At 48.4% G+C, this 69,923-nt stretch overlaps 2 protein-coding genes across 9 annotated transcripts; one reads left to right on the top strand and one right to left on the bottom strand.

Moving 5' to 3' along the window:
* Positions 1-14,417: 14,417 nt before the first annotated feature.
* Irx5 (iroquois homeobox 5) lies at positions 14,418-33,169 on the bottom strand. 4 transcript variants are annotated; one of them, XR_013430891.1, is made up of 5 exons: positions 32,455-33,169; positions 31,001-31,406; positions 30,052-30,828; positions 14,629-16,921; positions 14,418-14,533 (listed from the first exon to the last, which is right to left on the bottom strand). XR_013430891.1 is itself a non-coding variant. In XM_078032327.1 (4 exons), the coding sequence occupies exons 1-4, from the start codon at positions 32,701-32,703 to the stop codon at positions 16,863-16,865; spliced, it is 1,491 nt and encodes a 496-aa protein (XP_077888453.1). In that variant the 5' UTR covers positions 32,704-33,169; the 3' UTR covers positions 14,418-16,862. The 4 variants fall into 4 exon arrangements, 3 of the variants coding, with proteins under 3 accessions (XP_077888453.1, XP_077888455.1, XP_077888454.1); XM_078032327.1 differs by having other exon boundaries at positions 14,418-16,921; XM_078032329.1 differs by lacking the exon at positions 32,455-33,169 and adding an exon at positions 31,903-32,406 and having other exon boundaries at positions 14,418-16,921.
* A 611-nt stretch (positions 33,170-33,780) lies between these two features.
* Positions 33,781-67,795, top strand: LOC110597273 (uncharacterized). Of its 5 annotated transcripts, XR_005731323.2 has the most exons (5): positions 33,796-35,177; positions 37,426-37,472; positions 38,682-38,804; positions 40,226-40,291; positions 44,764-45,047. XR_005731323.2 is itself a non-coding variant. In XM_040279392.2 (4 exons), coding segments are annotated over exons 1-4 (687 nt in total). In that variant the 5' UTR covers positions 33,781-34,703; the 3' UTR covers positions 66,136-67,795. The 5 variants fall into 5 exon arrangements, 3 of the variants coding, with proteins under 3 accessions (XP_040135326.1, XP_077888452.1, XP_040135327.1); XM_040279392.2 differs by lacking the exons at positions 37,426-37,472; positions 38,682-38,804; positions 44,764-45,047 and adding exons at positions 62,927-63,071; positions 66,134-67,795 and having other exon boundaries at positions 33,781-35,177; XR_002483100.3 differs by lacking the exon at positions 37,426-37,472 and having other exon boundaries at positions 33,804-35,177.
* The last annotated feature ends 2,128 nt before the right edge of the window (positions 67,796-69,923 follow it).

The raw sequence follows: 69,923 nt of genomic DNA, 5'->3' as shown, positions 1-69,923 counted from the left end.
CTCCACCACCTCTGGATAGCACCAAGCAGGGGACCACACCCTTAACACAGGGGCCTTGGGGGACACTCCAGATGTAAACTGTAGCCCTCTGCTTGTCACGTTTGGAGCATCAAAAGGCTCAAATGTTGATAGTTGATGAAACTGAAGGGGAGAAAGAATGGCAGATCTTGGACCAACCATGGGATGATCTGGCCTGTAAATGACACAGGTCCCTTCTGTACGTAACCCAGGGCTGGAAGTAGTCTCCCAGCTCATCCAACCACAAGGGGCCAGAAACACAGGAAGTATCTGGTGAGTGACATTAAGGCCTACCACAATTATCATAGAAACACCTCTAGGGATGCTGAGGTAATTAAATGAATTATATTCCTAATAAGTCCTATGTAAGTATAGGCTATTAGAATCATAATTAGGATGGTAGGTCATCATCTGAGTAAAAATAGAATAAGTTCATCATTAGTAAGTATATTAAAGTAGGACCCAATTAAACTATGAGCAAAAGAATAATTACTGTTTTAAATTGATATTAAAATTTATTAGAAAATATGATGTATTGTCAAAAAAAGGACCAAATCCTGGCTTGGCCACTCATTTGCTGTGTGATCTTAGGAAAGATGCTACCCGTCTCTGAGCCTTCATTTATACAATAGAGTCTTACACTCAATATCCAGGAATGAGCTCAGGGAATAAGTAGGGCATGAATGATGGGAGTCGGCGCTGGCTTACCCCCATTAGCTGGGGTGGGGGGCATGCACCTCTTGGTCCCAGGCTTAGGAAAATCCTTGACATTGGAGCTGTTTGCAGAGGGCTTATGAATCTCAATCCCTAAATTATAGGTGACAGTGGCTTCTTAAAGAGGAAATGAATTGTTGCAACACAATCCAGCCATGTTGTATCGATATGATTAGCTAGTTATCCATGGAGTGCAGTAATTTGCTTTGATTTTTAAGTATCCGTTAGCAGCCAAGTCCTAATGAGGCAGCTCTAAATTGATTAGATATTCCAAGATACAGCACGGTTCACAGATTGTTTCAGAAAACTGTCAAGATCCGGAGACTGGCATTTCATTGGATTTAATGATTGCTGGGGAAGGTGTGCATCCCGGCCAGATACAATCAAATTTGTCAGCATGATCCTCTTAAGCACAATTCAATTAAAGTGTTATTCTCTAATTTTATTAGAACCGGAGCCCAGAGCTAATGCAAGCTCCCGATATTGCATCAGGAGGGGAGTGCACACGATTTAATTTCCCTAATTGGAGTTTAGTGATCTAACATGCTTTTCATATCTTAATTCTTGGGATAATCTCCGGTTTTTGCACCTGCTACAATTCTTCTAATGGAACCGAGCCGTCGGAAGCCCTGGTGACTCCTCCGGGGGGCGGAATCCTCGGGTCACATCTGCCTCCTGGAAGGGAATTGGCACCTCTGGATCCCTGGCTTCTACCTGATTCTTTCCCACTGATCCTGGCCTTGGCCTCCTCTGAGAAGCAGGCTCCCTTGCTCTGATATAATCTGCTTTTCCCACCAGCTGGAAGTCCTGCCGTCGGGGGGATGGGAAGAGCAGGGACCTTCCACTCAGCCCAGATGTGCGTCTGGGCTCCACCAGGCACCCCTCCTTTTGACCAGTATCTAGTGGGTGTGTCCTTGAGTGCTCGCTGGGGGCTGGGCACTGTGTCGGGCATTGGGGGTACACCGTGAACAAATCAGAGACAGCTCCCATGGCGTCCAGGGAGGAGCCTGTTGGGGCTGGAGAGGGTCATACAATAGTGACCACACCCACAGCCAAACAGATGTGAGAAATGAGGTGATGGGAAAGACCTCCTCTGCCCGGATCAGGGGGGGACTCTCTGGGACATGACCTCTCCACCCAGAACCTATGGAGTTCCCATGGTCTGCATGTCTGGAAAGAGGACCCCCACAGGTATCTGAAGCCCCTAGACGTGGTGCTCCCTGTGGCTGTAACGTCCTGTCCCCCTCCCTGAACTAGTCTCCTTCTTCAAGTCTCAGGCAAAGCCTCAGGGTGAAAAGAAGGTGGGAACAGAATATTTGTGGCTAATGAGTGGACCTCTTGCTAAATGAAGTAGAAACTGTCCAGGTGTTAGGTTAGCGGGGTGGGCGGGGCGGTTCCCACAGTCTCACAGGTAGAGCATTGGGTCTCTCAGTTTGCACCTACCTGTCTTCCGAGTGTGACCCCAGGTGACCTACCGGACACCGTTATGAGTAGCACCCCGTTCAGTCTCCAAAGCACCCCAGGATGGGTGATGAATCATATGGGCCCCCACTTACAGGTCAAGTAGGGAGGACTTTTGATTACCGACGTCTCAAAATTGCCGTCGCGCGGTGCTCGGGTGGGGTCTAGCTGTGACTCTCAGGGTCCGCTTCACCTCACAGTTTGGTTGCTCCGGGTGGATGGCTGCCGGGTTGGTTGCTGACACTGTTTGCTAAGAGCTGAGTCTTCTAACTGCTCTCAGATTGAGGCCGATGTGACCCAAGGAATCCACCTCAGGAGGAACCACTGCATGTGATGATGGAGAATCGCTGTCACAGGGAGATGAGGAAGAACGTTGAGTTGGTTCCTTCAATTTGTTCTAGTCTCTACAGACAATGAGCACTGTACCCCAGACGGCTGTCACCATCCCAGCACTGTCCCCCCAGACAGCTGCCACCATCCCAGCACTGTCTCCCCAGACGGCTGTCACCATCCCAGCACTGTCCCCCCAGACAGCTGCCACCACCCCAGCACCACCTCAGCACTTAGTGCTTTGACTCTGGGGAGAAGGTGCTGGGATGGAACCCGGGGCCTGCTGCGTGCTAAGCACTTAGGGAACCGCTGGGCCACCCTCAGCCCTATATTGAGAACTTTATCCCATGAGCAGCAGGAATCCACAGACCCGCGAACACAGCGCTCACTGCCGTATCTCTAGCACCTAGGACAGGGCCTGGTTCATGCACAGTTTGGCGTTTCTATTCATCTTAAAGATCGTTCAGGCTTCTCGGTGGAAATGGATTAGAGGGCGGCGGCTGTGGAGGCCCGGAGGCCAGTCGGGAGGCCTTTGACTTTTTCTGGGTGAGAGATGGTGGTGGCTTTGACCCGAGGGAGCCGAGAAGAGATGGGGAGAGAGTGGAATCCAGACATGCATTAGCCGTGTGACCTTGGACCATGCACTTAACGGTACCATCCACAGTTTCCTTATCTACAAAATGAAAAAAAAAAAAGTCTATTTCAAAGACAAGTCAGGAGGTCATCTTGTACCCGGCTGGGGACATAGTGTGAACTGAGGTGTGGTTGTGGATGGCCGCCAGGTGTGTGGCTGACTGTCTTCCAAGCAATGGGAACCATTATCTATTCTTGGCCATTTTCTTCCAGTTGGGAGCCCAAGCTATGGGCTTAGGTACAGGAACTAAGAAGGGTGCCCTGGGTCACCCCAAGCCCACAGGTGACCCTCTGCCCAAACATGAGAGGGCTGAGCAACTTCCCCTGGCTCACGGCAGACTCAGTCCTACCTCCAGGGGGGTCGGAGCTGGGCCTCGGGGTGGCAGAGGAAAAGGGCCACAGACAGCATTGGGTCCAGGTACTTCTGATACACTAGGGCGTCCGAGGCCACATGTAAGTTGGGGACAGAGACAGTTTTTTGGGTCAGTGGCCCTGTCTATCACAGAGCACTGAGCTGAGAAAACAGCAGCCCCCAAGTTCTCTACCCACCTGCCTCCAGGGAGCCCAGCTCTTGCTAGAGCCATAAAGATAAGAAAACAGTTCAGGCCGGGCGCAGCGCACACCTGTAATCCCAGCAGCCCAGGAGGCTGAGGCAGGAGCATCACTGTTAAGGTCTGTAGACAAGTCAAAATAACACCTGGCATTTTGCCAGGGGAATGTTAGAGTTCGTAAACAAGTCTGGATGGTGCCTGGCAAAATGCCAGAGGGAGTGGTTTGAGAAGTAACAAAAGTGAGCCATTAAGTGTGGAGATTCCTTATTGGTTGACTGATGTATCTAGTTTATGCTAATTAAGATAAGCTGTGCGAAATGTATAAATAGCTCTGTTGTCCTACAATAAACGCTCCTACTCCTGCTGTATCAATCTACAAGAGTTGTTCCTCACCCCCCCACCCCCGGTTATTCTGCTGCAGCCAGACTGCGGCAGATCACCAGTTCAAAGCCAGCCTCAGCAAGTTAGTGAGGCGCTAAGCAACTCAGTGAGACCCTGTCTCTAATAAAATGCAAAATAGGGCTGGGGATGGGGCTCAGGGGTCAAGTGCCCCTGAGTTCAATCCTCGGTGTCCTCCCACCCCCCAAAAAATAGCTCAGCTGCACTGGGCTCTGGATGCCCAGCTCTTGGGTGCATTATCTCATTTAATTCTCTCAATGGCAGTAGGAGGGCACTGTGGTTGTGTCCTTTTCACAGATGGGAAAACTGGGGCTCAGGGACCACAAGGGCAAGGCCATCTGCTAGTCAGCAGCAGTGAAGATTGAAACAGCACGGCTGACCTTCACCTGCACACTGACTCCACGGGCATCGTCACTCTTCTCCCCGGGAACCCCTGAAGCACAGGCAGAGGGCTCAGGCGGAGTGGGGTGTCCAGAGCCCTGTGGGGCCTGCAGGGCAGCGGCTGGGAGCCTCCCCGAGGCCAACACTGCCCCACTCCTGGGACCCAACCTGGCTCCCCAGCTGCCCAGCCTTCTTTGGGACACAACCTCCACCCGTGGCCACAGGTCCATGCCGGGCCAGACAGCTCCTTTCTGGTCAGAAATGGACCTGTGAGCCAACGGGCAGGTGGCTGGCCACACATCTGGTGACAAAGGTGCGGTCCGTGCTGCCACATGCCACACTGGACCCATCATGTAACCTGCCCAGGCATACGGCAGGCACATAAGTGACTCGGGCTGTTGACACAAGACCCAGAATCCAAGCAAGGGGACCTTCTACAAGTTCAAGTGTTCAGGGAGCAAAAGCCCTGAGAAAGCAGCAGGTGTGACAGCAGAGGGACAGGGGACTCCCGGTGGGTCCCCAAGGGTGGAGAGCCAGTATAGACAGTAACGCACACCTTAGGGCGGGAGCCAGCCCTCCAGAGGCAGCCCGTCTGCGCCTCTGTGCTGCCCACGTACCCTCCCTTGTGACACTCTCTTGCCCCCAACACAACCCAGACACGCAGACAGCTCCCGGCTTCGTGGTGTTTCTCCTAAGCCCGTTCCTCGCTGGTTATCTGAGCTTTCGGGTAACATGGGAAGTGGACAAGGAGGAACCCCCACTTCACAGATGGGAACACTGAGGCCAGAAGAGCCGAGAGGCCTCTTCAGGGGCCACACCAGATCCCAAGGACCAGCTCTAGGAGTCTCAGCGCCTGTCGCCTCCTCCAGCTCCCCTGTCACCTCCTCCAGCTCGTCACCGCTCTCGCTGACTCCAGAACTAAGACTGGCCGGGCTGAGCTTGTCAGGATGATTTGGATTTTGGTTGCAAACGAGGAGCTTCTGCCCTGGGCCACCCAGCGGGAAGAGAGGAGAGAGAAGAGAAGAAGTCTTCAGAGACAGAGGCAGGTGGGGAAACATTTTTCAGGCATGATCTGTGATACTCCCATGACAGTAATAAGGAACACGTGCCCCATGTCACTCTGCACCAGACGCTGTCCGGAGCACTCTACTCAAACGAGCAGATTTCGCTCTCCCAATAACCCTATGATGTGGCGGTGGCGGTATCACAGGTAGATGAGGTTAAGCAACTTGGTCAAGGTCACACATCTAGTAAGTGGAAGAGCTGGAACTTGAACTCACAGGCCTGGCTTTGGAGTCTGCTCTTAACAGACATCTGCTCATATCATCTTCACACTCCCTACGCAGGACACTCCGGGGACCTGCCTGTACAGATAATAAAACTGAGACTCGGGGAGGAACGGTGAGGTGCCCAGGGTGGACGCCTTGTTTCCAGCAAGCTAACAGGCTTGTCTGGTGGGGTTCCGTTCCCTGAAGGCTTGGCCCCAGGAGTGGCGACATGGGATGGTAGCTTCTGACCATCTCATCTGGCATTAAATGTGTGGTTGCAGTCAGTCCCGAGTGATGTGTAAGGATCAGCGCACGGAACCCTTACAGGAACCCCGGGAAACAGGTGTGACTGACCCTGTGATACAGATGAGGAAACCGAGGCCCAGAGAGATTGGGAGGTCTGGGAGATCGCACAGCTGGCCAAGTGGCAGAGGCTGGCTCCAGAGCCCTTGGGGTTTGCTGCCTGCTCTTCCAGACGAGGGCTTTCTGCAGGCCTGAGGGGCACTGAATACTGCAAAACAGCATCTGGCCATGGGGGAGGGTCCTGGAGAAGCATCCACCTCTCCTCCAAAAGGCCCACGGAGGATAGCCGAGTGCCCCCGGACGCAGCCCTGACCAGGGGTGGGGAAATGCCCTCAGCTGGGACACTGAGGCCTGGGATGAGATGTGCCCCCAGGGGCTGGGTGCGCAGATGGCAGCCTGTGGAATCAGGTAGAATCTCGCTAATAGAAACCCCAGGGCGAGAGGGGGCTGCTGATTGAGAAGGCGGGCACCTTGCTCTGCGCAGGGGTGATCCCGCTGTCAGAAGCCATTAGGGGTCAGCTTTGCCTGCCAGCCAGGCTGGGGGCCCATCTCCAGGAGCGGGAGGAAGAGGGGAGGGGGCGGCTCCTACAGCAAGAGCAGAGAGTGGAGAGGAGGGGCGCAGAGGCGGGAGGGGGAGGGGCGGAGCGCCTGGGCCAGGAGGGGGAGAGACACATTGAAGCAATTGCAGGAGAATCAGCAGAAGGAGGGGGAAGAATTTTGAGCAAACACTTCTTCCTCCTGCCCCATCCCTGTTTGCCTCCCTGATCCGAGTGGGTGATGAAGTGATCCTATAAATAACAAATAGCATGAGTCTGGCTTACCAAAAAAAAAAAAAAAAAGATTTAGGGAAATAATTAAAGAACTGTCTTTTTGAGCACTGGCCAAATGAGTCTGGCCCTGTTTTCTCCCTGGATGGGTGGCGCACCATGTTGCTCAGGGCTACTGTTCCCTTGCCCACCCCCTGCATCCTCAGGTCTGACCACCTGGGCAGATACCTGCTCAAGACAGTGAAACATGACCTGTGGCCCAGGACGGGCATCAGAGAAATAAAAGCAGGCTTCCAGCTCTGCTCCTCAAATGGGAGCCAGACCCCAGCAACTGGGATGATGGGGCCCCCAGGACTGTCTCCAGCTAAGTCTGCAGTCCTTCTGCCCATTTTTAGGGCAGGGGTCTCTGCTCTCCTCCTGGACTCAGGAAAGAATGGGGCCACCATGCCTGGTTCCAACCCCAGGCAGCAGCAGGGGTGGTGGCCTGGGGAGAGGAATGTGGCTTCTGATGATACATAGGTTCCACTGGAATCAAGCAGAGAGGTGGCCTTGTGCCCCCAAGAGAAAGCAACTCTCCCCCTGGGGCTCTGAATCCCGCATCAGAGCTCGTGGCTAGGGAGAAACAGCCTAGGAGGATTCTTTGTGGATCTGAACTCGTGGCCCCTCTGCCGACTCGGTGACGGGTGGAGCATCATGGGTGTGGAGCTCCTGCCCTAGTGGGTCTCCTCTCTCCTGGCTCCCTTTCTCTCCTCCTCTCTCCCTCCACCAAACCTTTGTTGAGCACCTACTCTGCTATTTGAAGTTCTGGAAATGCAGCAGGGTCCCTGCCCTCTTGTAACTCACATTCTAGGGAGAATCTGTAGAACCAAACCCACAAGCAAGACGATAAATAGTGCTGAGTGCCTTGAAGGGAAAATGTCCAAAGGTCATGGGGTGGGACAGGGTTGGATGGAGGGACCGGGAGGATCCTCAGCTGACTGTTAGGTGGGTACCGCTGGGGGTGAGGCTGACCCTGGATGTGTGTTGGGGGCGGAGCTAGCGCGACAGGCCAAGGAATCCGAGAAAGAAGGGTGCCATCCCCGGATGACCCCACGGGGTCCTGGACATGGTCATAGCTAGGCACCAGGGGTGGGACCGGTGGGACCCCGTCCCTGGCTTTAGTGGGGGCTTTCTCTCGGGAAGGGAAGAAGCGAGGGAACACTGCATCCTGCTTCCGGAGCCTGCTGGTGGCCTGCAGGGGGAGAGGCGCTCCTCACGGAGCATTTATCCTCGTCACCCTCCGGAGTCTCAGCCAAGGGTTATTACCCCCTTTTTGCACAAGGGAAAAAAAAATATGCCTCCATTTCCATTGATCCATCCTGAATCGATGCTTTTAAAAAATCTCACGCGCATTTGGCTTAAGAGCCGGGCAGCCGCTCACGTCTCGCCCGGTGTCATCGATCGCGCCTGCGCCTGCGCGCCCCACCTGCAGGAGCCCCCGCCCACCCCCAGCAGCTGGCCGGGTCGCCCGCGTCCTTAATGGCCTCGCCCCCGCCCGCACCCTCCGCGCCTCCCCTGGCCCTCAGCACGAGGTCCTTCCTCGGGTTTTTTGAAAGGATCGATAAGGTGCCGAGGCCTCCCGCTGCCGCCTGTCACTCACTCTCCGCCAGCCCATAAATTATGCATCCGCCTCTCTTCCCGGCTCCAATTTCCACGGCGTTTGTTGATGGCTCTGCGATGGTTGGCTTTGCTCAGCCTCCGAGGCAGGGGTGCTGTTGAACTTGGGGAGGCAGCAGCAGGCTTAGGACGAGGGGGGCGCATTACAAGGTGGGGAGGGAGGTGGGGAGACCGCAGCTGCTGGTTAAGGGAGCCCAGAGGGAGGCCGGCTGTGGGGCTGCCCGTGGTCCTGGGACCTTCCTGATGGGCCAGGAACCCAGCCTGGGGACCAGGGACACGTGTCTTGAAGGGAGCCTATAGGCCCTCTCCTGCTGGGCGCCCTGCTCAGGCTTTGGACCCACAGGCACTTTGGTGAGGCCCACTGTGGCTGTGACAGCGCTTGGGTTTGCTGGGGAGGGGCCTCCCCACTCAGGGGCCCCAGAACACCCGCCTGGGGGAGGTGTGAAAAGAGCAGACAGCTGGAATCCAGAATGCCCATTCTCTGTCCCTCATCTACCGTGTCCCCAGAGACAAGCCGGTTCCCTTCCAACAAGGGGTTCTCAGAGGACCAAGGGAGTGATCCTCGTAAGTGCTGGGGCTTTGAGCCCTTTCTCTGCACATCTCTGTTCCCCTTCACAAGCATCTCTGGGTGTGTGGTGGGACCCCTGTTCACAGATGATGAACGGGATGGAGAGGTTAAGGCGTGGCCAAGAGGCCTGGCTGGAAGTGAGGGAGACCTGAGCCCAGGCCCGCGGCTGCAGAGGCTGTGCCCGTCACTCTGCCCTGATGCCTTCTCATGGTTCCAGACTCTCCTGCTCTCTGCCCCTTTGCTGCTCTTAGGAATCCGTCCCCTTGGCCTCACACGCTGTCGTCCGCCGTCCTGTCTCTGCCCCAAGCCCCTTCTTGGGGCCCTCCCCAGCTCCCTCTAACCAAACTTCTCCTCCCGGCACCTCCCCACCATCGCCCTCATCTGCATTGCCACCGTGTCCTCCTCTCTGTTGACGCCGCAGTGGTGGCCAACAGATTGGTATGTTTTCCCCCAACTGCGTGGATTTTGTCAATGAAACGCTAAAAAACATTTGAGCCAAAAGTCCAAGTTATAATCCCTACCTCTCGGCACGACCCAGCCCATCCTTTTCTCCATTTGACCTCGGTTTCCTCATCTGTAAAATGGGTATACAGTAAGGTGCCACTTACATACTTCCTGATGAAGTTGGGGGAGATGGGAGAAATGGGTACTTCTTCAAAATCAAAGTAGATAATCAAGGGAAAAATACCTCAGAGCTCTAAATGTATACACATTGGCACAACTGTTTGTACTAACACAGGAGCATCCTCCTCTCACCTCCAGGGAATGGTATTCTGACAGGGGCATGAAGATTCTGTGACACTGGAGAGAAGCCAAATGGATAGTCTATTTGGCAGGACAGTGGGGGATGGGGCAGCTCTTTGGAAACTTGACAACCTCATGGGGTTGAGCAATCCCCATCTTTCCTGCCCCTTGTCCTCTGATAAGGGAATTTTGTTGAAGCCAAAACCTAACATTGAGAAAGAGCCTTCAAACCAGCTGGGACTCAGCCCTGGGGAAGCATGCTCCTGTCTCCCAGAGAGGAAAGGGCACCAGTCCTGACCTGAGAGACAAGCAGAAGGACCCTTTCACTCAATATTCATTCCTATGTTCATTCATTTTATAAATAAGTTAGTATCTGCAGTGTACCTGGGGTCAGTGCCTGGCATACAGTAGGTACTCCATAGGTGCACATTTGTCATTCACTCTTTTGCTCACTTACAGACTGGATTGCACAACTCCAGGGGTGCCATTCACAAGCACGCAGAGGCCCTGCTCATTCCTCTTTGCAACCAGATCCTGGGCCAAGTCCTTTGGGCCTCACAGATGAATAAGAATTCAGTTTCCCAGGGCCTCCAGGTAGCAGAGTTTGAGGTGTCATGAAACATAGATAACCCCAACTTAAGGTAGAAGATAAGAAATAGTACCTACCCAAAAAGGAGTAGAGGACAAGACGGAGGATCAGGAGGAGGAAGGGGAGGGAGAGGAGGAGAAGGAAGAAGGGGAGTCGGGAGGCAGAGGAGGGCCCCAGTTGCTTGAGCTCAGGAGGAGAGGCACAGTCCATCCAGGGAAGCATCAGAAGGCCTGCCCCGCCTGCAGGGGGCAGCAGTTAGCCATCCCCAAACAGCTGTCCAGGATGTGGGGCCAGGATTGCCCGCCTTCTGACTTGGTAAGAAAACTGAAAATCAAAAAGAAAAAGGAAAAAAAAAATGTGGTAGTTTTGGAGTTTTTAAAAATACAATGCAGGTCGAACAAAGGGGACATCAACCCTGGACTGAGCTGGTTTATAAGAAATAAATCGCTTCCCAGGAAGGGCTTCAGGGTAGCATTTGAACTTGACCTTGAAGGCCTGGTAAGAATTGCAGGTTGGGAGGAGAAGAAAGGCCTGCTGGGCCCAGGGAAGGGTGTGACCAAAGGCACTGGAGGGAGCCTCGCCTGGCGGGTGGACCGGGACCTTAGAGAAAACCCTTGTGGCTACCTCAGTTCACAGATTAGGAAACCGAGTCGCACCGAGTGGTGCTTTTTGGCTGCAAGGTCATAGGGGATGGGACGTGGGGGATGTGGGGGGGAGTCATCTGCAGATAAACTGTGGAGGGCCTTGAGGGCCCGGCTAAGGGATCTCGGCCTGAAGGAACACGAATGCCTCAGAGTTGACGTTCCCTCTGTGCCAGGCCCTGGGGCTGCCACGGCATTAAACCTCCACCGTAGGATTACCATCATCCCCATTTGACAGATAAGAAAACGGAGGCTTAGAGAGGCAAAGCCGCTTGCCGGGCCTCCCGGGACAGCTAGTGAGTGGCCAGGCAGGTGCTCAGACCTAGGCCTCTCTGTGCCCAAGTACTACTCTGTCCCTGGACATATTTTTAAGTTCTCTACCTCCTTGGCTCCTGCAGCTCTGTTAGGTTTTATTGACTTGAAGATCAGGTTTCCGAACTTCCTGAGCCGGTGGCCCCCGCCCCTTTTCAAACACAGCTGTCCTGGAGGGTGGGGCGGAGCAGGCTCTAAACAGGAGTTGTTTAACTAATTGCCAATTATCTCTGAATAGGGTATGGTTTCCAACAGCTGTAAGGGATTTTGGTCCCCATCCATCCCCTACTGTTGCTGGTCCTTGGAGTGTGGTAAGGTATTCTTGGCCTCTGGCTTCAAAGACAGAAGCCAGTGCTCAGCCCTTCCCGTCTCCCCCCTGTCTCGGCCCATCCTTTGGGCTGTCTGGTTGGTTGGCTTGGAAGGACCCTCTCCAGCTCTAGGAAGATAATGGGTAAAGTCTCTGTCTCTCTCTCTGTCTCTCTCTCTCTCTCTGTCTCTCTCTCTCTCTCTCTCTCTCTCTCTCTCTCTCTCTCTCTCTCAGTCCTTAGGAGGGCCCATGTCCCCCCAGGACTTTATAGCATACCCTCGTGCCCAGTAGGTTCAACATCTTCCCTGCGCTTTGCTCAAATCTGAGAACAGGCTTTGCCTCCTGCATCCCAAACTGAGCAGAAAGCTCAAAAGAAAAAAAAAAAACATCTTCTAATACAAGATGCCTGAAGACCCCAGTGAGGATGGGGGTGTCCATCGTCCCTTCTGGCTCTGTCTGCTGGATTCCTGGGAGTAGGCCAGGGGCAAACCTTTGTAAATGTTAATCTCCTTGTGCTTAAGATAGCTCGCTGCCTTTGATGTTTCCAACATGTTGACGCCCATCGCGGTGGAGGGTGTGAGGCCTAGACAGGCCAAGTGCTTGTTTTGACTGTTGTCTTCCTCCTCCGGGAGCTCGGGGATGGTATGCTCCCCTCCAGCTGAAACGCTCTTTAAAGCCAGGCGTGGGGAGAGGGCCAGAGACACTGTACACTCAGGGCCACTACACCCCCATCACCAAAACCCAAACCTCATTAGAATCATTTCCTCATGCTAGGCCGATCCATTCACACAGACAATCCTTTATTATAAACTCTTCCTGCCAATATTGCAAAGGGAAAAGGAACAGACTTTTGTTGTTTTTGTTCAATTCGTTCCTACGTGTGTCCGTTTAGGTTCTGCTAGCTGCTATAACAAACAATGCCCAAAACCGTTCGGGACTCAGATATAACAGAAATTCTCTCTGATGTCAAGTCCAAAAAAGATTGATCCCCCAGACTGGAGGTGATTTTTCTCCAAATGACGATTTGGGAAAGCAGATTGATTCCATCTTGCAATTTGGGGTTCATTTCATCTGCAGGACACGCTTCCCAGGGCCTGGGTTCCTTCCTCTCCAGCAAGTTGGAGGAGGAGAAGGAACACCCATCTTGTACCTGCCATTGGCTGGAACTAACGAAAGTCATTCCCATCATGTTGCATCGGCTCTTGCCAATTAAACAGAGGACTTCATCCGGGAGGAGCCCATGGTCATCTCTGGCTTGTGGCTGCTTCCCCTTACCAACTTCCCCACGGAAAGGGGAGCAGGAGTCCTTGGTGTACAGGCAGCCTGCGCCTCACGCGCGGCACTGAAAGGAAACTGGGGATCACAAGAGGACTGAGTCTGAAGGTGCAGTCCCCGGGTTCAGACTCTGGCTGTGCCCCTGTAAGTGATGCACTTGACCTTCCTGAGCCTTGGTCTCCTACTCTGAAAACAAAGATAATGGAGGATGAGAACAGATGACGGGAAGCAGTGTGTGTGACGTGCTCTCACACACCCCACGACTGCCAACTGAGGGCGAACCTTATAGTGTTTAATAGGAAAATATAGGAGATAGTTGGCCATTGATATGAATTTCAAGTTTCCCTTAGAGGAAAAAAAAGCATCTCCGGAGGCTGAGTAGGAAGATGGCGAGTTCGTGAGTTCAAAGCCAAAGCAACTCAGCGAGTTGCTTTTTATTTTATTACATAAAATACAAAATAGGGCTGGGGATGTGGCTCAGTGGCCGAGTGCCCCCGAGTTCACTTCCCAGTACTGCAAAAGATGAATACATAAATAAATAAAGTGGGGGAACTGGCCACCTCCAGTGTGCCTTCCATCCTGGGGACAATCAGCTCGAGGTGAATGTAGAAGGATCACTCTGAAGTCCCCTGGAGCTCCCACCACTTCCGTTTGGCCAGCTTTGCCCATGGACCTGGCCTGCCTGGCCCTCACTGGCAGGTGAATCTGAGACCCCTGAGCTTCCAAGTGTGGCATAGACTGATAATGATGTCCCCGTTCAAGCTTCGAGAGTGATTTACTCTACTTTTCTACCTTTGAAAAAGCTTAGTCATTTTCAAATCCCCTCCCCAGCAGAATCTTGTGCATTGGCTACATTAACCGTAGAAATTGCTTATTAAGGACTAAAACTGATGTACATAATATTATTACTTGTCAGTGTTTTACCTTGGCAGAGCATCATGTTATAAATACTTTGCCACAAACTTCAGAATACGGTTCGTTTTCCTAAGATAATGAAGGAGAATTTCTGGAAAGGTTTTATTCCAGAACTCAGAGCCCTGTGAATCCAATAAGATGATTAGGAAGTTGGCCTGCTGAGGCCCGTGCTGGGGGGATGAATGACTGACAGCTATAATTGATTGGCACTGGTGTGGATGCCAGGGGCACGGCTTTGTTGGGGCAGGCTGGTTATCTCCTGCCAATGTCCACTTGGATATTGCTGAGAAAGCAGGAGATGAGCAATCATGGAAGATTTTTAATGATCTGTTGACAGAGGTAAGTTAGGAAATGGAATTATAAGACAGAGAAAGTCAACAAGGAGAGACGGGAGGAAGAAGGAAGGGAGAAAAAAAAGAAAAGGGAAGGTAAAGAGGGAAAGGATGAGGAAGAACGAAAAGAAGAAGGAAAAGAGAAGAAGGTGGAGGAGAGAGAGAGCAGCAGACAGAAATAAGAATTCTGAGCAGATCAGTAAGTATAGGTAAAGGTTTGATGCTATAACAAATGACCCAGTATCTTAACGGCTTAAAGCAACAAAGGTTTATTTCTGGCTCACGGTACATATCTGCCAAACATCTGTGCTTGGTCTGTGCTTCACGTTGTCCTCAAGCTGGGACCCAGGCTGATGGAGCCTCCACCATCTGCAACATCATTATGGGAAGGAAAGAGAGAAGGTGAATTGTACACTGAATCTTCAACAGCCCACCGAGAAGTGACGGCCATCACTTCTACTTACGTTTTGTTGACAATGAATGCCACAAGCCAGGCCTCACTCAGAATGAGTGACGAAGCGCCATCTCACCACCTGCCCAGGGAAGAGAAGCTGGAATGTTTGTGAACGGCTTTAACATCTATTTCTCTGAGGGTCTCTGGGGGCTGGAAGGGATCTGTCCCTGTTGGGACTTTTTGGTTGCAAATAACAGAAGGTGACACTCAAACTCCTTCCACAAAAGGGAAGTTGACTCACGAAACCCAAGTCCAGTGGTTCCAACTGTCTTCAGGCAAAGTGTAACGCCAGGGCTCCCAGTGCCTAAGGTCTGGCCTCTTGTCATCTTCCAGCTCTGCTCAACTTCCTCCCAGGTTTCTTCCTTTTTAAAATTATTTACTGGTTTTCTATCGTCACACATGACAGCAGAATCCACTTTGATGTAAGTATCCAAGCATGGGATACCTCCTATTCTGATTAGGCTCCCGCTCTTATGGATGTCCATGGGGCGGGATTCACTGTGTTGTTTCCCTGTATGGTTCAAGTCCCATGGGAAAAGGACGCTTCCCCTTCCCTTCAATTTTAATAAAAATCCTAGGTCTCAAGTCACTGGGTCCAGTCAGGTCTTGTGTCCGTTCCTGAACCCATCTCTGTATTCAAGGGGATGGAATGTCAGCCGTGCCTAAATCACATGCCCAGCACTGGACCCAGAATTGAATTAACTTCCTCCAAAGCACAGAGAGCTGGGCACGCTGGTGTAAGCCTGTAATCCCAGCGGCTTGGGAGGCTGAGGCAGGAGGGTCACAAATTCAAGGCCAGCCTCAGCAACTTAGCAAGACCCTGTATCAAAATAAAAAAATAAAATAAAAAGGGCTGGGGATGTGACTCAGTGGTTAAGTGCCCCTGGGTTCAATCCCCTAGTATCCCCCCCAAAAAAAAAATTCCTTGAGGCTAAGACTGGGCCATAGGCCTCTGCTGATTCCTCCCGTAGAGTTGGCCTGCAGTAACCTTCTCAACCCTCACAATGATCCTATGAGACAGTGAATCACACATGACCCTTCACGTGTCCCCCTAGAATGGACTCTTCCCTATACCTGTGTCCATTTTACAGATGGAGAAACTGAATCTCAGAGCTGAACTAAATATCCCTTGGTTTCTACCTTCGGCACGGAGAGGGGCAGGGCACTGAGGCAGGGACTTTAAGCATAGACCTTTCTGTGGTCTGTAGGAAGGTGGGAAGCCAAGGGGGTGAGAGGACATAAGAGGCAGAGGGAACAGCATGTGCCAAGGCCCAGCGGTGAAATGTGAGCAGACACGGCAAATAATTTTACAGCTTTAGAGCATCCAGTTTGAAGGAGCGTGGTACTTAGGATTCTCGGGGCCCGGTATGAGAACAATAGGAGGCATGAAATGGTTTAGGTAAGGAATCTGCACCGTCACGTATGCAGTCTACCCTCAGAGGGGAAAATCAACTGCTGGGAACAGACTAGAGCTGAGAGGCCACCCAGGAGGTGAGAGGTGACAGTGGAGAGGCGACAGTGACCAAGATGTCCCTGGGGATGGAGAGGAGGTTCAAAGAAAAAAGGTTGAACCAGCAGATTTGGAAGTGGGTGTGACTCTGTGGAGAAAAGGGGGAGGGCTGGCGGGCCCTCCCACTGCTGGGTGGTGCTGCCACCCGCTGAGGTGGGTGGCCACGCGGGAGGGCGTCATGGGACCCAGCCTGACTCCGGCCACGCCGGGGAAGGTGGCCTGGAGACGTTCAAGGTCCCCACACTTGTGGTTCAATAGGAAAGGGCTGGGACTCGGGACAGGGACAGAGGCAGTTAAGGGAACCTCCCTGGTTGTGTGAGGGGGCAGGAAGTCACCACACCTGCCCAGAGGTGCCAGGTGGCTGCTGCTGCCCCCAGGAGCAGGGCGTGAGCTCCTCCCTCTCCTGCCCAGAGTCACCTGGGCCCTCGAAGTCACCCCACAGGTGGATCCTCAGGAGTCCCCAGGTAGATTCCCATGAACCCCAGGTGGGTTTTTTTGGGGGGGGGGCAGTACCAGGGATTGAACTCAAGGGACCTCGACCACCGAGCCCCACCCCAGCCCTATTTTGTGTTTTATTTAGAGACAGGGTCTCACCGTTGCTGAGGCTGGCTTTGAACTCACCATCCTCCTGCCTCAGCCTCCCGAGGTGCTGGGATTCCAGGCTTCAGGTTTTGAAGTGCCACTTTCGCTTTGTCACTCTCATGCTCTGCCACCGTCCGGCGCTCCACTGTCTCTCAGCCAACAAGGTAAAAGTGTGCAGGCGGGACGATGGGGGTCGGCTGGGAGGCAGAACCTAGGAAGAGGCCAATGTCCCAGTCCAGGGCTGGCAGAGCAGAGCCTGGAGGGCAGGAGGAGCCCTGTCACTCTGAGGGAGGTTCTGTGTGACGCCCGCCCTGGCTTCCCCTAGGCCTCTCACCAAATCGGGGACTGCTTCTCCCCCGCAGGGTCAGATGACAGGTCAGGCTGGCAACCGGCAGCCACCTCACTCCACGCCATAAATAGCTAGAAAACCAGCCCAGGCCTGAAGCAGCCAGAGCAGCAGCCTCTCCGGCTTGGTTCTGTCTAAGCACAGAAGAGGACAGTCAGACATCCTGGGCTCTTGTCTCACTGTGGCAGCCACTTAGCCCAGCGAATCTGTCAGTGCCTTAGTTTCCTCATCTGACAGAAGGTTGCAAACACAGAGCCTGTTCCACACAGGTCGACGGGGCCCTCCCGGAAAGATGGGGGTAACAACTTTAGCGCAATAACCGGCACCGTCGGGCACGGTGGCGCACACCTGTCATTCCAGAGACCCGGGAGGCTGAGGCAGGAGGATCATGAGTTCAAAGCCAGCCTCAGCAACTTAGGGAGGCACCTAGCAACGCAGAGGGACCCTGTCTCTAAGTAAAATATAAATAGGTCTGGGGATGTGGCTCAGTGGTTAAGAGCCCCTGGGTTCAATTCCTGGTACAAACAAAACAAAACAAAAAAACACCAAAAAACAGAAACAAAACAAGACCCCAAACTTAATAAGACAGATATTAATACCAAGGACAAAATAATCATTTCAGAAACAGGTTATCCCCTGCACTGTGCAATTAGCAGCTGTTAGCAAAGGAATTGGTGTTGCAATTCTCAAGTATCATTTCTTTTGACCCCCAGAGGCAGAAATTTGGGCCTTATGAATTAGAAATGTCAAAAAAAAAAAGAAAAAAGAAATTCAAGAAGTTATAAATTGTCATTTCCTCCTGCACAGAGAATTGCTGGTTATCGATGCACCGCTAGATGAACAGATGATAAAAATAATATAATCTAAACATATTCTTTATGTTTGAGGTTCTGAATGCTATTAAAAAGGAAAAGAAAAGAAAAACCGGTCCTTCTGCCACAGGTCCCTTCTTGTGTGACAGAAGTCCAGAGTGTCACCTCCAGGAGTTTTCATTATTCAGCTGTTTTGGGAATGAGTGATTGATGTAATTAAAGTTATTGGTAAAGAAAGACTCAGTTACCAAGGGACTGATGAGTCAGCAATGAGTTTAAGTAATGAAATAATGTTCCAAGGAGTGATTCCTAAAATAAGCTTTTTTTTTTTCCTTTTCTTTCTTTCTTTCTTTCTTTTTTTTTTTTTTAACTCTAGACATCTTAAACATTGACAGGTCAGCAAAAAGATGTGAAGTAGTTACAAATTGGGGAAAATACACTACACACAATTTTAGAAATTCTCAGATGAAGTCATTTTTCCATCCTATGAAACAATATTTATGGAGTCCTACTGGTTGGGAGGTACCTTTGTTCAGAGTCGGCTGCGTGCTTTGGTGGGCTTTGTGCACATGCTCTAATTTACCCTCTGAGATTGATAACTGTTATCATCCCTGCCTTACAGAGGAGGATACTGAGGTTCAGAGAGGTGAGGAACTTGCTCAGGGCTCCAGAGCTGGCTGGGAGCACAGATGGGACAGGGATCCGGGCAGGCAGGCTCTGCAGCCCACCTTGGTCACCACCTCCCGGCCTGGGCCCTGTGTTCAGAGTGATCTGGGTCCCTAATTCACCCCAAGTGACAGAGGGCAGCAGTCAGGATTTGAACCCATATCTGTCTGACTCCTGAGCTTTTTCACAAATTCTATGGGAAAGTACCAACAAATATGTTGGGTTAGGATCCATGGATTTTAAAAAATTTCTATCAATACCCAGGACACAGCGGGCTTTGGGCTCTGTGGCTACAGAGACGATCCCAGCAAGGGACCACACATGGCCCAGACAACAAAGACGGGGGCCAGAGTCGTGGAGAGGAAGATTGAAGGAGACCCTTTGGAAGGATCCAGGGGACGTGGGAGCGAGCGCGAGGGAAATGTGAAAGGAGAAAGATGTATGGAGGTTTCCAAAGTCCTCCACCAGTGGAGGCCAGGAGGAGAGGCTGATTTTGAGTGACAACGGGGAGGGTGGCTTCAGTTGGGTGCATTTTGGATCCGGGTTGCCGTGGTCCTTCCAGCTAGGGATATATATTTGGGTGGTCGCTGACGTGTTGCTCGGAGCCAGGGCGGAGGAGGGTCTGGATGCTGAGCCAGGTGCAGCTGCTGCAGGCCGAGGGGCGTGGCCGACGTGCCAGGGCACGCAGGGGAGGGCCCACCTGAATCCCCACGGGGTGGGGGGGCGAGGCATGACCTTGAGCAGCCCTAACCTGGGAACCCCTCGCCCCAACTCGTTAACAGTTAGTCTGCAGGAACGGGGAGGCCAGCAGGATGGGCACTCCCTCAGCAGCAGCAGGAGAAGAGGCACAGGGGGAGCCCGGGGGAAAGGACTCTCAAAGGGAGCTGGCAGCCACCCCCCTAAAGCCCTTTCGGCTGCCCCTAGTACCACCACCTCCAAGCTTTGCTCAGAGCTGGGGGCTCGGCCCCTCTACCCCGGCAGGACACAGGATGGGGACCCTTTCTGTTGCCAAGAAGCATCGGTTGTTGGCTTTGGCCTTGTATCCCCAAAGAGGGACCACAGGCAGGAAGGCACGGGCCAGGCATGGCAGCCCCGGTGGGACAGGAGGGACAGAGCTGGGCAGGCTTGTGAGGATCCTCCTTTTGAGTCCTGCCTCCCCAGAAGCTCAGCCTGAGGTGGGCTTTATGGGTGGGGGCGTGGGGGGATCAGGTTAGGGAAGGACAGCCTGTCCCTGACTCTGTCACCAACCTTAAGGACCTTAAGCACGTTGCTGGACTCCTGAGATCCTTAGCTTCCAGACCTACAAAAGGAGCCAAAGCGTTTTCCCAAAGTGTAGGAAGGGCGGGTCTCATGCCCCTGGGGAGGTCGAAGCAGGAGGGGTCACTTGACACCAGGAAGATGCCCTGAGCCTGGTGACCCAGCAAGACCCTGTCTCAAAAGGGAACGAAACTGGGGGTGCACACGCCCAGTGGTCGGCTGCTTGCCTAGCGCCCATGAGACCCGGGGCTCTGGCGTTGGATCCCCAGCACTGCAGAAAAAGAAAAGCTGAATCCAGAAGGTACCTGGGGGAGGGGGGCGCATGAGGTGGTTTCTGGGGGTGCAGAGACACTCATGGGGCACCCACGCTGTTCTGAGGGCCGCCTGCAAGGCAGACAGGACAGGGCAGAGGAAGGGCCAGAAGAGCCACCGAAGGCCTTCAAGTCCTCCGGGGCCAGCACGTCCACTGACTTCAGTGTTTGTTCTAATTGTCTCCTGCTACAGTCACAGTAGCACTATCCACACCCCTTTCAAAATCAGAAAATGGTGGCAAAATTTTAAGGAAAAAAAAAATTAGTTCTAAGAGTCAAAGACCCTGACAAGGAAAGGCAGGGTGGGGCCGGAGCCTGCGGCCTGGAGTCCCGGGAGCCTTCTCAGACATTCCCCCCTCCCCCAGAGGCGCTGGGGCTGGCAGGAGCCTGAGCAGATTGAAAGGGAAATGAAAAAGAAAAAGAAAAAAAATCTGCAGAGAAAAAACAACTCCACCAACCCAAACAAACCAGGGCAGTGTTTCTCCGCCACACTCCTTGTGAGAGCAGAGAGGTGGTGTTTATTCCAAATGAGCCCTTTTCTCCAACTTGCCACTCATCTGCTCTTTTATGTGATCCAGGAAAATTGGTCCTCAGCTCACCGGGAGCGTCTTTGTACATCTGGGTATTTGGAGAAAGAGTCGCCGATTACACAGGGTCTGCATTTAGGTACTGGATACAAATAGAAGGTAAAAAAAAAAAGAGACAAACAATAACAACAACAACAACAACAAAAACCCTTGTGGTTTGAATCTTAAAAAAAAAAAAAAAAAAAGAGAGACTCAGAAACAACTATGTAGTGAGTCTGATGTCGGACCCAGTTAGCCGGGAAGGTGTCTGGAACATTCTGGAAACCATGAGGGTATTCGGAATGTGGGGCTAACAGATGTCTCACTCGGCTTGAAAGATGTTGAGCTGCTAAGGGCCTGTGGGTTCCCTTGGGGACAAAGTCACTGATAGTTTACAGGAGAGGGAAAAAAAAAAATTCCCCAGCTGACGACGGTACATACAATTCAATACAAAAAAGTCAAGAAAGGGATCGAGAGGAAACAGGCTGAAATGTCAAAAAAAAAAAATATTCAAAATAAATGCATAAAAGAATCAGGGCTCAGAGCCGTGCTCCCACTCAGATCTGTCTGATAGAAGGTGCTCCGTAGAAGGACCGTCGGAGGACATTAATTCTTTGCTTACACTTGGAGAGATAATTGTGGGCAGGCACAAGTGGCTTCCAGTAGAGGAATGAGCAGATCCTCTCAGAGCGCAATTATGGAGGGAAGGAAACGCTTCCTGGCAGGGAAAGGGTCCCTGGCTGTCGGGTCTCTGGGAGAGATGGCGCACTCCTCATCTGTACTTCACACACAGTCCCGAGGAGGCCTAAGATGTTTCCCGGCCCAACCTAAAAATATCTCCCTTGACAGCCTGTCACCGCATCGGAGAGGCTGCCATTATAAATGCATCCCTCTCTGTTAAGTCGTTTTGTTTCGGGGACTTTCTCGGTGAAAATGCAGACATCCTGGAGAACTGGGCTTGGACCAGGAGGGGAGGCTCTGCCCGGGCACTCTCTGTATCTGCCTGGACCAGTCCTGTTTGCTTCCTGAGCCTCAGTGTGTCCCCTGGGAGAAGAGATGGGAAGGGAGGGGCAGCCGGGGGCAGAGGGCAGGGATTCTGTTGGCTCTGGGATTTTCCCTACATGCCTCTCATCCTGGACGGTTGGGCACCTGGTCGCCGTCCACCCAACGTGTCCGTGAGAACAGCGACTGTGAGCCAAAGGGCTTGGGGTCCCTCAGAGCATCTGCTTTCCCTGCTCCTCCCTTAATGTTTGACATCTCAGCAAATGGCCCTCCTCCTCCCCTGGGTGCTCAGGCCCCAAGCCTTGGAAGTACCCAGAACTCTCTTCCTTCTCTCATCCTCCAAAGTGTGGCCCAAACCTGGCCACTTCTCCCCACTCTCTGGCTACTGGTGGCCCAAGGCAGTGTCACCCCCCCACACACACAGGATCCTCCATCGGCCTCCCAACTGCTCCCTGATTCTACTCTGGCCCTTCCAGAATCTCAGCTCCTCCTACCTGGGAATGTCACTTGTCACTCCCATCAAGACCTCGCACTTTCTACTCCAAGTGAAATGAGCCAAAAGGTCCCCTCTGAAGTGCAAGGTGTCCCGCCATGAATTCCAAACACCTCATGAGGACCTACCAGGCTTTTTCTTGGCCTCCTCCCTTTCTGAAAGGTTCTCCTTGCTGTTGCTCAACTTGCTCCTACCTCAGGACCTTTGCATTTACGATGCCTTCTGCCTAAAACTCTCTTCTGCCAAATATCTGCATCCCTAAATTCTTTCAGATCTCAGGCTTAAGTACCACCTCCTGAGGGAGCCTTCCCAGACAATGTCACTGAAAGAGTGTACTCCTTACCCAACTTAAAATTTCTTAAAACCCTTGCCACCAGGACATGGTGATGTCATTGGCACACTCATTTGTTTAGCTTCCGCCTTTCCCTCTGAAGTGTAGGCTCCAGGAGGGCAGGGATTTGATTTTATCCATGTTGCACCATCAGCACCTGGAACCGTGCATCTGGCATAATGTAGGCGCTCAATTAACATCAGTTGGAGGAAAAGAAGGAAACCATTTAACTGGAGTTGCACTCACAAGGAGACCAGTGGAAAGCATTCCCCTGGAGAGGCCAATGCCAGGTCTCTCGGGCCTTCTGTTGCAGCAAGTCAGGATGCCTCCTGGAGGCAAAAGTAGAGTTGGTTGTTGAAAAATCTAGGGACAGTTTGAGGGGGTGCAAGGTCGGAAGGGAAGGTGTTGAATACAAAGAATCCAAGCTCACCCTTAGAGACCAGTCCAAAGGTCCCTGTGTATACATTCTAAATAACATGAGCCTGCAGACAAAGGGCTGGTGGGAGGAGCCCTGGCCTGTCCTGCAACTCACCTGAAACTGGATTCTGCTACCTAGAGGAACCCCAGGGGACCTCCACTCAGCACCCCAAAGTTCAGCCTTGAGCAGGTTCTGCCTTCTCTGGCTCCCCCACTGCCCTCCTTTAAGTCCCTGGGAGGGGTGCTAGGTAGGAATTGGGAGTGCTAAGGGACAGGCTATTCTAGCAGGATTCCCCCCCTCAAATCAGAACCCAAAGGCTCTGTCTCCCACCTCCTCCTCTTCCCCAAGTCTGGATTAGTGACCCCAGTGAGCTTCTGTCTTTAAGTTAGTGTGGCTTTAATAACTGTGTTGAAGAATGTCCACCAGCCGTGCACTGCAACCCACGTTCAGCCCAGGGGGTCCAGCCCCAGGTGAAGACAGGAGGCTCAGATGGGTAATTGGACCTGTCCCAGGACACAGAGCAAAGTAAGTTGCAAGGTCTGGGCTGAGCCACCAAGGCCCAAGCACCCACCCAGGAAGCCATATCGGCTCTACAGGACAGCCCACGCTCCTGGCTTTATGCTCCCCGGGGCTCCACGTTAAGGTCGCACTGCCATCCGAGAGGCCTTGGCTTACCTGTGGGCCTGCAGCAACCCCAGGCTGCCTCCAGGCTCCGTCAACCTGCCCGCAGGGGGCGATGGCGCGGCGCTAGAACCTGTGCCCCCATGCCTTCCTGACTCCATTCGCACTCCTTAATCTGGGGACTGGGTCCGCCAGGAGCAAGCAGTCACAGGGTCCGAGCCAGGGAAAGCGCCCAGAGCCAGCCACTTGCGGAAAGCCTTGCAGACTCTGGGGCCTGAAGGTTGAACCCCAGCTGCATCGAGCGCCGCCGCCAGGCCGCCAGGGCGGACGCGAGCTCTGAGCCGCTGTTTGATGAGCATCGGCCAATAAATTCATTAATCATCATTTTATGCCTCATCAAACCCCCTGCATGCCCCTCCATGGGAGTTACACAAATTAGCCCCTGAAAAGACAGTAATTTCAGTTTAGCGAGGTAAGTGCTTTCTGATGGGCTCCGCGCACGGAGCTCTCCTGACAAGCCAATCCATCAGCGCGTCGTTCGGGGCGCGGCCGGGACGTCCTGCCCAGCCCGGCCTCTCCCGACTCGGATCTCTCCAGCCTCGTCAGGTTGGACGCTCTCCTAGCTCAGCCTCCCGAGGCAAGTCGGGAAGGGTCTCCGCCCAGAGCGCGCCACTTTCCTCTTTCGCACACCTCCTCCGCCAGCGTCTTCTCAGGTCTCCACCTGGCGCGCTCTGACCCCCTCTCCAGCCCTTCAAGACAGATTAACTTTTCCCGGAAAAATCGAAACCCCAAATTGGGGAATGAACTGGAGGAGCAGGAGGACGCGCTAGCTCTGAACTCTGTCCCCGAGGGGGGAAAAAAAGTCGGGCAGCCCTTTCTCCTCCTAGCATCTAGCCATCCGGGTTCTGAGACCCCCTGGCGATTATTAAATTGTCGTGTGTATTAAGTACGTGCATTATTGGGGGGAGGAGGGGTTAATCCATGGAGTTCAGCCAACTCAGAAACACACCCCAGACTCCCCAGAGAAGGGGGTCTGCCCGTGTGGAGGGCAGGTCCACCTGACCATGGTGGCCAGAGAGGTGCGCCAGGTTTTCCCTCCTTGCCCTCTTGTCTTTCTTACTGAAAACGCTTCCTGGGGTGGAAGGACGACGCCTGCGGGGAGGGGAGGTGGGCTTTCCCGGTGTGACCCAAGCCTGGGGAGCTGGGTACGAAGGAGAGAGGTCCGAGCCTCAGTGGAGACGTCTGTGGCGAGGGCGGGTATGTGCCTTCTCCTTTTCCCAGCCTGGCCGCGCCAAGGTCCCGCGGGAAGCCCACCCGGCGTGCAGGGCCAGAGCCAAGGATGTCCAGGAGGAGTCGCAGCCCACGCGGAGTCGGCCGGCCAGCCCGCCACCGCTGCGGAGAGCTGGAGCGCTGAGCGACGCGCGGCTCCTTCATTAGCTTCCCCTCCACGCGGCGCTGCATGCCTCGGAAAATAAGTTAGCAAACGGGGAGCCGTTTATCTCTTTTATCTTGGGGCCTGATCCAATTAAATAAGTGCACATTTACATTTGCATCCATCAGGCGGGAGCGCTGAGAGCCTGGGGTTTGCTCGGAGCAAATAAAAGCAGATTTCACTGGGAAGTGGCGTCTGGGCGCGCTGGGCTCGTTCGGGCGCCGGAAACGAGCGCTGCCCTGCGGGCGGCCTTGGGGGACGAAGGGCTGGGAGCTTCAGCCGACAGGAGGCGGGAGACCCCCAGGGGACCCGAGGGGCAGGCCAGCGTAGGGGGTCCAGCCAAGAACGGCTGCCCTCTCCCCGAGGCCTTCTCCTGTTAGGCCATCGGGTCCCGCCTAGTACCCGGGACCCAAGTCACATTTATCGCCCCAAACGAAAAGGAGACCAGGTCTGGCCTGGTCACAAAGGGAGACCTGCAGGGCGAGTCCAGGGATAGTCCCACCAAAGCTTTGGTTAGTTTGAGGGAAAGACGGACGGCCAGGTCTCAGTTGGGCCCGAATTCTCTGTCAGACGGTGCAGCCCCAAGGGATGGGAAGCGACAGCCCGACGGTGCGCTCTGCTTACCCACGTGTCCCCGCAGCAGAGGGAGACCAGTCGACACCACCCGTTAGCACTTCCGGCCGGGTGGGCGGACGCAGGGGTAAGCGTCGCACCTCTGCCATTGAAGGTGCTTTCGAAATAGGGCTCTAAGCGATGGCGGGGTAGCTTTTGTTTTCTTTGCTTTCCCTTTTTCTATAACGTCCACCCCACGAGGGGCAAAAGCTCTTAAGAGCAAAACGGTTGCGCGGTAGCCACACCCGAGCTCCCCAAACTGCAGCTGGAACCCGACTGCGCTGCGTCCTGAGCGCCCGCGTGGACGGGCCTACAGAGGTGCCCGCGTGCGCACCTGGCGCAGAGCGGGAACGTCGCGAACAGCCTGGGCGGCGCAGCTGCGGCCCCACCCGCGGGCTATCTGGTAGCTCACATATTTCTCAGTTGTCTGATGCCAGGTTTTTGAAACAGTGCGAAGCCATGGCGGGAATCCATAGGGTTAAAGCTGTTTTAGTCATGGGCCCTGTTCCACAAATCCCCAATGCTAAGTGGGTCCTGGGGTCCAGAGCCGAGGCAACCTGGGGTGGTGAACAGCTTAAGTTTGACCAGCTCAGAGTTCAGAGCTTAAGCCCTGCTGTGGGTGGGGGCTTAGCAGGGTTTCTCTTAACTCCCCCTCTCGGAGAGCCCGGTGGCTCTGGGGGACCAGTAGGCGGCGCCCTTCCTAAACTGCATCCGCTTCGGGCTCCTTAGGAGTGCAGTCACATTCCTTTCACTTTGGGCATTTTGCAATGCGCTGTTGCGTGCCTCCACCGGATCTGGCAGCCACTTGCCCGGGACAGGTGGGCTGAAAGACAAGGCTTGCGCGGGAACCGCATTCACGACCCTCTCTCGCCTCGACCTTCCAGATCCCAAGAGCTGCGCACGTCTCGGGAATGACTGGCCCCGACAGCTTTACAAACTAGGAGGCCTCGCAGCAGGCCCCGCACCCGAGCTGGTGGAAAGACATTTAGGGGCCGGGTACCCCAGGAAGCAGGGAGCAGGAAGGAGAAAAGTCCCAACTCGCAACCTCCCAAGGTCCGCGTATGCCCCCTCGGGAATTAGTTGTAGTTACTGTCCCTTCACTCCCAAATCCCATGATCCGAAAATCGGCCCCGTACAAAGAGGTAGGGAAAGGGACCCAGCCCGTTCCTGGTTTGGCGCTGCCTCAGGGGACTGTCTACCCAGACTCCACTCAGGGATCCCACGACCCTTGTGGCTTGGGATTGATTCAGTGCCTTCTAGTCCCTAAATACCAAATGAGGCTCTCCTTGGGACCAGGAATCGGCCCAGCCAGGCGCAGGTGGCTACAGCCCCTGCAACCCAGCACCGAAGTGTCTTAGGCACTGCTTGTCGCAGCTTGAGCGTCCCAATCCAAACCTGCGAACAAACACTGATCCCCGCACACGCAAGAAGGTCCCCAATCCCCAGCCCGTGCCTCCCTCAACGACCGGAGAGGTGACAAGATTCTGGGAAGGACTTGGGGCCCTACAGACAGACAGACAACTACTTCTGGGATTAAACGTAGCCATGATTTCCTAAACGTCCGCAACCTACATCTACCTGGCAGGCCATCTCCGAACTGGAAAGTCACTAGACAGACATCAGAAAAGCCCCTGGCCATCGAAATCCTGCCCTGAAAAGGACACCCCGGACTTAAGTGAGGGCGTTTACTCCAGACAACCAGGCGGAGAAAGACCATGGACCCTGCAGAGGTCAAGGGAGGTAGGGATGTGGGCAGAGGACAGCGACTTGGGCACCAGCAGCCGAGCCCTGGGGAGTTTTGCTGCGCGGCCGGCAGGCTCCAAGTGCAGCCCCCAAGTGCAGCCCCTCGGTGGGGAGAAAGGCCGCGCGCTCCCGGGGGCGCGGTGCGGGTTCCCAGGCTGCCCGGCGGCGGGCGTTCGCAGTCTGACTTTGGAGGCCGCATCATTTGCATACACCCAGGAGCACAAGGAGGCCTGTAATTTTCTTTCTAAAATCCTTGGTCAGGGTTTAGGGCCGTTGCTTCCAAAACCCCGCAGAGTTGAAGTCGTCCTTAAACTCCCCCCTTAAGGGAAGGAGACGGGCCCATTCTTCCCACTTTTTAGGAGACAAGGTGACTCCTGGGACTGCATATTCAACAGGGGGTGAAAACCTGATTGTGAGCCAGGCTAGAGGGTGGGGGGAGGGAAGGAGGGAGGGATGAGGCGCTGGAGGCGGTGGTCGGGAAGGAGCTAGTCATCTCTGGAATTCAATTGTTTAAAAAATCATTTATAATTAAAGGGACAAAATAAAATAGGATCGTCTCATGCATATTTGATCATTCACACTTCTAGCTTTAAAATTATTTTCCCGGCGTGAATTTTCTCACTAAATGAAGCCTTCAAGTTCGACCACTCTTCGCTAAAACATCTGTACAATCGCTACTTTCAAAACTTGTTTAAATTCGAATAAACTAAAGAAGCCCCGTTGCAGGTGAAAAATGGGGGGAAAAAAAAGCAACAACTTCGGTGCAACTTTGGCTTGTGTTTAAAAAGCCGAGTAGGGTTAAAGCAATCCTGAGTAGAAATGCAAATATGTGCATTTTGATTTAGCCTAATTAAACCGGTGTTATGTGCAAACACATTCTCTCTCTACACTGAGACTTGGGTTTAATAGAGCAAATTAATTCCCCTCGCCGGGGTATGTTTTTGCTGTAACACACCCCGTCTCCCCCCACCACCAAAAATTTCCCACGGAGTGAAACACGTTGGCGGCTCCATGTCAGGCGCAAAATGGAGACTCGGGCACCCCAGCCAAGCCGGAACAGCGAGGGTTGGCTGGCCTCCGACGCTGGGTGGTGTCTCTTCCTCATTTAGATTTGAGATGCATCCTGAGTTCGCATTTTGAGATGAAATGTGCGATACTAAGACGAAAAAAAAATATAAAACCTCAAAAATACTTCTGTAGCTACTGGGCCAAAACTCTTGAATCTGAACTGGGAAAAAGTGCTAAAGCGACGACAAGCCTCATCGAGTCCACAACGGCCTCCTTATCTAGGCATAGGACCTCCAGCTTCTAAAAGCCACTTGTCCAAAAAGAGGCCCTTGGGGGAGGGTCTCCGGATTCCTTCGGGGGCTCCCCTAGCTTCCCCTCAAATGGCTGTGGCCTTCCCTGCCCCCCACCCCCTTCCTCCCACTACCGGATCTCCAACTCTGCAAAGTGCAGGCTTGAAATTCAGGACAAGTGTGACACCTACCTGTGAAAGGGGGGAACGGCCCCCTCGCCGGTCCCAAGACCCCAGCCCCAAGGCTGCTTGGGCATCCACAGGGCCCCCCGCCCCCCGAATGGTCGCGGATGGAACGTTCACTAATTTAATCAAATCCAAAGAAGAGATCAATGCCCCATATTGAAGGAGTAGAGGAGACAGTGACTTGGGAAAGCCTTCCCTTGGTATCCCCTAACGCTCCCCTCCCGCATTAGCCAGCAGCACCTTTGAAATAGTAATAAGGGCTAAATCCGGCATAAAATCGAACTCATTAGCAAAGTTCACCAGCTGATTGCTTTGCATAAAACACGACACTGATTGGAAGTAATTAGGTTAAGCGCTGGCGCTCGGGTGCTGCGTGTCTCTAGCTCGCTTTGCCATCTTTTCTCCCTTCTGGGCATACACTTGGGTCTCTTCTCCTTCCTCCAGGGTCCAATCTTCCCGGAGCAGCCCGCATCAGTGATCCAAATCCGCATGGCCCGGGCAGGGCCGGGTTCCCCCAGGCTGGGAGCCTAATTATGGCTTTCCCCATGGGGCTCTGAGGGGCTGTGGAACCTTTCATTTCCCACTTGGAAAAAAAGTTGCATTTGCACCTTTTGGACCAAGGCAATGGACAGTTTATTGAGGCTTCTAAAGAGTAATGAGTGGCTCTGATTCTGTTAAAATCTCTTTTAATTAAATATTTTGCATTTTACAAAGGCGGCTGCAGTTTCTTTTACTTTTTAAATCTAAGAGTATAACCTGTTTCCTTTCCGAAATAATACTTTAGCTCATACCCAGAAAAATCAATAGGTGTAAAAAAATTAAATTAAACTTGGTATTTTTTAAACTATGAAACAGTTTTGGGGAAAACACAAATGTATATATTTATATTACAAAAAAAATTAAATGCCTGTACAGGTGTCTTGATTTCATAATTTACTTCAAAGATATTGAATTATCAATTTAAATACAAAAATGCTACATTAAATATACAGAATAAGATTTAATACAAATCCTTTTTTAATTTTTTTCTTTTCGGTTGGTTAAGACATTTTTTTTTGTATGTGGAGATGTTTACATCTTTATGTCATCCATCTCCATAAACTATAAACTTTTGAATAGAAGGGTAGTTTATTTCTCTGTCTGTCTCTCTCTTTCTCTTGGTGATGGAAAAATAACTGCCAAGGCCATGGTTTTAATAAATTATGCAAGTCCGGGACCGACGCAGCCCGCGTTAAATGTCGGACATACCTTTCTTCAATTCATAGGGAGAGTCTTTGCACAGGTCTAGCTGAGACTGGCTCCGCAACATTTTCGGGTCTTTAGCCAAAGCGTCCGCACGGTTCAACACCGTCTGGTTTAATCCATTGAAATGAGAGCCCGGACCGGTTGTGGGACCTGGCCCGGGCCCCGGGTGGCCGTGAAGGTGTCCGAAGGAGCCATAGTTCGTGTAGCCGGGATAGAAGGGCGCGGTGTAGTAGAGAGGCCGGGACAGCACCGTCCCGCCGGGAAAAGGACACTGCGCGGAGGGCGAGCGCGACGGCGCCGGAGCCGGCGACGCGCGGCTGCCTGCCAGGGTTTGCCCGGCTACAGGCCCGGGGCACGGTGGGCACGGAGAGCCGTCGCTCCCGCCGCCCCCGTCCTTGACCTTGTCCGAGGAGGTGGCGATCTCTGCCAAAGACCATAATTTGGGCTTGGCGAGCACCGCTGGCGGCGGCGGCGGTGGCGGCGAGTGGATCACCGAGGGCCCGCCGGGACCCGGGGGCAGCTCTCCGGCGGATGGGTGCGAGCCGGGCGGCGGCGCACCCGCGGGGTAGTGAGGAGCCGGGTCCTCCGCTAGCCGCGCCGCCGCTGGCCCGGCTGGGGAGGGCCCGCCGGCGCGGGGGGGCCCGGGCAGCGAGTCGTGGCGGCCCTCGGAGGGCGGCTCCTTAAAATCCGAGTCGCTGAGACTGCCTTCGGTCTCCTTGCCGGCGGGGGTGGGCGGCCCCTGAAGCCGTTCGCAGCCCGAAGTCGCCTTCTGCTCGGCTCCTGTGGGCGAAACCCAGGCTGTCAGAAACGCAGAGGCCACGCGGCGGGGCCCCGGTTCCCGCCTGCAAAGGCAGAGACCCTGGCCCAAAACCTCCAGGCCCCGTGCGCGCCCCCTCCAGGCCCCCCATTCACTTAACCCCAGCTCCACAGATCCTTTCCCTCATCCACCAACCTGCTTCAGGGCCTTCGGGGTCGCCCTTGTCCTCGGGCTTCTGGGGCTCGTCCTCGTCATTCTTCTCCAGGTCAATGTTCTCCTCCTCCTCTTCGTCCTCGCTGCGGTTTCGCGGAGTCCACGTCATCTTGTTCTCCTTCTTGAGGCGACGGCGCGCGTTGGCGAACCAGGTGGACACCTGGGTGAGGGTCATCTTGGTGATGATGGCCAGCATGATCTTCTCGCCCTTGGTCGGGTAGGGGTTCTTGCGGTGCTCGTTGAGCCAGGCCTTGAGAGTGGCCGTGGCGTCCCTGGTGGCGTTCTTCCGGTAGGCAGGGTCCCCATACGGGTAGGAGCCCAGGGGCGCAGCGTACGGGTGGTACCCCAAGGAGCCCGCCATGCCGGGTGTGTGGTCGTAGGGAGAGCCCTGCGGGGGACAGGCAGAGAGGAGGTGAGTGTGGGCCTGGGTCTCCACGGCCAGTTGAACAACCGTAGCACACTTTGCCTACGCCCAGGGGTTTGCGGGCGAACCAGGCCCTCACTCCAGCTTCCCCTAGGGGAGGGCTGGTTGACTCAGACCCAGAAGCACACCGCCCCCCTCCTCAGAAGACAGCCGAGGCCCCAATTCCTGAATCTGGTCCTTCGGGGACCCCTGAAGCTGTCCGGACCTCGGTGCCACCCGGTCTGCCGGGGAACGACCGTGCCCTGTGCGCAGATCTGGCCTCCGCGCCCGGCCCACCATCCAGATAGAGGCCTGGGCAGGAGCAGGGACTCCCTGCTCCGCTCTGGGGCGACCTCACGTTGGGCGCACGGGGGTAGAACAAGAGAAGCCAAGGCTTGCTTTCTTTCTCTTTTAATCCACAAAGAAACGCAAAGGAAAGGCTGAGCCTTGCCTAGCACTCCCACCCTCCAGAAATGCTAACCCGAATCGAAGCCACTGCGCTTTTCCAGAAAGTGCACCCGGCCGAAAAATCCCGGATGCACCGCAGCTCGGTCGACTTTTCAGAAATTTAATACCTCCAAATCGGATTGTGAAGATAGGATTACGGATTTGCAACATTTTGGAGGATTAATTAAAGGCGAGGCCAAACACATTTGCATAGATTTAGCACGCTTCTGTTCTGATTTCGGATCTATTTCTTTTGAACTTTTCCAAAATGGCAAAACCAAAAAAATAAAATTTGCAGGGCGGCCCGGAGTTTCCGTTTGAACCAAATCCGGCTTTAATTGCAACGACCTTTCCCCTCAAAACCCTTCCCTCCACCTCAAGGATCCTAGCTAGACGCGGCTTTTCTCCGAACAACTCCTGAGCCCAAGGCCCGGACGAAGCCCAGCGAGACAATCGCCCAAGTTTGTAGGGACCGCGAAGCCTGGCGGGGGAGGTCGGCAGCGGTGCCTAGGCCCGTGTCCCCAGCAGCCCTCGCCCGTTAGCCGGGCCCCGCTGCCCTCGCCCGCGGCGGATCCCGCTCACTCACCACGTACGAGGAGAAGGCGGCGGCGGCGGCAGCCGCGGGATCGGCGCCGTATTGGAGGTGCGAGTTGTAGCCCGGCGAGGGCGCCGTGAAGGCAGTGGAGCCAGCGTAGGGAGAGAACGCAGAACCCGAAGACGAGCGGCCGAGCTCATCCGTACGGGGCCCCGAAATGACGCTGGTGCTGTATGCGGGGCACGAGTAGAGCGCCAGCGAGGCGGACGGCTGGTACAAGTAGCCCTGCGGGTAGGACATGGCCACACACGGGCATGGGGCGCGCCGCGCCGCGGCCGCCAACGAGCCGGGCGGCGCCCTGCGAGGGCGAGCGGGCGGACACCTGGCCTCTGGCTGCCCTGGGCCGCTGCTCCTCGAGCCCGGGCTCCGGGGCTCCGGCCCGCGGCGCCTCCTTGTTGGCTTCCCGCGCGCCTCCGGCTGCGACCGCCGCGCCCGCTCCTCTGCGCGCCTCGCTCGCCTCGGCTAGGCTTTTTCCCCCCTCCCCGCCCTTGCTGCTTTCTCTTTTTCCCCCCTCGCTCTTTGCACCGGGGGGCTCTGCTTTTGGCTTCGCAAAGGTCCTGCCAAGATGCTAAGTTGGAAATTGAGGATTCTGACGCCTTGTGCGCGCCCGAAGCTCCTCCTTCCTGGGGTGTAGTCGGTGGGAGGACTGGCAGGAGCCTCTGGGCGGCCACAGCCAACCCGGCCGCCAGGCGCGCCTCGCCCTCTCCCTCTTCCTCCCTGGCTCCCTCTCCCGCTCGCTGGCGTTCCCCTCGCCCCTCCCTAGCGCCCGCCTCTCCTCCGCCAACCCCCTCTCCCCCCTTTCTCTTGCCTCCCCCTTCTCCCCTCCCCGGTCTCTCCCTCTCGCTCTTTCTCCCAGACTCTCGAGCGCCGGCCCCAGGATGACAATCACATCCCGAGCGCGCCGATCTCCTCAACTTTCCTCCCTGGCTAACTCGGGGCGGAGCGGCAGTCTCGACGCTCGGCGGGCCCCGATAACGGGTCCGGCCGCTGGAAAGCACAAAGGGAACGGAGCCGCAGGCTGCTCGGGCGAACGCTCGGTGCTCTCCTCTCCTCGCTGTGAGCGGATTTCTTGTTCTCCGGGAGGCTGGGCTACGAGGTGGTTCGCCACCCACTCCCCACTGGCTTCTCCCTCAAGCCAGGGGTCCCTGGAGCGAGTTGGAGATCCGGGATTAAGGTCCCCGAGACAGCCAATGGATGCCGGCGCCCTGGGCGCAGGGAGTCCGGGATGACTGCCCCTCTGCGCTGGCAGCAGCAGAAGCAGCAGCGGCAGCAGCAGCAGGTGGGCGAAAGCCAGGCCTCGGCTCGGCCTTCTTTCCACTGACCGCCCGGCGGGACAGCGAGGGAGGCGACACTGGGGTCCTGGGACTGCCGAGGTAGCCTTTTTCTAGAGGAGAGGTAGTGGGCAAGAACTACCAAACGGAGAAGGTGCTACACTGGAGTAGGTCCCCAGACCTCCTCGCCCCCCCCACCTCCCCTTCCACCCCCCTGTGGCGCAGAGCGTCCTTCTGCCGGTTTTCCTTGGGCAGCTCGCCCTGCTAGCTCGGTAGTGGCGGAGGATGCGGGTCCCCTTCCCTTTTGTTCAACTAAGTTGCCTTGCCTTTCACATGCACTCTCGCACCCGCCCAAGCTCCACTGCAAACACTAGGCAGAGCAGTGCCCAACCCAACCACTGTTTGTTCAGCGAGGCGCTGGCAAGACAAACACAACTGAGTCACAGGCAGAGCCCTTGCCCACCACGGCCACTCAGTTAGAATACAAAACAGATCCTCTCCCAATCTCTCCGCCTCCCGCCGCCTCAAGTCACCGACGCACTCGAACTCTGGGACAGACAGGGGCGCTGGTGAACCAGACAGGGGCCTGCCCAGTGTCGGGCACTGCGGTCGAGTTCTGTGTATCAGAGACTTCGTGAGCTTTTATAACGGAGCCACACGCCACCGAAGCACAACATATACAAAGTTTCTTACAATGACTTTGACGCGCAAGACACACTTTATATCCTGAGCTTCAGCCAGAGCAAACACTAACCCCCAACTCCCCACACTGGCACCCGCCCGGCGGCGCGCCTTCACGCACGCGCGCTGACTCCTCCCCTCCGTCTGCTCCCCATTGAGGTTCCGCCCCTCAGGCCGACAGAGCGCTCCGGACTACAGTACCCGAGAGCCTCTCGGTCAGCCCCGCCCTTCCCGTTACACGGCCTTCGCCTCTGATTGGCCGCCGTCTTCCATTGGCTCCGCCCCGTGATGACGCAGACTCGCTTCCCTCCGAGTCCCGGCACCGAAGGGGCGGGGCCGGGCGGGGCTTCGGTGGCACTATTGTCATGGAGACGAGAAGCCGACGGCAGCGTGCAGCCGGGACAGGATTCGGGGCGGAGGGGGTTGCGAGCCCGCCGACACTGGAGCGAGGCGCAGCGGCCAGCACAGCCCGAACCCGGGAAGCGCGGAGCAGGCCAGTGGCGGCCTCTCGGCTCACCCTCCAGGGCTCGGGGCGGTCGTGGTGGCGGCAGGGAGCAGCCGGAGCGTCCCCGCCCCGCTGCCTGGGCTCCCGCCTCCCGCGGCCGCGCGGCTCCTCGGCGCCCGCCCCCGGCTCCGCCCGCCGCCACCGCTGCAGCCCTCAGCGCTAACGGTCGGTGGCAGCCCGCGTGCGCCGCCCGCCGGGGACTCGCGCCTGCCACGAGGGAGCGTCCGCGTCCCGCGAGCCCGCTCCGCGGAGCAGAGGTGAGCCCCCTCGGAGCCGGGTCCCAGTGCCGCGCCGCCGGCTTCCGCCTCCGAGCCACGGCCGCGTCCCCCCGTGGACCAGGAGGACGCGGCGGGGCCCCGCGCGTGGGCGAGAACCTCCGATGCGCCTCTCCCGGTGTCACGTTCGCGGGAGGACGCGCGCGAGCGTGTCCCCTGCGTCCACGCGTGTCCACCCCTCCATCACTCTCTGGACTCTGGTCCAGTAGGATGGGTTTCTGAAATGGAGCCGTGGAGGTTTGTGCCACCGAGAATCCGAGACTGTCACGCAGACATCCTCATTACATAATCCCACCACGCTGGACCCACGGCTGTTTCTCTCCCGTCCCCCCACCACCTCCCTGCTCCCCCCACCCCGCTTTTGGTCCCTTCTTTTTTTGTGTCAGGGAGGACTGGAAAGGATCCTGCAAGATATTGAAGCATTTAGAATTTATGGTTCTGTTGCCGTGGTTGTCACCTCCGCTCTACGTCAAATTTAAGACTCATTTCTTAAGGATGTCTCTATTTTCTGCTTTATTTGCACATTGATGGGTCTGCTGCTCTGCTGGTCACGGCCGCCGGCTTCTGAGATAGAATTGTGCTAATATGTGAAAGGGAAGGACTGATTATTAGTAGGCAGGCGGAATTCAGATTGCATCAGGCCAATGTTCTTTCGTTTTGTTTTTTTTTTTTTTTAGATGGTCGCTTTCACGTTTTCTCTGGTAAACAACGAGTTTTAACTTTGTATCTTGGTGGTGAGGCTCTGTTCCCCATTCTTTCCCTTTCTATTCATCAGCTTTTCCATTTGAGAATCAGTTTACTTGTTAGCAGTAGTTTCACAGGTCTCTTGTCACTGAATCTCTTTTCTCCACCAGCAGAGGTGAGATCAACCAACCCAACCCTCATCTCAGATTACCCACAATTTTTTTCTTGGCTTTTCTTTTTACTTAGCACTGCATTTGTATCTTTCTGAATATGTTAACTTACACTAGGGATAGGTTTGCTCTGATTGTTTTTAACATGGGGCTCTTAAACTTCATATTTAAACTCACTAAGGGTTTATTGGTTTGCCCTGTCTGCTTGGATCCAGTTATGCATAACTCTTAAAAGGTAAAGCTTTCAAACATGATCCATAATTGTATTGTCAAGACATGGCCATGAAGCTTGACTGTATAGTTGTCATTGTTTCAATCAAGTGCAAAAGAGGTTACTCCTGTTTGCTTAGTGTAATAGCTGTTTACTGTTAAAACTTTAAAGACTCGTAAAAGTAGGGCTGCTGTATTTTAAAGATCTCATCATTCTTGTGGGAGAGACACAACACCAACTCCAGGAAAGGCAACAGATTGCTTCTGTCATATCGCTTGGCTGTTTTAGAGTGTACTTAAAGGATTATGATTGATAAGGCTGTCTTGCCAGAGAATGTTGACACAGGTGTGCATCGTTATCTTAATTAAGATCCTGAGAAAATGTTGTCTATAAATGGAGACATAAGAAGGGCAGCATATTTTTTTTGTACAGTTTTGCTTTTGGAGAATTTAATTGCACTTGAAACCTCTCTTTCTGTTTGCAGATTTTGTGAGCCGCTTGGCAACAGAAGTTTTAGAGAGAAATGGTAGTTTAATGTTAAGTGTTCTGGCATGTAGTAGTACTACTTGTGGCTTTTTGGCAATACATCTTCTCAGCTCGCTTTCTTTGTACTCTACCTTTGTAGAATAAATGGTTTCTGATTTTGAAAAAAAATTAAAAACATAAGACTGCAGTATATGATTAAACAAACATTGGTGTTTAGAAAACACCGTTTGAGGAAGCCATGCTTAATGTTCAGAAACAGGAATACGAAAAAAAGGTGCATACTTGAGAAATGTATGCCATTGGAATTTTTTGGAGAGGAAAGAGTCTCCCATGGTGTCTCAGTGGTGGAAAACAGTTTCTTTTCCATATATCAAGTGCCTAGCTACAACATCCGTGGAATGCCTTGTTTTTAGTTCTGGAAATGGAGGAGAACTTATCTTTTCCAAAATATTGTTCTGTAAATTTGAATTGATGAGCAAGTGGAGAGGATGCATTAGTTTAAGGATCTGAATCATAACCTGGGTGACCACTAAAATAACATTACTGTCCTTCACTCTAAATCTCTGACTGCAAAAACAATGGCAAGGCGGATGCTGCTGATTATATTACCTTTGGCTTACCCAGCACCTAATACCCCTTAACATAAGGATTACATTAAGATTTCCCCCTCTCTTTGTAGCTCACTCTTTCCTGGAAGCTGGCTGTCCATCAGCGTGTGTGAGAGAGGTGTGTGTGTTTTCCCTTTAATATTAAAACTCATTGTAGAAAGAGGAAATGAAAGTAGAGGAGACCACAGGCATATGATCATGATCGGAAAAGCCAGGTGTAGAGTCCCAGCTCATTCTTGACTCCAAGGATAATTAGCTGGTTAGAATTACATGGTAAACTAAAATCAAAGGGAGACTTATTTAGATTTGTTTGCTCAAACTAAAACAAGAGCGTTAATTTAGAGATAATTGCTTTATTTATCCCTCAGCCCCCCATCAAAATTTTTTTTCTTTGGCAGCTGCATCTCCATCCTCATGCTGTTATCCATGTGTTATTTAAAAATTTATTGTGTTGGAAGAGATGAAATAGGAACATGAACTAATTGCATATCATCAGTTTTGATTGATAGCATCAAGTAATTATTAATATATTTATATATTCTAGAAATCTTAGGAAAAATTAAAAAATGTTCTTTAGTTGATTACATGGAAATAAATGAAATTCTATAATCCTGAATGGATTAAATATGTTCTTTTAAATAGATTATAAATATTATACTTTGAAACCATGTTTTTATTCTAAACTAGCCCAGCCTGTTTTTGAGTGGTAGTATCTCAGTATCTTTTTTTTCTCCTCATTATCTAGGTTATGTGTTGATGTCTGTATTTTTAACATCTTTTTGGCATATTTGGTAGCTGTTTGGTGGAGAATAATTTTTCTAAATAGGATAACAGCTGGCACAGTTTTAAGAATGTGTAGAAATTCTATTTTCCTTTTTAGTAATGAGTTTGGATTGCTTTCTCGGCACTACTCTAAAGTGTGATACTGATAACTTATTTCTGCATAAATCTGCAATGTTTTTATAGCTGTATTATACCTAAGCACCAATTTAGCTTGGCAAATTAACTTAAATGCTTCAAAATTGAAAACCAGTATATTCTAATGTAGTTTGAGTTTAAGTCTTTATTAGTGAGGATGAACTTGACATTTGTTCAGGAGAAGGGAATATAATTTTCTCCTGCAGTTGTGATTTATGTAATCCATTTTTCTAGCCTTTTCTCAAGCTAATGATATTCCACACCTTGATACAGCTTTTATTTGTTTATTCACCATAATATGGAGTGATACCTTGGAGAAAATTAGATTAGATATTCATATCTAATATCCCAGAAGTATTGCTAGTCTTCTGTGTTTCCTTAAACAGAATCATTTCCATTTTCTATACAGGTGATAAGTATGATGCTTCCATAATATGTTTGGATGTTTTCAGTTAAGTTCACTTTCAAACTGTGGGGTTCCTCCAAATGTTGGCTGAAATTTATTCTTGCATGTCCCAAGGCTCATCTGCAGGTGAGTGTCTGCACACACACACTGTGGGGATGCTTGTGTGTGGAGTGACTCAAAATAGCATGAGGGTTGGCTTTACCAAAGAATTGACACTGGTGACAGAGGCTAAGTACAGAAGGTAGAGAATTCCACTTGAGGCCTTTCAATATTAAAATTCCATTATTGCATTCACCGAGAGTGTAGTAAATAGAAAATTTTTGGATTCGTAGAATGACACTGGATAATTTATTTATTTTTATTTGTCATGTTTCCTGGAATTACATTGAATAATTCATTTGAATGATACTACTGGGTAGCGAAATTTATAAAGTAACTCATTACCTTTCATAAATATGAAGACTAAGATATTTTATAGAAATACAATTATTATTTTTTAAAAAGACTCTACTTGTACCAAATCACATTTTGGCATTATTTTAATTACCTAGTTCTTTTAATGGTAAATTTTGTGATCCGGTCATGAGTGGCGAATAGTATACAGGTGTAGGTAGAACTTGCCATTTCTCATTAAAATTTGGCTGCTGAATATAGGTGCATGAGAAAGAATTATTTTGCAGAATATTTGTGTTGTCTAGTGGGCAGAACAAGGAATAGGATTTAGTAACAGAATATTTTGTTGAATAAAAAAATTAGTATATGATAAAAATAAAAAGCTAGTTTTACAGAAGGCAATATAGTTAGCATATATTTTGATAGAAAAAAATGCTTCTCTGTGATACTTTTTAAGGCATTCAAGTGATTTTTACTGTAATGTGAACTAATAATTGATTATAAATAATAGACTTGACTTCCCCTGTTACTGATTGGGACTCATGGAAGGGAGTTTCGTGTATGGCCGAGAGCTGAGGCATTCCAGCAAGTGAGAAAACATGACACAAATATCAAGAAAATGCTCAGGGGGAGGGGGAGGGCAGTCTGATTCCTCTTTGTTTACCTTTAAGCTTCTTTTTTGTTTTGTTTTAAAGCATGTACAGAGTTGTTGAATTTAAGAGATGAAAGGATCTAGATGGTTGTTTCTTTTTCCTTCTAAGGATAAATATGGGAAAAAATCTAAACATATATGCAGATTTGTTGAATTTCACATCTGTCATCTGCCAAATTTATTATGAAAACTCATATTTCACATGCACTGAAGGTGTAATTCAAATATATTTAAACTCTGTTCCTTTTGTAATAAAATAGACGTGGGCAGGGTCTGCCACTGTAGAAACCAGAAGGAAGCGGCCTCCAGTCTTGGGCTAGGGTTGATTAATGGATAAGGTCATACTAAATGTTCTCTGGTGGAAATAGCTAACGAGTATGCTTTTTGAGAAATGTATCATTCAGGAATAAAATCAATTGAAGAATTGGTAATTAAATTGTGATCCCACGAAGGAAGGAAGAGGAAGGAGAGTGGGGGCTAACCATTCTGTTCTTCTTTCCAGGAGTCCACAGTTCCTGATGGATCTAGTGTCCTGGCTGTAGGAAGAGGAGAGTCTGCAGACAGGAAGGTAATATTCTCTCTTTTAAAAGAAGACTTTTCTTTGTAATCCTGAATCATCCTTATATATATAAGAATTTTATCCACTAGACAGCTTTTTCTTTGAATTTGGGATATGCAAGCAGACTTATTTTCCTCTGCTAAGTTTTTGAGCCTGCTTCTCTTAGGGTATGTCAGGGCTGCGTTGGGAACACGGAGAAATCTCCTTTCGGCAGATTCAGCACCCTTAAAATAGCTTCTTTCTGAGACTGAGCTCTGTGATGGTGTCCTGGTCGGTGCTAGTAGGTGACTAACATTTCAGTTTGTGGTTGACACGCATGCCTGCAGCCTTGTCCCACTGTCCCTGTTTACCTCGCGTCCTTTGTTGGTTCACTGGGAGATGTGTTCCCCGCAGGGTGATCTGCTGCCAGCCATAACCAGGCTTGGAGGGGAGGACTTGGTGGTTGGCAGCTGGTTCCAGAGCCCTGGCGAGAAGTGAGTTGGGCCCGCCTGGGGCGTTCCAGCGCGTGCACCAGCAGCTCAGCACATGGCTGCCTCTCCTGGTTCCGAGCTGTGGATCTCTGCTCTTCCTATAATCCTAGGCCTGGTGAGGCTTTCCTTTTCCACTGGCGAGATTGCTTAGCTACCGAGCCTGCAGCTGTTGCGGGGATTCCCAGGGAAGGAGGACTCTTGCTTGGTTCTGGGGGATGCCTTTGGTGCTTTACCCACGTGCTTTTTCGTTTTCAAAAACCTGGAGTTGGCCTTGGAGAAATACACCTAAGATTCTTGAAGAACAAAAATTGGGTTCGATTTGGATCTATCAGAAAAGACTCCACTTCCTGATGCCAATCTGCACATTGATGATGCAGGTTAAATTAGAAATTGGTGTTTGTAAAAGACCAATTACTTCGTCTCAGAGCTTTCTACAGGCTTCTGTTGTGGAATGGTATTTGTATCTATTTGTTTTCCTTGTTAAGAAAAACTACTTTTCTAGTCATCAAAGATGTCTGCCCCCTGAACTCTATCTAGGGAGAAATATTAATGAACAATAAAGGACTTCATGTGTCTAATTGAATAATTAGGCAATTGGTAAGAAATGTGATAGCTAAAATTGGTTTCACCCACTAAAGGAACTAGCGTACATTTAAAAACACAAACCTTCAGAAAAGAGACTAATCTTCATGTCCAGTAGTGTTTGGGGTTAACCCAAGAGAAAGGCAAAATATACCAATTTTCAGATTCTTTTATTCATGCCTATACAGAGGGTTATAAGCAGCTGAGGAGACCATAAAATATAGTGTAAGAAAAAAATGGGAATATCAAAGCGATTATTTGAAAAGCAGTTTACATTTGTAAAAGTATTCAATATTATGACCTTGAGCAACTTTTGCACTTGGATGCTGGGTTATTGCACTGGTTTTTGTATATCCCTCTGTGGTGTAGCTTGTATATGGAGCGCAGGGGTGTGTTTAGATTGAACAGGTCTTACTGTATTCCTTTACAGCTGCTCTTAAGTCATCAAAGTATCATCTTGACATCAATGACACTGTTTTTTAATCATTGTTTTGAACATAGAATTATGGATATTCTGAAATGGAAATGTCTTATTTGCCATTCCAAATTTTATTCTCTGTAATGGACTTTTAAAATAAAAGGCCTGTGAGTATACTTTGAGTCCTGGGCTAATTTTCTAGGCATCAGAACACAGAAAAGCAGCCTTGATTAATTTCAAACCGCAAAAGAGGCAGGTAAAACCGTTTTCAGCGGAAATTTACTAATGCAGCAACCCTTTAAATTAAATGTTTGTTAACATAATAGTGATGGCATTTTCTCCTCCTCCTCCTTGTGGTTTTGTCCGACTGGATGTTCCAGTGGCAGTCGCAGCGACTGTTAAGTGTTTAAATGATGACACCATTATGTGAAGTGATTTTGAAATGAGAGATTCCAGCCAAGAATTACATCTGCTCCCATCTCCTTCAAATCATACTCTCTGGCAGTGCAGATTATGATTGATTTGTTTGTGACAGATTGCAGGAAACAGTCATTGATTTTTCAATATTTTACCTTAAAATTATTTACAGTTGTAACCATGGGGAGGTATTTCCATGGGCTGTCAGCCCCTGAAAGACTAGGATAATATTCCCTGCTCTCTGACAAGACAAATTACCTGTAATGAGTGCAGTAGCTGAAGGGTATACTTTTATTTTAAAATATGTCAATAACCCCAGTGACTAAACGAATATTGATTTAGCATAATGAAGCCTGAGTAATGTGAAAATGAGCTTTTTCAAGGGGCTTGGTAAGGACTTTCTTTTTAGCTGGTTAGAAGAAGCTTTTCTTTCTTCCCAGCTAGCTGGTTGAAATCCTGAATTTTAGAAGCAGGAATGGTAGTGTTGCTTGTGATAACTCAATATTTCTTCCTCATTTTAATAATTCTTTTCAAGTCTGATTTTCAACCTTCATTTTTGCCATGGAATAGCTACTGATTTGTTTGATGCTATCTTAAACCGACTTCAGTATCTTTACAATTTCAATATATTTTGCATGGAAACCTCTGGTACTGAATATTAAAATATAACTGTATCCACAGTTGTTTGTAGAGGACATTATAATTGCATGAAGACATTTCAAGTGGGTCATTGTAGTATTTAATGTGCCATATTTTATGGTAGACCGACTTTCAGTCTCTGGACATCAGATTGCATTCCCTGGGAATGAAGATTAATTTACTTAAGAACTGATTTTTTAGGCATCAGTGCAGGTTTTCATTTTTGTTAGACTTTTGCTCTTTTTTGGGGGAGGGGGAGGAGTGTATTAAGATCTCAATACATAAAATCCTTCCAACAAAATAATAGTAAGAGGTATATAACTGCATGTTGATGTGTCCAGGTGTTTGAAGATTTTATATCTGAATGTCTCCATATCTAACTTGGTAGGTGGAAAAATAGGGTAGACAGGGCTGGGAATGCAGGGAGAAAAGTAAGTATTTGAACAAGATGTCAAACTGATATTTCATGAGCACCTAACTCATTCTATGGTAACTAGTAGTCATAAAATCATTAAAATCAATAGGCAAGATCCCTTCAGAAATTAAAAATGAGTTATGATTTAAAGGAACTTCAGATGGCTGTATGAATGCAAGCTCTCCTACGGCATGGCATATTTCTTATATGGAAATTATAAATACATCTTTTGATGGCAGAAAGGATAGACTCGAGAGTATAAAATAATTGTGTTTTTCCCCCCAGGAATTTGCCTAAGGGCATGACACAGATGCTCTCTGCCACTGTCTTTGTTGTGTTCTTAAATGAACTGGGTGCTTCACGAAATCCTGCACTTTGGATTCCACATGCTACAAGATTTCATGTGGCCATCGTTACCTGCCTCCCATGTCCTTTCTCTTTTTCTACAAAAGTAGTTTTAAAATCCAGAAATATGAGGAATGTGCCGTCATCGTATATGAAACTAGTAGGCCCAATTCTTCAACGATTGATTTGGTCTTATGGTTTTTTTAAATCAACGCAGAATCCATAGAATGACTTATGTCTTCCAGAAAAAATAATTTAGATTTTTCTTTCTCAATAGATTTTTGAATAAAGCATATTTTCTTCAGGCAGATCTATGCCAAGAAAACACCTATGTTGTTGTTTAGTTTGGAGTAAAATTAAAAATGCATTAAAATCAATACTTTCTTACCCCACCATTTAGTTTGAACATGTGTGCTCATTTTACGGCACACAGAGAACTGTTTATGTGAGTTAAGAAATGTGTAGGTAAAGTGAAGTTTTTTTCTGGGAAAATTATTCTCTTCTGGATACTATGCCCTTCTCTCTTTTTCTTTATTTTTTCCCCCTTGAAAAAAAATTACCCTGCTCCTGTGCTTCTTTAGGGAACAACTATTTATATAAAAAAATTTAAATTATGCAAGTCATTGCCTGGGGTTAGTTAAAACACTTGTTTTTGAAAATGAGAAAATACCCCTGCCTTAAAAAATCTTTCTTATATTTGTATCTATTAAGATAAACAGTTTACTTTGATACGGTACATACCAACCTATTTAGTTAATTATTTTTCCAGAATTCACTTTACTGTGTTTCGTCTAACCTTTATGATAACTTAATATAGGGACAAATTAGCATATAATTCTATTTTCCATGTTCTCAACCAGTTGCAGAATTGTACCACCACCATTGGGGGCCCCTGGGTAGTCCATGTAGACTGTAGTATGAAATGTTTATAAGTGTTCCGTGCGGCCTGGCTCGTGTTTTTGTTACCAAAAATGTTTTAAAGTAAGCAATTAGAAGAAACACTTCACCCCATTACTGAGTTATTAAAATACCTCCTAAGGTAGCATTTTTAATTAGTGTAATAATTGATTGGTGATTTGTCTTCTCCCAGGCAGAAGCCGCCTGGTGAAGTTCAGTGTGATCAGGAAGTATAAGGTACTGGGGACTGACAATGGCAGTGACCGTGACAACTAAATGGTTTTTTTTTCCCTTTTAGATTCAGCCATCAGTCTTTGAAATTTCCTGACATCCGTTTCAGTCTAAATGGAAAAGAATTGGAAAAATCAAGCGCTCAGGGGATTTAAATATGTTTTGAACGTTTCTGTTTATAGAGGACAGTATTTTTCCAGTTGAGCTCCTCGTGTCCATGTAGGGGAAGGGTAAACTCTTCTTCATCATCAATTTTATTGAAAATGCTTTTGATAAAAAATGTTGCTGAAATGATTTCTGTTTGAAACAAAGTGAAGGAAAAAATGAAATAAATTTTATATGGTGACTGTTTTTCTAAAATGTCTTTATTGGATTGAATGAATATTTAGATCTGAAAAAGAGGGTCCAAAAGAATCCCTTTATCTCAGTAATTCTGTCAGATAGCATTAGAGGTGTTTAAGATCACTTTCTAATATGACTCCATTAGAGTTATTGGACATAAAAGTCTTGAAAGGTATCATATGTGTATTTTAATTCTCTATATTGGCCCCTGTGGGACGGAACATTTCCTTCCTGAACAGCTCTATTAGTGCCATTCAGATAAAAGAAAAAAATGCCACCCGAGGTGGAGCATTGGCTATGTGTCGGAACGTTTGATTTAAAACGTAAAAAAGATTGGCGTCCGGGTCTCTGTGGAGTGGACACATTTGGGGTTACTTTGCCATTGGCGAATTCCTTGTCATGACCTCTGTAGCACCTATGGCAAAAATGGAGGGGTATCTCTCCAAAGGAGGCCCCCTGCCCTGTGGCCAGAGGTAGCCCCTTCAGGGACCTGGGAGAGTCCCAGGACCCTTGCAGAAACTGCTGGGTGTGGCCCAGTTTGGGCTCCACCTGATTCCACAGTTTTCACAGACTCCAGGGGCCATAGTGAATTCTTAACCCTGACCTCAGTGAGGCCAAATACATTTAGTAGGCTAGAATGTTTCCTTTTTCATTTTTATTGAATTTGTATATTTTGAGAGGACTGTAGATTCACAGGCAGCTGTGCAGCATAATGCAGAGAAGTCCTTGAGCCCCTACCCAGGTTCCCCATATCTTGCAACATACAGTAGAAAATCACAGCCTGGATGTTGATGTCCTCATAGGCAGGACAGGAACTGCTCTCCACCACGGGGATCCCTCATATTACCCTTGTGCGGCCACACCTGCTCCTCTCCCATCCCACCTGCTCTTTAACCCTCGTGCTGTGCTGTGGATGTGAGGTGTCCCCTGCAAAGCTTGTGTTAGTGCAGGAGTGTCCAGAGGGGAAATGATTATGAGAGCTGCAGCCACTTGGGTGGATTTGTTAGAGTCTGTAAACAAGTCAGGATGGCGCCTGGCATTTTGCCAGGGGGAGTGGTTTGTGAGGTGGCGCCAGCGAGCCATTAAGTGTGGAGATTTCTTATTGGTTGACTGCTGTATCTAGTTTATGTTAATTAGATAAGCTGTGTGGAATGTATAAATACCTCTGTTGTCCTACAATAAAGGGCTCCCACTCCTGCTGTATCAATGTACACAAGTTTTTCGTCACCCCCCGGTTATTTTGCTGCAGCTGGACTGCGGCATGGATTGATCCATTTGATGGATTAATAATGTGAATGGACTCCCGGGTAGTAACTGTAGGCAAGTGGGGCTTGGCTGGAGGGAGGGGGTCCCTGGGAGTGTACCCTTGGGGATGGTGCCCTACCCCTTCTTCCTCACTCTCTCTGCTCCTGACTCCCCTGAGCTGAGCAGCCTCCTCTGCTGCTCCCTTCCGCCATCATGCCCTGCCCCACTCAGGCCCAGAGCTGCTGAGTGGGTGGACCACGGACTGAGCCTCCGGAACTGTGAGCCCCAAATAAACGTTTCTTACTTTGAGTTGTTCTTGTCAGGTGTTTTGGTTACAGCGATGAAAAGCTGATAAACCTATCAACCGCCCGACTGGTCTCATTTCTATCCTTTTGCCCTTTTAAGAATGTTGTATAAATGGGATGATGGCAGGTAACCCTTTGGGACTGGCGTTTTTTAGTTGGCCTTGTTCTCTGGACATTCCACTTGTGTGTGTCCATAGTTTGTTCCCTTTTTGTTGAGTACTAGTCCACAGGACGGGTGTAACAGCTCCTTTAACCAGTCCCCTGGTATTGGGACTTCAGGATACTTTCCAGAATTTGTTACAAATAAAACTGCTATAAACATCCATGCAGCAGTTTTTGTGTGAATATAAGTTTTCGTTTTCCTGGGCCAAATGCCCAGGAGTGAAATTGTGGGTCACATGTTAATTACATAGACTATTTCTTTTTAAGACTAGAATTGATTTTGTGCAACAGAAGTGGCAAGAAGGGCACCTACATTTTTGTAGTATTATCACATTCACTAAATCAAGAGAATTTTTTTATGATTTTAAAACACAGACTACCTTAAATAACTTGTAGCTAGATATAAGGAAACTATGTTTCCAGAATATAGATTTTATTCTCATTTTATAGAAATACTTCTGCAAAAAATTACTTCTCGGTGAAACAATTCCTATATAAGGGAACAAGGCTAACACATATACTAGAAAATCAAGACATTACTTGGGGAAATTGGGGGCCCAATTTTCAAAGTGTTCATCAAGACTTGACATTCAAGGGCTGATTGTGAGCCAGGCCTTTGTCACCACCATCTTGCCTGCGTTCTTCTTTGTCGAATGAGCTCATTGGCACAATCTAGTCAGCGGTGTTCCAGAAAAAGCTCATTTTGAACTGTTTGCACTTACTAGGAAAATGGAAGAACTCAAAAACAAGAAGGAGCTTTTCCTGGTCCATGATCTCTAAAAGTGCAACTCCTTTACAAAATGCCTGAGGGAAGAAACAGCTCTGTTTCCACCAAACCCTGGTGGAAATCGTGCTGTTATATTTACTAAATCATGATGAGGTGTGTACAAAACCATGTATGCTATATTTTGGGGGCGATGCATAGAAAGAACTTTCAGGGAAAGTTTTTACTCTGATTTTCCATCATGAATATTGACATTAGAACTCTTACTACAGGTGTGACAATGTGACTTTATACTTTTGGTTTGTTTGTTTTTAATAATAATAATAAAAAAATTGGATGTGATTAACTGGCCCCAATGATCCCTCCCACAACTGTCCACGTTATAATCTTTATTTTTTAGAGTGAGTTACAAGACCCAGGATCTTCAGTGCTTCTAAGTATGGTTTCATCTCTAGCCCACAGTGGTCATGGCCATATGGCCACAGGGGCCAGGAGGTAATAAAATAGCCCTTGTTCTTCAGAATGACTGGATAAAAGATACGCGTACACACCGGGAATCTTTAAATGCTGATGCAGTCATTCACTCAGGACGCAGGGAGTGGAGCATCCGGTGGAAACTCACTAGAAGGTGCTAGAAGAGCCGCGAGTGCTTCAAGCCCCTGGGAACCTAACAGTAAAGGAGCCGGTGCAGCCGCCCCTGTTCCAGTATGGTTCCCACAGCTCCTAGATTGGGTGACGAGGACAGGAAAAAAATCAAAAGCAACTAGGAATAGAATCTACATAATTTTGCATCATTGGAAGCTCATAATGCGGGAGGAGAAGGACACCGGCAGAGCTGAGACGGAGGGAACCCTCGGCACAGGAAGCACAGGCTGGCCTGTGGAAGCGGCGAAGTCCTGCCAGGAGGACAGCAGAGAGGAAGAGTCAGTGACAGGCTGCAGCTGCTGTCCGCCAGGCGGAATCTGGTCAGGCTAGAATGTCTGGGAGTATCAAAAGTGGTATGTTTTTGCCCCAGAGTATATTTAACAGCTTGCTATGGCTTAGGAACTTACCAGAAATGAGACATGTTTAAGAGTAATATTTTAAGTATGTGGGTTTGGGGCCCGGGCTGTAGCTCAGTGGCAGATCACTCGCTGCCTGTCGAGCTTGTGCAGGGCTCTGGGTCCAGTCCCCAGCTCTGCAAATAATCCACAAATGAATAAATAAATAGACTGAGAGTGTGAAAAGCAAATGGGTTATCTTCAGAAAACTAGGGCTTGAAAGATTCCTTTAGGTTATGAGGTTCGATCTGATAAGGAAGAATAAGATATTTTATACTTTTCTGGTGAGTTGAATGCCTAATCTATAAAACTGTAATCAATTTAAAAATTGTAGACTCTGTTAGGTTTAAAAATAATGCAAGAACCTAATGCTCTTTTGGAAAAGCTTCAAAATTAAAACTGCAAGATCACAAGTAGATAAAGAGTTCTATAAAGACTACATTCATAAGATTATACACAGAAGTGACGATGATTTTACTAAGAAATTATTTGGAGCAATCTAAGAAAATTCAAGTAAGAGTGTGCATTCATTTATTTACTTACTTATTTTTTCAGTGCTAGGATCAAACCTGGAGTCTCATATGTGCCAGACAAGTGCTTTACCACTGAGCTAAATGCCCAGCCCTACATGTATATATATGTGTGTGTGTGTGTGTGTGTATACATATATACATGTGCAAATATATATACTAGAATACACACTAGAATGTGCTAGAAGAGCCGTGAGTGCTTCAAGCCCCTGGAAACCTAACAGTAAAGGAGACGGTACAGCCGCCCCTGTTCTCAGCATAGTTCCCACAGCTCCTAGATTGGGTGATGAGGACAGGAAAAATATCAAAAGCAATTAGGAATCTACTAATTTTGCATCATTGGAAGCTCACAATGTGGGAGGAGAGCTGAGATGGAGGGAACCCGTGGAATGTGCGTGTATATATGTTTTAGTGAACAATGTACTAAATGCTAAGAGCTTTTGCTGAATGTATATCCAATTTTCAGACACTAGGACACTCTGGTCACACTTAGAAACTTGGAAAATGGAAGACAAAGGTTTCCATGAGAGTTTCTTTAAATTTATGTAAACCATAGATTTGATCAAAGTGGTTATAAAGCACATTCAAATTAAGATACTCATGATTTAAATGTAGCAATATCGATTCCAGAATCCACAGCTACATGGCATTGCCAACGGGGAGGCCAAAATAAATTGTTCTAGGAAATTGTGTTCTGCAAAAGGGCTACATTAAGCCAGCAGCTTAAGCATTCTGAGTATGTATAATGACAAAGCACCGTGGAATCGTCTTGTCATACTGTTTATGTAGCAGTTAAAAAATGAAAGAAAAGGAAAATGGTGCAATTTTAGGCAGTTTTTGAAAAAATTTTACAAATACTGTAAATCATAGGTTGTTTACCACTAGACTTCCTGACTCTGCAATGATTGCTGTATTCTCTGTGTTTTCTTTTAAAACACCAGGCACTTTATAATTTGGTCCATAATTGTTTATACATATTTTCTCCACAGAACAACTTATGGCTAAATTATTTTAAACCACTTGCCATCTTTACATTTTACATATAAATATAACTCAGTGTCAGATGTGAGACACCCTAGTAGCCTATTTTTCTCCCCTAGAAATCTTCTGATTCAAGCTTCTTTCAAATTTGGTGCATGAAAAATGGCAGACAGTTTCAACTTCTGGGCAACTGGGGAAGATCTGTTTTTCAGATGAGGAAACTGGGACCCAGGAAGGACCCGTGACAGACTACTAAGTGTTGATGAGGATTTAAACTCACCTTTTGATGTCTAATCAAGTGCTGCCAAATGGAAGACGCTTGTCCCGACATCTAGAAGTTCCCAGATGTTTGGGCCGCAGACCTAGCCATAGTAATGTTTTATTCTGTGCGTGTCAGAAATAAATATCTACTTGCCCCTCATACAAGTTCTACAAGTGGGTTAGGGTAGGGTTAGGGTTGGCACTGAATATGAGTATAGGTGGCACACGTCAGCATGTTCATCTCAGAACTGGATTTTAGCCAATAGAATGTTCTAGTTACTCACTGTTGTTCATACTGTTTTTACATGGTGCTGGATCTGGGGAAACAAATAGGAAGATGGCATCTTTCAACAAGGTGGGCATTGGGCTCAGGCCAGGAGATGAGCAGTGGCTGGGAGCTTGGTGTGTTCCGTGGACACAGCTGGAAACATCCATTTCAGCTCAGCTTGACATGAGAGCAAGGCCAGGTGCCCAGGAGCACGGGGCAGGGGCAGCCTTTGGCCAGGCCAAGGGGGTGAGAGGTCAAGGAAGCCTTCCTGGAGGAGAGGGCTCAGTGGGTTAAATCCTAAGGGACAGGAGGGGCAGCAAGGACCAGGAAGAGCATGGTACATTTGGGAGCCTTGCAGGAGTCCAGTTGGAGAGGCGCACCAGGGATGGGTGTGGAGGGCTAGCAGGCAGGGCCAGGCTGGGAAGGGCATTTAAATGTCTGGCTGCTGAGCTTGGACTTCATCCTGGAAACAGGAGGCCCCTTAAGGCTTGGAGCATTCACCTGAGCGGGTCTGCATTTTGCAGGTACCATGTTGGCGCTGGCAGGGGAGCACACTAGAGGCAGCAAGGTTGGATGTGGGGAACCAGTCCTGCTGTGCGAGTGGCCATCCAGGTGAGAGACCGTGGTCGGAGCCACCAGTGTGTCCAGGGCAGGAGGGGGTTGACAAGCAGATGGGGATGGAGATGACAGGAAGGAAGGACCTGGGGACTGGCGGCATTCACAGGCGGAGAAGAGGCATGTCCACAGGCCCTGCAGAAGGCCGAGCACAAGATCACAAGATGTTTTGAAATGGAACCCAGGAGGACAGACCTAGAGGGAACAGGATAGGTGTCCAGTGTGGGCCCAGACTTTGGCTTGGAGGAGCTGGTGAAGTATCCAGGGGGTTGAAACTCATCTGTTCTTTCATATTGATGCACTTCTTCTTCCTCTTGAAGGGCAGATTTCTTTCCTTTTTTTTTTTCCCCCTTGTACCAGGGATTGAACCCAGGGGCACTTAACCACTGAGCCACATCCCCAGCTTGTTTTTTTATCTTTTATTTAGACAGGGTCTTGCTAAGTAGCTAGTTTGCTTAGGGCCTCACTAAGTTGCTGGGGCTGGCTTCTTCGAACTCACAATCCTCCTGCCTTGGCTTCGGGAGCCACTGGGATTACAGGTGTGCACCACCACACCTGGCAAGGGCAAAATTTTTAAGAAATGTGCTTTCTTTCATTGTTTTTATTGATTTTTGGTAACACAGCTGTAATGATCCTATGTGAAGCAAGTCTTTAGACAAACAGCTCGATATTATCAGGTATTGTTTGTTTTAAAAGTGGTTCAAACATGCAAAGGGCTGGGCTGGGGGCACATGCTTGTAATTCCAGCAGCTCTGGAGGCTGAGACAGGAGGATCACAAGTTCAAAGGCAGCCTCAGCAACTTCGAGGTGCCAAGTAACTCAGTGATGCCCTGTCTTTAAATAAAGTACAAATAGGGCTGGGGATGTGGCTCAGTGGTCGAGTGCCCCTGAGTTCAATTCCTGGTACCACCAAAAACAAATAAAAAAAAAGTTAATAAAAAAGCAAAAGAGGGAAAGAGCAGAGCATTCGTATCTCTGTTGTCTTCTAAACATCTCAGTGAACTAACTGTAGGAATTTCAGTTGTGCACAGAGGTTCACAGAGACAGAAGGGTGAGACAATTCAAAGAAAAAAAGGACTTGGGAATATTTTTAGAAACTTGATCAGTTTGGATTATGACATAGACTTAAATGATCAGTATATCGTCATGTTTTTGATAGAATGTTATCTGGATCTTATGCCTCGAATAGATGTGCCACAGATACTCAGCTCAGTACCTACTTAGTTCTGGGTGCTGGGACAGTGTGGGCCGTGGTCCTGCCCCGCTGCGTCTGTATTCTAGCTGGTGTGTTGTGACTCTGGCGGTAGCTTTCTGTGCTGTTCCTGTCTGTATCTGCTTACCACAATTAGCATATGTCATGAGCATGATTTATGACTCTGAAGCCCTGTAACAATAAACACGGCACCTCTAGAGGGACTGCGTGTTCAAAGGTGGGAAATCAAGGCAAGGAGCAGGTGCTGCCTTCACTCGCTGCCCTTGGACGTGGGGCTGGGGATGACTACTCTGAGCAGGGAGCAGGACCAGATAAGGACAGTGGCTCCTTGTTATTCTTGAGTGGCTGAGAGATAAGCAGTTATGACTTGTTTACTCAAAGAGGGGAAGACGCAGAAACATAGAGGTTGAACACGCTGGAGCTGGAAAGCTGGAGCCTTGAAACGTTCACGTGGGAAACCTGGAGGTCCACTAAGAAGCCAAACCCCGCGGACTTTAAATTTCCAAACCCAGGAAAAGGGCTGGGGTGGTGGCTCGGTGGTAGAGCACTCACCTGGGACGCGAGAGGCCCTGGGTTTGATCCTCAGCACCCCATAAAAATAAACCAATAAAAATAAAGGTATTGCGTCCAACTACAACTAAATCAATCTATCTATCTATCTATCTATAGCTGCAGGAAAACATTTCTGGAGCAAATCCCAAAGTATTATTTCTCGATCTTTCCTGTGCCCACCTTTACCTCCTTCTTCTGGATTCTCCTTTCCTATCTTCTCTTGATATTTTACTGCTCTTATTTGTCCAGGGATTTCTCCCTGTCCATGGATTTATTTTCCAACAAGGGCTCCATTCTAGACTATTCCCTGGGCTCCACTGGGGATATCGGCCCCCAGGACAGCAGTCACAGGAACGCCCTTGGGTGGCCTTGCTCCTCCCTGGGCGGCTGCCCCTCCACCTCTGCTCTCCTGGGCCTCGCCTGGTGGACTCTCCAGCTGCCCTCCTCTGCCCCCCGGCCCTACGCCCAGCCTCTTTCTCTGCCCCTTCCACATCTCGCCCGATTCCTGACACCCCTCCTGCCCCCAACACCCCGTGGGGACCCTCGTCAGGTCAGGTCCACTCTGCTTCCACGGCTTTCCCCCGCCCACAGTGCAGCCTGCTCCAGAGTCACAGAACCGGGGCCAGGGGTCGGGCACACAGGGGAGGAAGTCACGTCTCTCTACCGACAGAGGCCCACGGTCCATGTGTCCCCTGCACACGGCGCAGCCTCTGTGTCACAGTGAAGGAGCTTGCACCGACGTCACCTCTGCGGGTTTGGTGGAGCGTGATGACCTGTGTCCATATGTCATGTCTCTTACAGTCACGTCTCTGCCCGGCGAATCCCATTCCTCGTGTCCACCCTTCCTCCTCCCCAGCCCCTGGCTACCTCTGATATCTTCATTGCCTCCATGACTTCACCTTTGCAGAATGTCACGTCGCTGGAATCCTGCATCATGGAGCCTTCTATGACTGATCTGTTTTACTTAGTAATGCACGTTTCACTGGGCATCACAGTGCAGCCTGTCATCCAGCAGCTCAGGAGGCTGAGGCAGGAGGATCACAAATTCAAAGCCAGCCTCCCGCATCTTAGCGAGGCCCTAAGCAACTCAATGAGACCCTGTCTCTAAATAAAATATTAAAGGGCTGGGGATGTGGCTCAGTGGTTAAGTGCCCCTGGGTTCAATCTCCAGAACCAAAAAGTAAAAAAAAAAAAAATACACATAAAAAAAGGAATACACATATTTCCTCCATGTCTTTTTATGACTTTGTAATTTACTTCTTTTAGGGCTGAGTAATATTTCATAATATGGATATGCCAGGTTTTTTTTTTAATCCATTCACCAACATCTTGGTTGCTTCCACATTTTGGCAATTATGAATAAAATTGCTACGAATATCTGTGTGCTTTTGTGTTTCATCCTTCCTGGGTAAATACCAAAGAGCCTGAATGCTAACTCAAATGGTAACAGGATGTTTAATTTTATAAGGAACTGCTAAACTGTCTTCCAAAGTGCCGGTGCCATTTTGCATTCTCAGCAGCAATGAACGAGAGCACATGCCACTTCACAGCCTTGTCAGTATTTGGTGTTGTCTGTGTTCTGGCTTTTGGCTATTTTAGTAGGTTTGTAGTAGTATCTTGTTTTAATCTGCATTTTCCTAGTAGGTTATGTCTATTTGCTGTTTGTATTTCTTCTCTTACATTTTTTAATTTTGTTGTGGTGAGAACACATGGTATGAAATCATAACAAAATTTTAGGTGCACAATACAGTACTGTGAATTATACAGTGTTGAATATATTCATCCTGCATGATTGAGACAGTATATCTAATGATTAGCAGCTCTCCAAATTCTTAACCCCTAATCCCTGACAACCACAGTTTTACTCTTTAACTCTGTAAGTTTGACTATTTTAAACAACTCATAATAAATGAAATGGTACAGTATTTATCCTTCTGGGACGGGCTTATTTGACTTAGCATTATGTTCTCATGGTTCATGGATATTATAGCATTTCTCAGATTTTCCTTTTTTAAGGCTGAATATTATTCAATCATGTATATATACCTCATTTAAAACATCTGTTCATCTGGTAATGGAAACATAGGTTATTTCCACATATTGACTATCGTGAATAGTACTGCAGTAAATACTGGTGTGCAGTGTATCTTCAAGTCCCTGACTTCACTTTTTTATTTTAGATATATACCCAGAAGCAGGATGGCTACATCATATAGTCATTCTATTTTTCATGTTTTGAGGAATCTCCATACTGTTTTCCACGGAGACTGCCACTTTTGCATTCCTAAACATTGTAGAAGGTTCCCAGTCTCTCCACGTCCTTGTCAACACTTGGTTTGGGGGGTTTTTCTCTGTGTGATAACCACCCTAGCAACATCTCAATGTGGCTTTGATCTGCGTTTCTTTGCTGATTAGTGATGTTGAGCACCTTTCCATATCCACATCGCTTGCTTTGACATCTTCTTTGGGGAAATGTCTAGTCAAGTCTTTAGCCCTTTTAAAAACTGGGTCATTGGGGGGTTTTGTTGTTGTTGTTTGTTTCATTTTTGCTGTTGAATTGCAGGAGTCACTTGTATATTTCAGAAATTAGCCTCTTATCTGGCTTATGGCTTGCAATATTTTCTCCCCTTCCTTAGGATGTCTCCTCACTCTTTTGATGATTTCCTTTGATGTGCAGAAGCTTTCTAGTTGGAAGCAGGCCCGATGGTCTATTTATGCTCTTGATTCCTGTGCGCTTGGTGTCTTAGCCATGAAATCATCGCTAAGACCAATGTCATGAAAACCTTCTCCTAGATTTTCGTCTAGGAGTTTTGCGATTTCAGGTACTACAGTTAGGACTTTAATCCATGTGAGTTGATTTTTTGTTGCATCTAAGATAAAGCTCAGTTTCATTCTTTCCTAGGTTGTTGTTCAGTTCTCCCAGCACCGTTTGTCTCTCCCCCTTCAATGTTCTTGGCACCCTTTTTGAAGATCAGTCAACCTTACATACATGGGATGATTTTCCATCTGTCTGTCTTCTTGGGTGAGGTGTCAAAGTCTTTGCTCTGTTTTTTTAAAAAAAAAACAGATTGCTTTTACTTATTAATTTTTTAATGGCTGAGTTTTAAGAGTTCTTTGGATACCTGTGTTTCAGTGATGTGACCAAAAGATCTGGAAACAACAATTATGGGAGGAAAAGATGGCCCACTCTGTTGCTTTGGGTCTGAGGGAGCAGAACATCATGGTGGGAAGGTGTGGGAGGAGGAAAGCCACTCAGGAGTGGAACCAGGAACAAAGACCCCAAAGGCATGCCCCCCCCAGTGACTCACCTCCTCCAGCCACACCCTGCCTGCCCCCAGTTACCACCTAGTTAATCCCTACGAGGGGACTAATGGGCTGATCAGGTTAGAATTCTTCTCACCTCTGAGCCTTCTTGCACTGTCTCACACGTGAGCTTTTGGGGGACACCTCACATTTAAAGCCTAACAGTATTTCCTTATCAAATGTGTCCTTCCCAGATATTTTCTCCCAGTCTATAGTTTGTCTTTTAATTCTCTGGACAATGTCTCTCACAGAGCAGAAATTTTTAGTTTTACTTAAGTCCAGCTTGTCAATTCTATCCTTCATGGATCATCAGTGTTGTATATAAAAATCCTTCACCAACCCCAAGGTCATCTAGATTTTTCTATTACATTATCTTCTAGTGTCTTATGGCTTTGTATTTTATATTTAAGGTTTTTGTTGTTGTTGTTTGTTTGTTTGTTTGTGGTGCTGGGGATTGAGCCCAGGGCTTTGTGCATGCGAAGCAAGCACTCTACCAACTGAACTGTATCCCCAGCTATATTAGGTTTATGGTCCATTTTGGGTCATTTTTTGTGAAGGGGGTTATGATCTGCCTGGATACCGATTTTTTTTTCATTTGGTTGTTCAATTGTTTTAGCACCATTTGTTGAAAATACTGTCTTTATTGTATCACCTTTCTTTATTTGTCCAAGTTAAGTCAACTTTACTTATGGATATATTTGTAGGTTCTTTTCTGTCCCACTGATCTATTTACTTATTCTTCACCAATAGCAGTGCTTTTATTACTGTATCTTTACAGGAACTCATGAAATGGATACTCTCAGCACTCTCACTTTTTCTTTCGCTTTAATACTGTATTAGTTATTTTAAGCCACTTGCATCTCCGCATCAACTTTAGAATCAGTTTGTCAATATCACAAAATAACTTCCTGGGATCTCATTGACTCTCTAGATCAAGTTGGAAGAGCTGACATCTTGACAGCATCGAGTCTATCCATGAACATGGGATACCTTTCTACTTATTTAGGGTTTAAATTTTTTTTTCATCAGATTTTTGTAGTTTTTTTTAAGGTATGTATACGTATTTATACCTAAGTACTTCTTCTGGGGGAGTAGCTAGTAAAAATATATTATGTTCTTAATTTCAAATTCTTGTTCATTGCTAATATACAAGAGAGCAATTGATTTTTGCTTCCTGCTACTTTTTTGTGTTATTTATTTATTTTTATTTATTTACTTTTTTTTATTCATTTTTATCTTCTTACTTTGGATTTAACTTGCTTTTCTTTTTATACTTTCCTAAGGCTTAAATTTTGGTTCTTGATAGATCTTTCTTCTTTCCTAATATACTTATTCAATGCTACAAATTTCCCTCTAAGCAAAACTTCCTCTGAATTTCATGATTTTTTGTTATGTTTTCATTTTACTTAGTTAAATGTTTTAAATTTTCTTTCTATATTTCTTCTTTGACCTAAGTATTAGTGCAAGTTATGTTGTTAAATATTCGAGCATATGGGTTTTTTTTCCCACCTATCTTTCTGTTAATGGTTTCTGGTTTATTTCCTTTGTGTTCTGAGAGCAAATATTTTATGATTTTTATTCTTTTAAATCTGTTCATGTGTGTTTTAGTGCCCAGCATGTGTTCTGTCTTGATGAATGTTCCACATGAGCTTGAGAAAACTGTGTGTTCTGCTCTAGTTGGTTGAAGTCGTCTGTAGATGTCAGTTAATATCCAGCTGGTTGCTGATGTAGAGCCGAATTTATAGTATTGAATAAATCTATTGGGAAAGAAAAAAGCTCTATAAAGGATCTAAATATCAACCTTAGGAAAGTAGAAAATGAAGAGCAAGTTAAATCCAAGCAAGAAGAAGACAAGAATGAATAAAAATAATAAATACAATAACAATTGTAGAAAAGTACAGGACAGAGGAGCTGACTTTCTGCCTGCTGCTCTCTCCATGCCTGAGAGAGGCGTGTTGAAGCCTCCAACTCTCACAGCAGATCCACCCGCTTCTCCTTCCATTTCTGCCTCCTGTAGTTTGGGTAATCTGTTGTGGGCAAGGAAACATTAAGGATTGTTATGTCTTCCTGACCCTTTATCATGATGCAATGCCCATATTTATCCTTTAATTACTTTCCTTGCTCTAAAATGTACTCTGAAACTGTTACAGTTACTTTCACTTTCTTTTAATTGATAACATAAATGGTCTATATTTCTCCTCCACTTACTTACATTTTGTTTTAAATGGGCTTCTTGTAAGACAATAACCAGTTGGTCCTTACTTTTTGATTCACTCTCATGCTCTGTCTTTTAATTGGTGCACTTAGGTCACTGACATTAAGAGTGATTAATGGTATATTTGAATCACTATGTACCATATTTGTTACAGTTTTCTATTTGTTGCCCTTGTTCTTTGATCCTTTTTAAAAGTTTTCTTCCACTGATTCTCTACCATTTATGGGGTTTTGTTTTTGTTAATGTTGTTTTTGGTTCTGGGGATTGAACTCAGGGACACGTGACCACTGAGCCACCTCCCCAGCCCCATGTGGTAGTCTATTTAGAGACAGGGTCTCACTGAGTCGCTTAGTGCCTCACCAGGGCTGAGGCTGCCTTTGAACTCGCCATCCTCCACTTTCAGCCTCCTGAGCTGCTGTGATTACAGCCTGTGCCACTGCCCCCAGCTCCGTAGTGGTTTTTAATTTAGCATTTTCTCTTCTTTCTTAGCATAGCAATTACACTAGTTTTGAAACTTTAAGTAGTTGCACTAGGGTTTGTAACCTACCCTCACAACCACTCCAGGTCTTCTTTCAGGTAGTAGTACCCTGCTTCACAGGCAGTTCAAGGATTTTACAATAATAAAATGCTCCTACTTTCTCCCTTAAGTGTGTGTGTGTGTGTGTGTGTGTGTGTGTGTGTGTGTGTGTGCATAATCAGATACTACTATTCTGTTACCGCTATGATTTTGGCTAGTCTCTTACCTGTTAGGTCAATGAAAAATAAAATAAATTTTTAAAAATTTTTTTAAGAGAGAGAGAGAGAGAGAGAGAGAGAGAGAGAAAGAGAGAATTTTTTAATATTTATTTTTCAGTTCTCGGTGGACACAAAATCTTTATTTTATTTGTATGTGGTGCTGAGGATTGAACCCAGCACCCCGTGCATGCCAGGCAAGCGCATTACTACTTGAGCCACATCCCCAGCCCAATAAATTTTTTATTTTACCTTCACTTATTCCTTCTCTAGTGGTCTTCCTTTCCCTTTTCTTTCTTCTTCCTCATCTTTTTTTTTTTTTTAATTTCCTTTTTTGAAGATCCAAGTTTCTTGCTGTCAGGTTTGTGTACACTGAGTCCCTGGTGGTTGGTCAATTACAGATCAGGTTTCCTACCTGCTCCTGTTCCCACCGAGCTACCTGCTCTGTATGTCGGTCTCTGTAACTACTGGTCCTTCTCTCCAGTTTTAGGGACAGCAATTCCCTGTGACCTCACTCAGGCAGATGAAAGACAAGTTGACGATTTTTCAATTGGTCCAACTTTTTACTTCTTAGAATGGGGGTGTGGCTTTTAAGGTCTTTACTTGCCAAACGGGAACTGGAAGTCCGCAAACATATTTTTTTGTTGTTTTGTTTTTGTTTTTATCAGCCTATGACAGAAAAAGAAAGAAAGAGAAGCAGAAAATGAAAGAAAGCATTGAGAGATGTTCCCAGCAACTGGACATTGCACAAGAACCAAGTGTGTGATTCTATACTAAATAAAATCTCTCTACAGCGGCCATAGTTTGGATCTTGAATGCCCCCAAAAGGCTTTGTGTTAAAGGCTGGTCTTCAGAGGGGTGCTATTGGGAGGCGATGGTATCTTCAGGAGGTGAAGCCTACTCACTGGGGGCTGTGGCTTCAAAGGTGATTGTGGGACCCTGATCTTTCCCAGTTTCCTTTGCTCCTGGGCTTGTGAAGTCAATGGTTTTGCTCCGCCATGTGCTCCCCCCATGCTTTGCTGCCTTGCCACAAGCCTAAACCAATGGGGCCAACTGATCATGAACCAGAATCTCCAAACTATAAGCCAAGATAAACCTTTTCTCCTTATAAGTTTATGATCTTGGGTATTTTGTTGTAGCAACAGAAAACTGGCTAACACAAATGGCAGATTAGAAATTGGAAAGAAAAGAAAGCAACAACAATTAGTCCTTCACGGCACAGACAGGAAGATGGGACCTGGAGGCAGTCAAGAAAGGGAGAGGGAGACAATTGGGGATTGTATTCCATCCTTCCAGTTGTCTAGGAGTTTCCTGAGAGCCCAGGAAGGTCAAGCAGTCCGGCATGCTTAAGCAAGGATAAATATGAGTGTGCGAGGTGGATGTGGTGGACAGAGCAGACCCTCACCACTCCCCATGACCTTGCTCTTGCTATTAGAGGGACCTTCCTAAAATGAGATGCGATCATGTCAGATCCTTAGTTAACTTCTTCAGAGATGCCCTTCTGCCCAACACTCCTCAGTTGTCATTCCCGAGGTCTCACCTGATTGACAGACTCAACAGCTGCTTCCCACCCTCCAGCCCGTCCGCTCTTCTCAGTTTTCCTAGAGCAGACCTGGTGCCCTGCCACCTCCAGGCCTGAGCTTCTGCTCCTTCTTTGGTCTAGAAGGTTCTTCCTCCTCTTGGCCTTTCCAGGCAACAGCCCACACTTCCTTTAACACCTGTCTTCTTTATTTTTATAATTTTGTGTGTGCGTGCAGAGGATGGCACTCAGCTCCTTGCACGTGCTAAATATGCACTTCGCCATCGAGTTCCTCTCCCAACCCACATCTGCCTTTTTGAGACTGTCACACACCTGAGGCCAAAGGCACAGACCAGGCCCAGGGGCTCAGTCAGTCAGTCCTGAGCGCACCTGGAGCCAGAGAGGGAGCTGACCAGTGGAGCCAGGCCTTGGATAGTTCCACAGCTGGTATCTTCACGTCTGGAAAGAGGGAGGTGTCTTCGACCTTTAGACAGATGTCATCGCCAAGACGCACTGGAGCCAGCATCTCAGTGTCTGAGCTCTGGGGTGAGGTGGGGGGACAGGGAAGAGGTTATGAGACTGGGTGGCAGGGAGTAGCTTCCAGCATGGAGGCAGCTCTGCTGGGTCCCCATCCTTCTCAGGGGAGATGCTCCAGAGCAGGGATGGGTCAGCTTTTTTCCAGACAGTGACTATTTGGGGTTTTCTGGGCCAGGCTATCGCTCTTACAACGACTTTCTCATTGCAGAAGTCGTAGGCAAGGGGGCTGTATTCCAGGAACACTTTCTTATAAAAGTGTTCCATTTACAAAAACAGGCTTCAGACCAGATTCTGAAGACAGAAAACATCCCCCTGATGCAGCGTCCTCTTACCAGCTGTCCGAGGCCTCCTGGGCTTGAAAATTCAGAGTTCCTGACTCCCCAGGTCTTTTCTCTGTCTTAATCTGCCTCTTCTGAAAGGTCCTTCACTGGTGAAGTAAGAAGTGAATGGCGCACCTTAGGCACCCTGTGACTCTGAGATCTTTGACCCAGGTTTTAAAAAGGCAGATGCAGGAAACTCTTATCATGAAAACATTTGGGGACTAAAACCAGGCCACAGTATAATTTCGTACTGTCAGCAGACCCTGCCTGTGTGATGGCGGCCATGTGAGTTTGGGACCTGAGAATAGAATTTAACTGATCATAAACTGGGGTGAGGCTGGGAGTCAGGGGGAATCCCATCCATGCAAAGATGGCTAATATCTTTGAGGCTATAGAGTGGCAGACAGAAGAGCGTTCCATAAATTTAGCCGGTAGACATTAAAGACAAGCATCGCAGCCCTTAGGTTGACAGACTCTATACAATGGCCAAACTGAACCGCTGTGTGTGTTAGCATCCCATTACTGCAGCAAGTACCCAAGACGATTGACTAATAAAAACAAAAGTCTTCTTTTGGCTCACGGTGTTGGAGGTTGGGCCCACGCTCTATGAGCTCAGTTGCCTTTGGGCCTTCGGCAGGGCATTACGTCACGATGGGAAGACCAGGTGAAATCAAGCCATCGCTTCATGAAAGGGGAGGACAGAGAAAGGCTTTAAAAGAGAGGAAGGAAGGAAGAAGGGACAGGGTCCTGCTTCAAGGTCACAGCCCCAGGGACCTCAGCCTCCCACTCAGCCCCCCTTGTGACGTTTCCATCCCTACTCAGCACTGCCACTCTGGGGAGAGAGCCTGTAACACATGGGCTTTGGGGGAACATTCTAGAGTCATGGTAAACCCCATGCAAATTAGAACCCAGAACCATGGTGTCCTTGAAACCCTGACCGAGCCCATGCCAGGGAAGGAGGTGACAGAGGAGGCTCACGACACCAGAGCCTGTTCTCAGGGGCTCCATGGAGGTCACGCTGCCACCCTCCCTCTGCACAGCCACCCGTCAGTACGCCCTTTGTCAGCTTCACTGAATGGAACCACCTAGGAGTGAGGCGTGGGCCAGGGGAGCTGCAAAGCTGGGCTCTGAGAAAGAGAGAGAGAGTCTTCAGGTGACAGTCGCCTATTCTGAAAGCCAACTGGAGCGAGACTTGGTTCCCACCGTCACCCAGGTGCACTGTAGTCTGAAGGGGGCGGGTACCTCTGAAATTTCTGAATCTTCTCTTACGTTTTAGATCTCTAGACACCCCTCCCCCAAAAGCTGACAGTCCCGATGTCCCTCATTTCTTATCTGACGTCCAAACAACTTGTACATTCCATTTCAGTTCACCACCCACTCACGGAGCAGCCGTGTCCTTAACGGATCCGGTGGAATCTGCAAGGTGTGGAGTATCAGCTCATCATCGGTCACACAGATGGGTAAACCAAGTCCCCTTTCCTGCATCCGCCTCCCACACGAGCGCAGTGTGTGTAAGTTCATAATTTTATACCTTTTTCTTACATTTACCTTGGGACATTTAGTCTTCCTTTTTAAAGTCCATTTTGAGTGAATTTATTGACAATTTTGAAGAGGACTAGTTGATCTCAGTTCATTTTAATATTATGTACTTTTATGCTTGAGTTATTTACCACGGGGTTAGTTATGGACCGATTTTATTTGTCATTTTATGGCATACCTATTTTCAGTGGAGACACTTAGGCTAAGCTGTATTTATTTATACCACAGTACATTAACCATAAAACGATCTAACTACAGGAAAACCACCATAATCTGGAGCCCTCAGGGAGTGGGTTACTGAAGATAGCCAAGTTCTAAGAATTTAACATGAACTATTTGTGTGGGAAATCTTTGTTGAATGGATCAGACCTTTGCCTCTCATCTTGGAAACAACATACAGAGTCTCCTTTAACTTTGATGATAACCCACAATCATGAGTGAGCACTGGACTTCCTAACTCAATTTGCATTCAAGGACTCGTTTTTTTGTTTTGTGTTGAGGTAGCTCTGTTGGCCTGTTTTGTTCCTTTTAGTTATTTTCGGTAGCTCTTTTGGTTCTCATTGGAATTTCACCAGGCAGCCTTCCCACTGCCTGACCTGCAGTTCTCCTTGGTCCTTCAAAGGGCTGCTTTTATGCTTCTGCAGACGTGGAGGCAAGGCAACCGGACTCATTAGAGGACAGCCTGCGCCAGTGAGAAGGGCCTCCCAGAGGCCACCGGCAGCTCAGACTGTGCAGTGCTGTCTGCAGTTGCAGGCAAGCCTGCCCCGCCTGAAGCACCCTTTCCAGCCGCAGGCAGCCTCTGTTCCAGCCTCCTGGTGGGGACCTGGGCAGACCCGCCCTGACACGCCCCTTTCCTTCTTCTCTTCCCGGAGCTCCGCAGGGCTCATTCCAGGCAGGGCAGGGGAGCAGCGGGCCTAAGGCAGCTAGTTAAACACCTTACAATACAAAATCAACTCGAAATAGGCGAGGTAGTGCACGCCTGTAATCCCAGTGCTTGGAAGGCTGAGGCAGGAGGATCGCGAGTTCAAAGTCCGCTTCAGCAACTTAGTGAGGCCCTGAGCAAACTCAGTGAGACCCTGTCTCTAAATAAAGTACAGAATACGGCTGGGGATGTGGCTCAGTGGTGGAGTGACCCTGGGTTCAATTCTCAGTACCCCTCCCAAAAAATCAAGTTTAAAATAAGCTCCGCTTTAAATCACAGTTTATTAAACGATGCCTATTTTGTGATACCGCCCTGCTAATCTGCTGACTCCCTGCTTCTTTCTTTCTTTTCCTTCTTTGCTTTCCCACAGGTGGGATTTGAACCCAGGGCCCCAGGCATGAGAGGCCAGGCCTATGACTAACCCCCCCCTCCCCCGGGCTTTTGGCTTGTGTATTCATTTGAGGCTAAAACTAAAGCCTTAATTCTAAAAAAGCCTATCTAGTCAAAACCGTAGAGTCCATAACGATTCTGATGTTTCCTTTGGGTCTTGCACATTATTAGAGGTGCTTTACGTACATGTGTTGGGTTCCGAGCACAGTGACAATGGAAACTGTTGACAGGGCTGGCAGAGGGCCCTCAGACTGGGAGCCTCCAGGGCCTTAGGTTCACTCACGTGCAGCTTCTCGGCTTCTCGGGGATCTGCACCATCTTCCTGGCAAGGTCATAGAGCAGTGTGGGATGATGTGGTTCCTCTGCCAGAGCCCAGGACAGCAAGGTGCAGAGGGCTGGAGTGGCTGGCCCAGGGCTCAGCATTGTCAGGTTTGGCCTCAGACCCAGCAGGGTTTCCCACCCTTCCTGCGGGCACAGGCTGGGGAGGAAGAGGGGGCACCCGTCCTGACTGCGTAGGTCGGGGCTGCCAACCCTCTGAGCCCATGGAGTGCCAGGTCACACACACAGGAGGGAGCTTGGTCACAGGCATGTGATCCTGAAGGGGAGACTTCTTGTCATCCTGCTGTTGCCAGAGAGGGCCGGAGACCCTCTATTTGGGAGACCGTCTATTTGGATGTGACAATCAGCTTCAACTGGCCAGCTGGGGGCAATAATTTGGGGATACTGGTACTGAATATAACGGCTTTGATTATTACCCTAGATAATAGTCCAGTGTTTTTAGAGAACTAGGTTTTATTTTGTGTAGTTGTATTTTGGCTATATATTAGTTAATAGTTAATTAGTTAATAAAATTACTGTATTTTAAAATTAGGTACATAAGTGGGAATGAATTCTGATCCATTGCTCCTCTTCCTCCTCCTCCTCATCTTCATCCTCCTCTTCCTCTTCTTCCTCCTTCTCCTGTTTCAGTATTAGGGATTGAACCCAGGGGTGCTCTACCACTGAACTACATCCACAGCCCTTTTAAATTTTCATATTGAGACAGCATCTTGCTAAGTTGCTAAGGTTGGCCTAAAATTTGCAATCCTCCTGCCTCAGCCTCCCAAGTTGCTGGGATTACAGTTGTGCACTTACCATACCCAGCTGATCTATTTCTAATACAAACAATATCTCTATGGATTTTATTGAAAATACAAGTCCTCTTAATTTTTGGATTTTAAAATATAGCTCATCTTCAATGTCATCTACAAATGTAATGGCTTATTGTTTAAGAATTACTAAGGATCCCTAGCACCAAAAAAAAAAAAAAAAAGTTGATGATTAGATGAATTAATCCGATGTTTTTGATGGTTTACTGACAGATGTTATATTTCATACAGATTCACATTTAAATAAACCTTTAAGAAATTTGGCTCGTTTTTGTTTTTGTTTTTTTCCATTTCTTTGTGGGTTTGTATGGTCAGACAGGAGATCGCTTCCCAAGACATCAGCTAAAGCCCAGAAATCTAAAATGTCATTAACCAGTTTAGTTTGAAAAAAAAAAAATCAGAAATTTAGGCTGATCTATTTATATGAACCGACGGGTGCTGCCAAGTTAATCCTGTAATTAAAATTCATTTCTCAAAGATGTTACTATAATCTTAGAAATATTAAAGATTTAAACCCTAAAGATTGCTATGGAAATGATTAAATTTTCTCAATTATTTCTCCCCTCTCTCCCAGAGTGATTAATTTCACTTTCTGTGTCTCAATCCTTGAGCCAGAAGGCTTCTGCGGAGGCTCCTGACTCAGGGAAACCTGTTTCCTGGATCATCTCGGTTAGACACACAGCTGCCGCCAAGACGCTCCCTTTGCAAGCACGGGTTTTAAATTATGGCCAGTCCAGAGGCCGAGCTGGAAGAACACCTGTCAGGGACGGTTTTTCTACCAAGAGATGGTCTCTTTCATCGCATTTCACTGTAGTTCAGAGAAAGGTTCATTTGAAAATGTGGCACCTGCTTCTAGGATTCAAGCTCCTCTGCTGAAACACCAGTTTGGAATTTATTTCTGACATTATTCTATGGTGAAACGAGAAACTGCGACAAAGTGTCTAAAAGGGAAGGAAGGACTTTCCCAGACTTGATTTGCAACTTTCCCTGGTGAAAAAAAAAAATCTAAAAAATGTATTTTTCAACTTTTCTGTGTGAATATAATTAATGAAAGGAATTCTTTGGAGCAAACTTGAACAACATTGGAGGGAGATGGTGAAAACATTTCATGAACGCTGGGCGATTTTCCTGTGTTGAGATTGGTTACATTTATCTGTGAACGATGCCAAGTATCACTGATACTGACTGGTGCTTGGAGAGACTTTGAACTTGGCTCTCATGGGGAGCACCCTGAAGTCCGTTCATCGCAGGTACTTTCTCACGTCCGCAGACCCCATTGTGTAACGATCAGAAGACAAACTTCATTTTGCAAACTGTGATTTAATGGTAGAACAGTGTGCAGACCCGAATATCAGTTAATTTTCAAAACATTTTATTCTACACCAATTAGCTCAGGTCCTGGAAGGCAGAATGACAAGAGGTTACTCATTCGCTATGTATTTAATTAATTGAAAAATGCTCAAATTGCTTTTACAGTTGTTATTAAAAAGTAGAATCAGTGTTGCCAGTGCTCAACCATAATTGGAACCCCAGGGAATTAAATATTTAGCATTAGTAATGTAACAGCACTTAGGACACAAATTTCTATTTTCGTAATGAAAGCTATACACTGCGAGTGCAAGCAGCAGAAAGGACAGATGTGACAAGCCGAGCGGCCTGGGATATTTCAATAAGACACCTCATTGGACAGCAAGTCTTACCACATTACCCGTTTGTAAGAGACCTGCAAGTTTAATTCCCAACAGAAACCCGTTACCCAAGTATTTAGATTTCTAATTGCATCCGGGACGAACAGCCGGGCAAATGTCTTGCTGTAAGGGGCTGGAAATGTAGACCGCTTTCTGAATAATCCTATATAAGTTCATGCCTTTGTCAATTTAAAAATAGCGGGACTGCCCGAGAATAAAGATCTTGTTTATTTTAAGTTTAATTACATTTTAGGCATACATGTTTTCAGTGCTACAGTGAGAAAACTTGGATGTGGAGCTCTAATGAGCTGTAGTGGTAGACGGCTGGAGACCCTGAGGGATTCACTCCGTAAATTAACTGGATAAAAGTACTTGGTTAGGATATGGTTGATGGCTGAGCTGTTCTTAAAACCCAGTTATAGAGCTGTCTCTCACCGCTGTTTTCATTCTAAACAGGCCCTGTAGAGACTTAAACAGCCGCCTGTTACAACTGTTCAACTTGTCAAAATGTGTTATATGACTTCACTAATAAATAGTATTAAAGGGTATTTGACTTCGTTTCTGGTTTTCAGAGGGGATCAGGTTGATAAACACAACTGGCTTAGGTTGGCCTTCTTTTAATTTGTTTATGTCATCTAAGTAACATGGGAGGCCCACGCTTGGAATTTGCAAACGTTACTTTCCTGGAGACGTAAAACTTACGATAGAATATGTACCATGGAAACAATGAGTGGAGACTATTTATTACAGAATGTTTGTTCTTGAAAGATGGATGACTTTGGCGTTCTCAGCTTGCGTTCCAAGTCCTGGGAACCTCCTGGCTACCCTGCCATTCTTTGAAGCGTGGCTAAACTAATTCCTTTGCCCATCCTTCTATCTGTTCTTGAAAAACTGGTTGTAAGAAAAATTAATTTCACAATTTTCTTTGTCTATTGTTCCTGTGTCTGGTTTTTGGTAATTTATTTTAATTGATCATGATCTCTTATCTATTCTTAAGAAATTTTAAAAACAATATATACTTACTTACTTTATTTATTTATCTATCTATTTATTTATTTATTTATTTGGTACTTGGGATTGAACCCAGGGGCACTTAATGACTGAGCCACTTCTCCAGCCCTCTTTTGTATTTTATTTAGAGACAGGGTCTCACTGAGTTGCTTAGGGCCTCGCTAAGTTGCTGAGGCTGGCTGTGAACTCATGATCCTCCTGCCTCAGCCTCCTGAGCTGCTGGGATTACAGATATGCACCACTGTGCTGGGCCATATGCTTAGTTTAAAAGAGAAAAAAAAAAAGTTTTTTTTTTTTTTTTTTTTTAATAAACTCTCCCCCAATTCTGCTTTCTTGCCTGGCGTTCACCTTTGCTATCTGGTTTTATTTTATTTTTTTTGGCGGGGGGAACTAGAGATTGAACTCAGGGGCACTCAACTACAGAGGCACATCTCCAAACCCTATTTTGTATTTTATTTAGAGACAGGGCCTCACTGAGTTGCTTAGTGCCTCAAAAAGTTGCTGAGGGTGGTTTTGAACTCATGATCCTCCTGCCTTAGCCTCCCAAGCCTCTGGAATTACAGGTGTGCGCCACATCGCCCGGATTTTTGCTGACTGCTTGAAGGAGTCCTTTTACAACATTTTTCAGGCCATTACACATGTGCACATATAGATATATGTTCATATGTGTGTGTGTGTTACATCTAGCGTAGTTAAAGAACAGAATTCAGACAATTCCATAGAACTCTGCAACTTGTTTTTTTATTTCCCCATTTATCACAGACATCTTTCCATATTGCTGCCCCAGATCATCCTCGTGGTTTTGAATAGCTAACTGTTATTCCACGTCCTGGAGGTAATTTTATTTACCTATTGCCTGTTGATATCATCCAAGTCACCCAGGTTTTGCTGCAGCAACCAGTTAGGCGGTGAACCTCCATCTATGTGCGATTTGGTAGCACCCGCAACTGCACAGCTCTGTGCATTTGTCATAATAAACCACTGATGTACCATTTATTGATTACTTGATTATTTTGTTCAAAACCCTTTACATATAGAACTCATCCCATCTTTAAAATAATTAAGAGCTAAAGAGTATTGTTGCCATCCCTATTCTTCATATAGGGAAACTGAGGCACCAAGAGGTCAATGACCCCAAAGCCACATGGTGAATCAGCAGAGCCTTCAAACTCACGAGGTTAGGTACATCAGAGTCTGAGCTCCGGACCAGTATCTTGTGTGGACAGAAACACCGCAGAGTTTTCCTTATGCTTGACCTTTCCTTTGCAGTGGCTTTGAACCTGGCTTTGTATATTAGTTGCCTTTACGTTTCTTCAGAGGATGGGCCAGGCTTGGTCTCCCTGTGCTGCTGTCTTCTTGTCAGATTACCAAAGATCCTTACGGATCATGGTGCGCCTCCACTATACATCACCAAATATGTTTCTCTCAGCCGACAACCTGTATTTCCACTTTATTTTAATATTATCAAGTTTTGCTTCATGGATTGGGGTAGAAGGAAACCTTTCCAAGATGCCAATAGGACAAGTTTGTTTTCCTGTGTTTTTTTTTTCTACTGCTTTTAATTTTTTCCGAGTTTTTATTGTTAGCCCACGTCGGATTTCTTTGTGCGTGGGAGGGAAGACCAGGTCTTTTACTTCCAGTAACATCTGCAGTTTCCTGTTGCAA

This window comes from Ictidomys tridecemlineatus, chromosome 15, assembly GCF_052094955.1.
Source record: "Ictidomys tridecemlineatus isolate mIctTri1 chromosome 15, mIctTri1.hap1, whole genome shotgun sequence".
NCBI classification, from domain to species: Eukaryota; Metazoa; Chordata; class Mammalia; order Rodentia; family Sciuridae; genus Ictidomys; species Ictidomys tridecemlineatus.
This window is presented reverse-complemented; position numbering and strand designations above follow the sequence as displayed.

Bases quoted from the DNA above. Each gene is read 5' to 3' on its own strand.
- LOC110597273 (XM_040279392.2), top strand. From the start codon at position 34,704: ATGACGCAGACTCGCTTCCCTCCGAGTCCCGGCACCGAAGGGGCGGGG. The intron at 35,178-40,225 runs GTGAGCCCCCTC...TCTTCTTTCCAG, and splicing joins GCCCGCTCCGCGGAGCAGAG to GAGTCCACAGTTCCTGATGG. The intron at 40,292-62,926 runs GTAATATTCTCT...ATTCCATTTCAG, and splicing joins GAGAGTCTGCAGACAGGAAG to TTCACCACCCACTCACGGAG.
- Irx5 (XM_078032327.1), bottom strand. From the start codon at position 32,703: ATGTCCTACCCGCAGGGCTACTTGTACCAGCCGTCCGCCTCGCTGGCG. The intron at 30,829-31,000 runs GTTGGTGGATGA...TTTCGCCCACAG, and splicing joins CCCCGAAGGCCCTGAAGCAG to GAGCCGAGCAGAAGGCGACT. The intron at 16,922-30,051 runs GTATGTCCGACA...GCCTCTTCCTAG, and splicing joins TCCCTATGAATTGAAGAAAG to GTTCTGCCTCCCAGCCGACC.